The sequence below is a fragment of the Nelumbo nucifera genome, chromosome 3 (genome assembly GCF_055504915.1).
Source record: "Nelumbo nucifera cultivar China Antique chromosome 3, China Antique-T2T, whole genome shotgun sequence".
Classification (NCBI taxonomy): domain Eukaryota; kingdom Viridiplantae; phylum Streptophyta; class Magnoliopsida; order Proteales; family Nelumbonaceae; genus Nelumbo; species Nelumbo nucifera.
This window is the reverse complement of record NC_142651.1, coordinates 76,039,333-76,106,355: the sequence shown is the minus strand read 5'-3', so window position 1 is coordinate 76,106,355 and position 67,023 is coordinate 76,039,333. Positions and strand designations below refer to the sequence as shown.

The following is a 67,023-nucleotide window of genomic DNA, read 5'->3' as shown; positions in this document are numbered from 1 at the left end:
TTCTTGCCAATAGAAGCTAACGGGGCCTTCAAACCCTCACCCACTACATACAATCATGGCTTCAAACTCAAAGAAAAGCGTCCTTATGCAGTGTTGTAGATGAATCACAAACTCCACCATCTAAAATTGGCTTCTCCCTATCAAACTTAATCTCCAATTGACATGAATTGGAGGTGAAACCTGCAAGAGGAGATAATAAGGAGCCATTGATGAAATAGGAGAGAAATCAGAAAACTTGGGAGAGAAAACAAAGAAGCAAGAGGGGTGTTGGAAACATTTGAAAAACTATGAACCGTTTACATACCTTTTTGGTGGGTTTTTGAGGACAGAGCTTTGTGCGTGATACGGAGTGTGAAAGGAGGACATGGGCTAGGGAACAAGGCAAGAAATTAGATTAACTTTCTTGTGCTTTAGATGCCAAGATTTGACCAAGCATCATTTTCTTGGTTTCATTTGTTTCTCTTTTGGTCTCTTCTTGTATTTTTTGATGCTTCGAGCATCTCTTGTGGCATCACTCCTTAGGTAATGGAGCTAGTCATCCTTTTGGTAGCGAAAACAACAATAGCAATACAACAGCTGATTCGATGGCACATCGACTCATCTCTTCAAGTTCATAGTTCTTTTGCTGATCAAAATAACAATGGAATAGTTTTGGTTCAAGCTGTGTGCATGTGGGATTTCTATATTATCCAAAAATGAAGATTAAAGATGGGGGAGATTAAAAAAAGAGAAATTGCGATTAGATTTTATTTTATTTTGAAAATTTGAAGAACAATGAAGAGCAAAATCAACCGCAAAGGGCAGTTTTGGAATTAAGAAAAATTATATAAGTCGTGTGACATCACATGCAAATAGATTGTAAATGACATGCTAATGATAGAGTAGGGTTTTGTCAATTGTCAAAAAAACTTAAGGGTACTACTTTAAGTGATTTTTCAAACGATAGGGTAAGCTTTAGTTCATTTGCTAAAGCATAGGGGTAGTTTAAGTCTTTTACCCAATAAAAAATTAAAGACCGTAGGCTAAGACGAAGATGTAGATCCTTGTGATAATCCTTGAGGTCTAAGTTCAGCCATTCAATCCACAATGCCGCTCAAACCAATAACTATTAATCATCATTGGAAAACAACTTGAAAATGGTCAGATTCTTGGCAAGTTTTTTTTAGTGAGGTGGCATTTAATAAATCTAAAAATTCATATATGAAAAGTTAAAAAGACATTAAAAGTGTCTGAAATATGAAAAGAGGCATAAATGATTTTTTACTTTTTAGAGGATCTGAATCCATAAGTTTGTTTGTGTTGGATCAACCCTTTATCATCTGAAGTTTACTGATTTTACTATTTTACCCCTAAAACATACTATTTGAAAATGTTGAGTTCAATTTGCATTATCTCGTAAAAAATAATTTTCAACCTCAAAATAATATTGAAACAATACAAATAAAAAGTAATAAATTACTAATTAATAATTAATAATTTACACAAATAAAAATTAATGAAATAATTAAAAATTACTACTTAATAAAAATAACTAATAAATAACACAAATAAATTTAATAAAAAATAATTATTGTTTAATAAAATATTAAAATAATTAATAATTAATAAAAATAATTTATTCACCAAACCTCCGTTGTTGCATGTTGCAGCGATGGTGGCGGTGGTGGGAAGACAAGGGAGGGAGAGAGAGAGAGAGATAGAGCCGCCACTGCAACGGTGGCAGGAAGACAGACAGAGAGAGAGAGAGAAAACTTGCTAAACGAGTCTAAGCGCGCAAGAAGATAGGGGTAGCATATGTCATTTCCAAAATATTGTAAGGGTATTTTGGACTATGCACCAACAATGAAAAGTGTTTGAGCGCGATAAGAGCCAGCCCAATCTCTATTATTTTTAGATCTGAAAATAAGATTCAGATCAAGTTTAAGAGGTAAAACCAAACAAGTGTGAGGATCTGAAAAGCATCATTTTCAGATTCAGACCTCTGAAAAGTGCAATCAAACGATCCCTGAAACTCTTGGAGAGTATGTCTTTACAAAATCTCTTTTGTTTTTTTAAGCTTTGTCATTTTCTATTATTTTATTTTCCCTTTATTTTTAGGATAACAAGTTAAACATACCCTTAGTTTTTTAAAAAGACTTAAGTATACCTTGTGGACTGAACAGCTAGACTTAAACATCTTCCATCAATGAAAAATCACATATGAATTGATGTAAAAAAGTCTTATTATGCCCTTCTAGACAAGAAACATGAGGAGAACTGAGGTGGAAGAAGAAGAAGAAAGAGTGTGGGATGAGAGAAGAGAAAAAGAATAATGAAAGCTAGTAGTGGCAAACCATTTCCTTGGTTTTAGGAATCCTTGATACATGAATATTTAAAATAACAAGAGAAAAGGCTAGAAGTTAGAGATAAGATGGAGTCAAATATAGAAATGAACATGATTTTAAGCATTGTCTCCTTTTGTGAGCACTACTACATTTCTTTGTTTATTTAAATACTTTTTTTTATCATATTATTGGGGGTGGAGACATGTTGTGTTGTAGCATTTTTGTGTATATGCCCATTTCTCACATGAGTTTGAAAATTCAGGGCATATTTTGAAAATTGAAAGAAAATAAGGGGTAAGAGTTACAAGGTTAAGTTTTTTAAAAAGATACATTTAAGTCAATTTATGAAAGCTTAGGGGGATTGGGATCTTCTACCAACAAAAGACGTTCCAACCCTCTACCAACTTGATTTGACACCACACATCTCACCATGAGACTGGGACCCACCATAAAAGTGGGACACGCTATGTCTGAGATGTGCGGTATAAGATCATGTTGGTAGGTCGTTGGAATGACTTTTGTTGGCAAGTGATCCAGACTCAACATAGGGTATGATTAGTCCTTTGGGTAAATTGTTGAAACCTCCCCTGAAGTTTGGTTATTTTAGCCACCTACCTTGAACTTTCTGAAACTGTTGCAAGTAGATTTTCTTGTTAGAATACTCTTACGAGAGGCATGAAAATGTCCAAAATACCCTTGTAGTTACTATTGAGTCTAGTTTTTACAAAAAAAAAGAACAATACAAACTTTATGAACAACAAAAAAAGAGTTTAAAGTTGTAACTGTACCTTTTAGCAGTTGATACGAATGGTAAATTTAGAAAATAAATCAATAAAAGAAAATTTGGAAAATAAGCATTTTGGTCAAAAGTAACTACATGGGTATTTTGGACATTAATGATGTGCGATGTGGTGCTCCCTGTTGGTGGACAACTCAGATGTCGGATTGAGTAGGTCGCCTAGTTGAGCTGCAAATGAGAGAGAGATCAAAGTGTCTGGGTTGTTTGACCTAGGGTGGACACTCCGATGCTTAAGTTAGCAAAGAGTGTTGAGAGAGCTAAAAAAGAGAGTTGTGAGTGCTAAGTCGCACATACCTTTTTTGAGGAAGAGGACGCCTTTATATAGAGGCTCACAAAGCATGTTCAAGATCTTCGGCCTATTTGGTTCGGAGGTGGTTTCATGATTGGTGGTGGACTCTATGCAAGCGAGTAGTGTTTATCCAGTCACACCCAAAGAAGGCGGGGTGATAACTGGCTCTTCTGACGTGGCATCATGATCCCAGGGAAGTCGGAGACGATAACCCGCTTAAGGAGGAGGTCACCTGACACATTAGGCAGATTGCTAGCTGAACTCAGGTCAAGTCAGCAGAAGCGGCTCACCTCTCATGCCAACATGTTGTCTTGCCAGGCTGGTTCTCAGTTCCGTCTGTCGAGATGGCATCGAGGTCGTCAAGCGGGTTCAAGGTGCCTGAGGCACTTCCATGGCTTACTTGCGTAGTGCTAAGAAGTCGTCTAACTGTGTTGCAGTGCCACGTGTCCTCATGTCATTGGAGGGCCAAATCACCCCTCATTAGACATTTTCATGCCTCTTGTTAAAGGATTCGAAAAGAGGGGGTCTACTTGCAACTCTGTTAAAAAGTTTTGGGGAGATGATTGCAATTAAGGTAGGCTTCATGATTGCAATCAAGGGATATTTCAGCAATGGTAAAAAATTTAAGGTAGGTTTTAGAAATTTACCCTAATTGTTTAAAATGACTAAGGACCCATTTCGCATAAATTTTGGGGATTCTCATTCTTAGAATCCTTTAAGAAAAAATGGATTTTAAGAATTTTCATATAGAGAATCGTCATATGTATTGGCACTATGGGTGCAATCAAGCAGGGCAGAGTCAAACTTTGGCATGTATTGGCTTGACTTGACTAAAATACTACTAGGTTCGAGTTTGACTCAAACTATATTTTCTAACTTGAGCTCAGTTTGTTTAAATATCCAATGAGCTTAATTTGGCTCGAAAGCTTGAAAATAAGTATATTTGTATATTTTATATACATAATATTTTTTTATAATATATAGTATATTCTTATATTAAATAGAATAGAATATAATATATTTTATATATTCTATAATATATAGTGCATAATTACGTATGTAGTATGTATGTATGTATGTACATATGTACGTACGTATGTATGTATGTATGTATGTATGTATGTATGTATGTATGTATGTATGTATGTATGTATGTATGTATGTATGTATGTATGTATGTATGTATGTATATGTATGTATGTATGCATGCATGCATGCATGTATGTATATGTATGTATATGTATGTATGTATGCATGCATGTATGTATGTATGTATGTATGTATGTATGTATGTATGTATGTATGTATGTATGTATGTATGTATGTATGTATGTATGTATGTATGTATGTATGTATGTATGTATGTATGTATGCATGTATGTATGTATGTATGTGTTAATTGAGATAAGCTCATGAACTTTCGAGCCAAACTTTTTATTGGCTGAGCTCAAACTCGAATAACTAATCAAACTTACCCCAAGGTTTGAACTCAATTCAAACTTTATTAAAACCAAACTCAAATCGAGCTAATCGAATTCAAGTTAGAACTATTCTATAAGAACTTGATTTGATTGTCTCCTTATTTAATATAACCATTTGATTCATCTTTCTAAGAAACAAAATCACATTGGCATCACCCTGTTCCCCCCTTTGTAACTTTTTGAATTATCGAATAGCAAATGTATTTAGGCTTTGCTCACTTTCGGTAGGTTATTTACTCAAGTAAATGCACTTACCTAATTAAGTGTTTCCCAGGAAAGACCTACTTGGGTAAGTGCATTTACCCATATTCTTTTATTTACCATGTAAATAAGGCAATGACCATTTTAACAATAAAAATCTAATATTAAAAGAGGCATTTTTGTCACATTCAAATGTTGGCAACTTTCCCCAAATTGGAAAATTATTTACCTACCTAGGAGATGAATTTATACTGATATCAATATAAATACATTAAAGCTGAAATGTGTACGTAAGAAGGCCTGAGGATGAGTGAAATGGAATCTAACAGTATTTTTTTGCCTTTTGTTATAAAAATTATAAGAATGCCACTCTCTACCAACTCCCTCTTTTGCTTTTTCTTTTCTTTTTCATAGAAATTACAAGAATGCCACTCTCTACCAACTCTTTCTTTTGCTTTTTTTTCTTCCAAATTATAAGAATGCCACTCTCTCCTACCAACTCTCTCTCTCTCTCTCTCATGCTTTTTTTTTTTCAAATTACAAGAGTACCACTCTCTTTCCTACCAACCGTCTCTTTTTCTTGCAAATTACAGGAGTGCCATTTCTCTCAACTCTCTCTCTCTCTCTCTCTCTCTCTCTCTCTCTCTCTCCTTATAAATTACAAGAATGCCACTCTCTCTCCAACTGAGGGAGACCTCATCTCGACTGCTAGGAGACCTGCAATCAAAGGTAGTCAAGTTCGAGTTGAATCGGGCTCGAACTTCTGAGCTCAAGCTCAAGTCTCTAATTCGAATCAAGCTCGAGCTAGACGACACCTCAACCACTAAGGGAGACCTCAGCTCAACACCTTGGTCACTAAGGGAGATCTTGGGTCAACACCTCGACAACTAAGGGAGACCTTAGCTCGGCACCTTGTCAACTAAGGGAGGCCTTAGCTTAACACCTCGCCTACTAGGGAAACCTTAGCTCGACATTCCAACAGCTGGGGGAGACCTCGATTTGACACCTCAACAATTGAGGGAGATCTCGGCTTGGCACCTTGGCTACTTAAGAGACCTGCAATCAAAGGTAGCCCAACTCGAACTTTCAAGCTTTTGACTCGAGCTCGAGCCTAATAGTTTATGAGCAAGCCCCTACAACGCAAGGGCCCCTCCGCTAGTAAATATATTAAGCTGAAACGTGTATGTGAGGACGAGGGAAATGGAATCTAAGTAATTTTTTTTGCCTTTTTCATAGAAATTACAAGAATGCCATTCTCTTCCAACTCTCTCTCTCTCTCTTTTGCTTTTTTTTTCTTTTCAAATTACAAGAATGCCACTCTCTCTTTTTCTTATAAATTACAAGAATGCCATCTCTCTCTCTCATTATAAATTACAAGAATGCCACTCTCTCTCCAATTGAGGGAGGCCTCAGCTTAGCATCTCAGCTGCTAGGGGTCCTGCAATCAAAGGTAGTCGAATTTGAATCGAGCCGAGCTCGAACTTCTGAGCTTAAGCTCAAGTCTCTAATTTGAATCGTGCTCGAGCTAGATGACACCTCGACCATTGAGGGAGACCTCGGCTCGGCACCTTGGTCATTAAGGGAGATCTTGGCTTAGCACCTCAACAGCTGAGGGAGACCTCATCTCGACACCTTGTCAAATAAGGGAGACCTTAGCTCGACACTTCGCTTGCTAGGGAAACCTTGGCTCGACACTTCAATAGCTGAGGGAGACCTCGGTTTGGCACCTTGGCAATTGAGGGAGACCTCTATTGCCTGAGAGACCTGCAATCAAAGGTAGCCGACCTCGAACTTTCAAACTTTTGACTTGAGCCGATCTTGAGCTTAAGCCTCTAATTCAAATCGAACTCGAACCTGATAGTTTACGAGCGAGCCCGAACGCAGGGCCCCCTTCACTAGTATACCATTAAAATAAATTTTAATTTATTTGGTCATCGAGAAAAAGAACGCCACCCCAAAGGGAAAAATAGTCCAAACGCACCGAATCGGGAATGGATCCCGCTTGCACGATGCGGGTGAATTTGCCAATTTGGCCAACTCGGAAAAATGCGAATCCTGCTTTCTTCTGTCCTTTTTCTACGAGGCTTCATCCATACATAACAGACTCGCAAGTCACCCCCGCGCATCTTAGAGCTTACCATTATCCACTATTCGTGGCGCACTGGCGTCTGGCGACACCTGTTTTCTCAACTTACTGTGCTTTCTGATATCTCCCTTTCTTCTCCCCCACTCTGCCGAAAACGCTCAAGGTACCTCCCTCTCTCTTTCTCTCCAAGAATTTCTTTGATTTTTTGAACTGAAAATGGAAAATTTTAATTCGATAAAGATGCCCTGTTTGATATCCATTTCAACCTTCTTCTTGAGGTCCTTGTCGGTGCTTTAAAAACACTTACCCAAAACCCTTATCGATACTGAAACTTGTGGAGAACAACCAGTCCGGTGATACTCAAACGCTATTCTCGTTCTCTGAATGAGAAATATACATGTAAATATATTTTTGGGAATTAGAATTATGTGGAATTGATTCTGAAAAGAATCATTCTCAGAATTATTTCTCCAGATGCATTCTAAACGCAACCTATCATTATATCAGAGAGGTCATATATTGGTCACTGTACCATATTTTTGCTGAATATAGGAATTGGGTTGTATGCAGATAAGAACTAGAGATGCGGTTGCTGAAGGTGGCAACTTGCAACCTCAATCAATGGGCTATGGATTTTGACTGCAATTTGAAGAACATCAAGGAGTCAATATCAAGGGCTAAAGAAGCAGGTGCAGTCATTAGGCTTGGGCCAGAACTTGAGATTACTGGCTATGGCTGTGAAGACCATTTCTTGGAGCTCGATACCGTAACTCATGCGTAAGTTCCATTTTCCTGCAGTTTCACTTTATTTCAGTATTTCTGAATTGGTGAAACATATTGGCACAATAGTGGCAATGACGGGAAACTTTGGTTTGTTGAATTAGACAAATTTAGTGGTAGGCTTAAATAATTATAGTTCCCTTAGAAATCCTTATCTATCACTCTTTCTTTAATATAGCGTTTGCTTCTTAATACCTGCAATTCTCTTAGGTCAGATATTACTAACATATTTGGGTTCAAATCAATTTGGTTTTCTAACCACTAATGGCATAACCATCATCATTATCATCTAAACCTTGTCCCGACTATATGGGGTCGGCTATGTAACCCTGTTTCGCCATTTTGTTATGTTTAATGTTATATCCATTGTCAAGTTACAAGTGCTTAAATCATTTCTTACTACTTTTTCTTTTGATAATTGAAAATGGTTTCATTAAACAGTAGGAATTAAGATTTTACAAGAATCCCTTGGAGAGGCATAAGATGCAGCCTCTCCTAGCCATTACAAAAGATCAGAAACAAAATTACAATGCTACCCAGAATAAATGGTCCCTAGAAGCCCTCTGTTTAGCAAGATGATCAGCCAAAGCATTTTCCTCCGTACCCATCCACTGATATCTACATGTTATGTGCCTTGTTAAACATTTAACTTTTTTGATGAGATCCCTATAACTCCAAACCATTGAGTCTGGATTTGATAGCCAGCCCACAATCACCTTAGAATCCCCTTCAATCAATAGGTTCTCCACTCCTAGTTGATTAGCAATCTGAATTCCCTATACTGCAGCCAATATCTCAGCTCTTGTAAAGTCCCCTATCCCTATTGGGCCTGAGAATAAGGATATGATGTTAATGCCAAACGGTCCTGGGTTACCCTGGCTGCTTCCGTCAAAATTCAGTTTAAAAAAACCTTCTGGTGGAGTTACCCAAACTATAGTGGGTCTGGTTTTCCTAACTGAAGTGTGTGCAACTGTGGCCCAATTTCTCCAGATGTCATCAAAAGAAAAAAAGCTGAAAGAAGCCAAGGATTTCAACCGATGGATAGTCCTGGTTAAGATACATTCCTTCACTTTTGTAAAGGACTTCTCTTTTGTCACCAAACCCCTCCAAAGATTTTCCCACGCTGCATTAAAAAGAAAATGGTCCAGCTTTGAGCAGGTTGGGTTTTCCTGGAAGTTAGTCCAAGTAAAGATGGATTAAAGTAATGGGAATTCCTTTAGCTCACAAAGATTGACTAAGTCATTGAACTTCTTCATACTGGTTGTAATTGTCTGTTGGGGGGTATTTGATTCCTCTATAAATCTAATAACATTAAAATCCCCACCCAAACACCAAGGGTCCTCCCATAATCCTTTTATTGCATATACCTCATCCCAGAACTCATTTATCTCTCTATAGTTGTTAGGCCCATACACATTTGTTAGTACCCACACAGAGCCATCCTCTAGTTTCCTAAATTTCAGAGAAATTGAGAAATTGCCTATTAATTCCTCCAGAGCTTCCGCCACATCCTCTTTCCAGAAAATGACTAGCCCCCTCGAGGCACCCCAAGAGGGTGCATAAGTCCATTTCACTTCTCTAATCTTCCAAACACTTCTTGCCCACCTTCTATCTAACTCCAGTAACTTAGTTTCCTGAAGCATTACAATGTTAGGCTTTTCTCTTCTCTGCAAGTCTTTTATTAGCCTTCTTTTACTAGCATTTTGAAGCCCCCTCACATTCCAACTAACTATTTTCATTGGCAACACATATAGAAGACCTACTTCAGTCACTCTCCTCCACTACTTGGAATCCTTCCTTTCTCCCCTCTCCCACTAAACTCAATGTCCCCCTCAGTATCCGAAATTAATCGCTCCACTTCTGATCTTTTTGTTTTTTTATTCCCCTTCTTTCCCTTCATTGTCCTCAAGGGCTCTTCACCTGTTCCTACCTTCTCACCCCCTTTCTCAAGCACAGAAGGAATCAATTTCTCTGTATTTGTATCCATAGATTTCTTTTTTTGTTTATATTCCTCCAACAACATACAAATTTGGTCCCAAATCCTTTCTAACTCCTCTTCCTTTTTCCTTTTCAGATCTAGAACTCTCTCATCTTCTCCCAATTGGATACCTTCACCCCTTCCACTACTGGTTGTTTTTTCTAGTTGGGAATCCAGAGCACCTGTTTCAGGAAAAGAACCCAAGTTAGTATCTAAAACCGAATGGACAGGCATACCTAGTTCCATGGGAGCTGAAAGGAGGAGGCCAGAAATTGAAGTTCCAATATTGTGAGTGTGGGCAGAATCAATTCCTTATGTTTTACCAATCTGTGGAGGTGTACCATGTTCAGCCAACTCTTTGCCAAACTTACAAGTAGAACCAACCTCTGATAGATTGCTCCTAGCTGGAGTCTCTGTGCTAAACTGCAAAGGAAGGTCCTGCCCCTCAAAACTGATAGCCATTTCTAACTGAACTCTATTGGGGGACTTGTTTGTAGGAAGAGAGGGAACCTGTGCTGCCCCAAGTTTATTGGCCACATTTCCTCTTCCTTGGCGGCCAAGAGAGGGAAAGAGAAGCTTTCCATCTAAATAGGGTGCGAAATAATTGCTCCCAACTGGCTTTCACCCACAATCAACTGTGATTTGCTAATACCGTCACCAATGGACTCACACATCTCCTCTTCCAAGAAGAGTTGTTCAGTATTTAAACTTCCCTCCTCGAGAAGATCCTTGGGAGCCTTCAACTCCACATTGCCGATGCTTGTTGTGTCATCAGATTCTGTCTCATAGTTAGAATCCTCCTCTTCTGAAACTATCTGATCTTGCATCTCTGATTCCTTACGTCACAAACATCTAGGATTTCGTATCTCGGGTGACAAACGAGCAGACTTCTCCACTGGTACCCATTTCATCGAACTGTTAACAGAGCAGCCACTAGAAGCTACAGCAGCGGCCTGCATTGAGGAAGACGAAAGTAAACCAAACCTTTGCCTTCGTCTAGAGGAGGTCCTGCCCCAGTCACGTGCCTGTTTAAAGAGGCACATGCTTCTTTATTAAAATGTAACGGGCTAGACTTAAGAGGCCCACTACTGCCTTTTAACGACAGGAGAACATTAGGGCATTAGGCCCAGAAGATTCAGGCCCAACAGAACTCACATGACAGGTCACGTGAGGTTTTAAGTGGGGCTTCCCCTCCAACTGGTTCACAGGTTCAGCTGACAGTTCAACTCCTAATCTTGACAGAGAGCCCTCAGTCACACCTTGTTCTTTTCCTTTTAAGGAAGTAAAATTCAAATTAAAAGGGCCTGATCTTTTAGCATCTGAAGCAACTACTTGAGCAAAAGAGCAACCCTTCTTTAGACCTGTAACTTGTGTCTCACGGCTTTGACTCTCCAGCCTGCCCACACCTTTTTGCCTGTTCCCCCACTGCTTGTCTATTTTCGTGAAAGGTTCAGAAGCTTTTTGGGTAACCAATCCTGCGTTGCCATCTAAAGTCCTGATTTCCACCAGCTCATCTTCTCCTGGCGAGCTTCCTTCCACAGATTAGCTTCAATGGAGGAAGCCAGCCATACTGGAATGAAAAAACCTTCGACCCTAACCAACACTTTTCTTGGAATGCCTTAGGTCTTACTCCACTGAGAAGTATGGCAGCTGATCGAAGATCATCCCAGAACTCCCCTGCCAACCGAGCTCCACATAAGACTGCAATAGAATCTGCTACTTCATGGTTCCATAGATGGAATGGCAACCCAACTAGGCGTACTATTACTCCATCCTCAGTGGAGAAAGATTTTGAATTAGATGTTGGTGTCCATTTGAATATTGTGAAAGACCCCAGACTGTCTTGAATATTTATAGCTGTGATTTCCATCTTGTTATCACAGAAATCAATCACAGCCTTGCAACTGTTAAAAGGGGTTAACTCAAACTGCTTCTTCAGCTTGAACTTATGTATCAGTAGATCTGCTACCTTCTAACAGTTTTCTCTGCAACCAACATCCATTTACTGGCCCAGAGTTCTTTTTTAGCATTTACCAACACTGTTGGGTTGCTGATATTCTTTGCCATAGTCACCATTTCTTACTACTTTAACCCATGTCCTTTTTGGTCTCCCTAGCCCTTCTAGCCCTTTCAACTTGTAATGGATCACTTCTTCTTACAGGTGCTGTAGGTGGTCTTCTATGCATGTGATCAAACCATCTTAGTACTTTCTCTCATTTTACCACCTATTGGAACCACTCCTAGGTTCCTCCGGATGACTTCATTTCTGACCCTATCCTTTCTAGTTTTTCCATTTATCCACCTTAGCATATGCATTTTTTCCACACTCAATTTTTTGGACATGTTTCTTGGCTGCCTAACACTACTCCATACAACATAGCTGGCCTTACAATTGTTTTATATAAATTTCCTTTTAATCTAAGTGCTATGTGCTTATCACATAAGATTTTGGATGCACTCCCTCTTGCCTATCCTGCTCTAATTCTATAGGTAACATCCTCCTCAATCTCTCACTTGTTATGAATTATCGAACCAGGGTACTGGAAAAGGTCACACACATTAGTTATCTATTTGTCTCCAATCCTAACTTCCTAACTATACCCTGATTTTCAACAACAACAAGAAACAATAGTGAGAAGTGCTGTTACAAGTTAACTCTGATGCAGGTTTTCTGAATGGTGGTGTAGCTAGCTAGCTATGTTGTTGTTCTTTTTGGCCCTCTGGCTGCTGCTTCTCCAATTCAGGCAGAAGTGATGGTGTTGAAACAAAGTATCCTGCTTGCTATCAAAATTTGCTAGAAATAGGTGGTGTTTGAGTTGGATTGTCTACACCTTACAAAGGCTATGCTTAAATAAGGTTCCTTGGGGGCTGCTAATACTGTGTTTTTAAGAAAACCCAGAAGGGATGTCAATGACCGATTGACTGGGAGACAGATTGAGTCGACAAGCGAGATGTTTAGAAGGGGAAACCTTGGAAGGTTCCGTAGAGGAACTAGGAGATGGGGAGCAGAAAACTGGTACAATAGGGGGGCCCTGGGGCAAGAGTTCGAAAAAAACTTCACTTATGGCAATGCTGTGGCTGCAGGAGCTTGGCCAGAGTTTAAGGTTGCAAATAACTTGGATTCGATTTGATTCGAACCCGAATTTGATCAGGTAAGAGCCAGATTCAGATACCTCCCTTTGATCCTAACAAATCGAAAAAGTTAATCCGTTTAGTTAATGCATCAAATTCAAATATATCCTGATCCGATCTACCAGGACCTAATCCGATTTGTTAGTTATGAAATATTATATATTATATATATTGTATGTATATGTATATTTTATATATGTTATATAGTATTTATTATAATATATTATTTATATATTATAAATAATATATAAATTTGGATGTTGAAGGTGATTCACAGTTAGTAATTCATTGGGTAAAGCACCTTATAGAAGCACCATGGAAATATAGACAGCATTTAGAGAGACTGATGTGATTGCAAAGAACTTGAATGCAAGCTTCAGCTGGTGAGAAGAACTGCAAAAGAGGTAGCAGATACATTAGCTAAATAGGGAGTAAATAGGCAAAGTATTTTCTGGGCATACTTGTAATTGGGTATTGATGAGTATTGGGTTTTACCAATAGATGTGTTAAGTTTAAATCTTTAATTATTAACGAAATCCTTTTGCTGATAAAGAATATATTATTTATATTATATCATCAAGTGTTTTTTTATTACAATCCAAATTGAATTGGATATCTGAAGGCTCTTCATTCCTCTCTTACACCACATGGTCTTCAGAAGGCTCTTCATTCCTTTTCTTATACCACATTAGTGGCATTGTCTTCTCGGTCATCATTCTCTATGTGTTTTGAAAAAGCTAGTCCCAACTTTGGAGTTTGTAACTCAGTTGGATTGTGAGTCATGTCAGTTAAGCAAACATCATAGCGTGTCTTTTGTTCCTAGAGATGATAAGAGAGTCTTTAGTCCTTTTGCTTTAGTCTATTCAGATGTTTGGGGTCCTAGTCGTGTGTCATCTTATAATGGATTCAGATGTTTTATAACATTTATTGATGACTATTCAAGAATGACATGGATTCACTTAATGAAGGATCGTTTAGAATTATTCTCTATTTTTCTATCTTTTCATGCTGAGATAAGGAATTGGTTTGGTGCATGCACTAAAGTGTTTTGTTCTGATAATGCCAAAGAATATTTTCATAATAGTTTTCAGTCTTATTTTGACTCATGTTGTTATACATTAGTCCTCCTATTCACACATTCCTCAACAGAATGGTGTGGCCGAGAGAAAGAATCATCATGTGATTGAAACTGCTTGGGCCTTGTTGATTCAAATGTCAGTCCCTAGGATCTATTGGATTAATGCAATTCTCACGTCTTGTTTTCTCATAAACCGTATGTCCTCTTCAATCCTAGATGGTGAGTCACCTTTCTCTATCTTGTTTCCCTTCTACTTTTCCTTTATCTCCTCCTCATGTGTTTGGTTGTGTGTGTTTTGTTCACAAATTGGGTCCATGCCATCATAAACTTGATTCTAGAGCTATCAGATGTATTTTCCTTGGTTACTTTCGTACTTAAAAAGGTTATAAGTGCTATGATCCTGTTTTATGAAAAGTTTTTGTTGCTTTGATGTTATCTTCTTTGTTTACCCTATTTTCTAGACGTGAACCTTCTCCTTCTATTCCTCTTTTCTCTGACTTAGGTGATGTCTTTTTTCCTTTGCCTATTGTAGAGGAGCTTATTTGACCATCTATTCATAGAGTGTACTTTAGACGTGATTGACAGCTAGAATTGTCACCAACAGTTGATCCAACTCTGGCTTTTGACCTGCCACCAGAGTCTTTGCCATTGATAGATCCATTACCCTCAGATCTTGATCTTTCTATTGCTCTTCATAAGGTAAGTGTGCTTGCACAGATCACCCCCTTTCTTGGTTTGTCTTTTTTGCTTATTTATCTGCTTCACATCAACAGTTCATTTCTCTTCTATCATCTGTTTCCCTATTGTGTTCTATATAGGAAGCCTTCTCATCTCCTGGTTGGAAGAAGGCAATGGATGAAGAATGTAATGCTCTTTAATCCAATCATACTTGGGATTTCACTTTCTTACTACCTCAGAAGCAGGCTGTTGGTTGTCGATGGGTCTATATAGTTAGACATTGTCAAAATGGTAGTATTGAGTAGTTCAAAGCTTGACTTGTTGTTAAGGGGTATACTTAGACTTATGGTGTGGACTATTCAGAAACCTTCTCTCCCATGGCTAAAATAGGTTTTGTATGAGTGCTTGTCTCTTTAGCTGTCCACTTTGATTGGCCTCTATGTTAGCTTGCTGTAAAAAATGCTTTCCTCCATGGTGATCTTCAAGAGGTGTATATGGAGCAACTTCCTGGGTATGTTGCTTAGGGGGAGTCAGGGAAGGTGTGTTGATTGAAGAAGGCTATCTATGGGTTGAAGCAGTCACCATGGGCATGGTTTGGTCATTTTAGTTGTGTAGTGCAAGAGTTTGCATGAAACAATGCAATGTTGTTATGTTGATAACTTTGTGTTTAGCGGCAACTCTTCATTTGGAAAAATCATTCTGGCACTGGCTGTGTATGTTGATGATATTGTTCTAATCGACAATGATGCACATGGATTAATGAGTTGTAACAATTCCTACAACACTTTCAAACTAAAGATTTAGGAACCTTGAAATACTTTCTTGGAATTGAGGTAGCTCGATTGAAGTGGGGAATCTCTTTGTTTCGGCGAAAGTATGTTTTGTATATATTGGATGAAATTGGGTTGTTGGGGTCCAAGCCAGTTGAAACTCCTATGGATCCTAATGTGAAGATGACTTGTAGTCAGGGGGAGCCATTAGAAGACCCTACAAGGTAGCGGAGACTGGTTGGCAAGCTGATCTGTCTTACCATCACTAGGTCTGACATCTCCTTTATTGTTGGAGTCCTTGGTCAATTCATGCAAAATCCAACAACTGCTCATTGGGATGGTGTTATGAGGGTATTGAAGTATCAAAAGGGTTCTCCTGGTTGGGGGCTATTGTATATGAAAGGGGGGGAGATATGTCTTTAGTAGGGTATTTTGATGCAGATTGGGCAGGCCCTCCAATGGATAAGAAGTTTACTACAGGTTATTGTACCTTCTTGTGTGGAAATGCTTGTCACCTGGAAGAGCAAGAAGTAGAGTGTGGTTGCTAGGAGTAGTGTTGAAGCTGAACACAGGGCAATGGCCCATGCTACCTATGAGTTAGTTTGGTTGAAGCATTGTCTTCAGGAGATGAATATCACAATTTTTCAACCCATTAAATTGTCTATGACAACTAAGCTGCAACACATATTGCCTCCAATCTAGTGTTTCATGAAAGGACTAAACACATTGAAGTTGATTGCCATTTTGTGAGTAAGTAACAAGTGGAGATATTGTTACCCCCCTATGTTAAATCTGAAGATCAAGTGACTGATATTTTTACTAAAAGTTTGGGTCGCTCAAGGATGGATTATATTTGTAACAAGCTAGAACTTTATGGTATATACGCTCTAGCTTGAGGGGGAGTGTTCAAATTGTTAAAATCAGTTGACATTGTCATTCTTGTCTTTTCCTTGTTATTTTTCTCTCTTATATCTGCTGTAACTTATCTAGGGGCATTGTTGTCATTTCAGTAAGATGTTAATACAAGTGGGTCAACAGTAAGGAGAGTAGAGTTCGATTTCTCCTTGCTTGTCTTCCCTCTTTTCTTCTCTTTCTCTTCTCTTCCCTGTTTTCTTCTCTTTCTCTCCCTACCTTCTTCCTTTACTTCTTTTTTTCTTTTTTTTTCCACTTTACTTCTCTTTATTGAAGTTGCAACATCCTTTGCCAAAGTTTCATAGTGTGGCTTATGGGTTTAAAACCACAATGGCTATTGAAATTGCCTTTGTTCTTAAATATAGGCATCAAAGTGCTCTTACTCCATTCATTTGGCATTTTCTTTTCTATCATCATCTTATTAAATATTTTATTTAGCTATAGTAACCCTACTTCTCCCATATCTTCCCATAATTCTATTGGAATTATGTTCTAATGCCTTTCCCCTCATTTTATTTAGTGCCTCCTTCACTTCAGTAATTTTAATTTTATAAAGATACATGTAATTTTTAACATTAAGAGTTACTAATCTTTCCTCCATTAACACCCTTTTCATGTTGTTATTTAATAAAATTTTAAAATAGTTTTTCATCTTTCCTTAATTTCCTAATCTTTTACCATGACTCATTGATCTTCCTCTTAATGCACCTAACATCGGGTTTGAATCTTTTTGTTTTTTTTTGATCAGCAATAAAGATTGATTTATTAAGTAAAACTATATGGGATTAAGTACAAAAAGATGACCAAACTGTAACATTGATCTTGAATCTTAATTGGATTGAATAGGTTAGATTCACATCCAATCTGATTATTAAGTGGATCTAATTTTTAAAATATGAATCCAATCTGTATATGTAAATGGAACATCTGAATCCAAAATAAACAGATTGGATCTTAGGCTTTCAAACTACTCTGGCAGTCCTAGATACAAGTGTCCTGGTATCATAGGTCAATGCTGGTGCTTTGTCTTTTGAGTTGATGTTGATCTCATTACCTTGAGGTACTGTTATTGTTCACTCTAATCTTAAATGATTTTTTTTACCGTCTTGTTTGCAAATGATGTTAGGTTTGTCTTCTATCATCTCAAGTGCCTTTTAGCATTGCTTTTAATTCCTCTTTAGCAATGACTAGAGCATGTTGCATTGCAGATGGGAGTGTTTGAAGGATATTTTACTTGGTGACTGGACAGATGGCATATTATGCAGCATTGGTATGCCTATTATCAGAGGTTCAGAACGCTATAACTGTCAAGTACTTTGTCTAAACAGAAAGATACTCATGATCCGCCCAAAGATGTGGCTTGCAAACGATGGAAATTATAGGGAACTTCGATGGTTTACAACATGGAAGCAAAATGACCAGCTTGTGGATTTCCAACTTCCAAATGATATTTCGGAAGCTTTGTTACAAAAATCAGTACCTTTTGGTTATGGATACATTCAGTTTCTAGACACGTAAGTGCCTATAATTTTAGGTGTATTTAACTGATTTTATGATTGAATTATATAACCTGTTGCAGTTTATTGTTCTATATCATGAAGGGCTAGAAATATGTTCCTATCCTAATACTGAATTAAAAGTTAGAATTTCATGCAACATTTGCTTTGAAATATCTGCTTGCACAAAGTGACCACTGTCAGACTCGAATCCACATCTCACGCTTGCCAGCCCAAGGTTTTATTGATAGCCATAAAAGCAGAATAAAACCCTAAAGCTTATTCATAATATTATGTGCTTGTCGATACAATTCCTATGAATAAATCATGAACCATTGTGCTTATTCACATTAATCAGTATAAGGAATCGTTAATTCTGAAGTTTATTTTCTTGTCAGAGCTGTTGCTGCTGAGATCTGTGAAGAGCTTTTTACACCTTCTCCTCCACATGCTGAGCTTGCATTAAATGGTGTAGAAGTGTTCATGAATGCAAGTGGAAGTCATCACCAACTAAGGAAGCTTGATCTTCGTCTTCGAGCTTTCATAGGTGCTACTCATACCCGTGGAGGGGTTTATATGTACAGTAATCACCAAGGATGTGATGGCGGTCGCCTTTATTATGGTAAACATATTCCTGGTTGGGAATGCATTACCTAAACTCTGTTATTCTCCTTTGCATATAATATCTTAAGTTTTTCATTTTAGAATTTCTGAAGGTCACTGATTAGTGCACCCCTGTTTTTGAAAAACAATGTGGTAATAGCAGCGAAAATACAATGATGCCCCTAGACCATTACAGAAAATCCATAATTTACAGGAGCATTCTTGGATTTCCTGGATTCTTGTTCTCATTATCCTTCCCTCTTATCAACAAATTTTGTTCCTTTATGTTATTGGCTGTTATTAATGCCCTTAATGTATTTTTACTGTCTCGATCAATATTTTCTAGAAGGCTTTCTGGTTCATCTACTGAGCTTATAGGAATATTTTCTATAAGTACTAGGTGCATGCCCCACACCTTGAGACACTCTATGTCAAGAATGTTATTTTGATTTATTAATTGAATTACGGTTCTCATCAAAAGATTGCATAAAGAACTAGTGCAAGCTTTTTTATATATTCTTTTAGGGTTTTTAACAGTACCTACTTAGGGTAGGGATGCAACTTTTGCAGGTTAGGGTTGGAATTTTGTCAAAATTCTAATGGACCCAACCCGAAGCCCAAGCCCGAAACAGTGTAAACTGTTAACTCGGGCCAACCTGATTTGTAAGAACATAGTTTTTCTTTTTAAAGCTCATAGTACTGTATAATCATTTTTTTAGCACAACGATTAAAATTCATCTAAACTTTTTCATATATACAAAAAAAAAATGATACCTGGATGCCTGTACATGTTTAGTGTACTGGTGTAGGTGACAGATACTTAATGCATACAAAAGTGGATACTGCATCAATACTTCTAGATGTACTCAATACCATTAACACTTTAAAATAATATGTTTAAACAAATTAAACTATAGAAAAAACTGTACATGTTTGAGAGGTTGAATATCTCATGTTTGAGATATTTAAATGCTGATTGAATTGCACCATATAGAATGAGAAACTCTAAGGGGAGGCTGGGTTGGTAAGCCCCATGCCAAAATTCTCTAGTTTTTCTCAGGATTGGCTCCAAATTGCAGATCTCTGTTTTCTTGTTCCTGTTCCAGGTCTGCAATAGTAGTCCTTTTGTGTGTGTTTTATTTTTATTTTTTATTTTAGCTCTTTCTTTTGTGAAAAGAATGAAACTTCACGAGACTTCATGTCTCAAGGCTTATGCTTCACCTCATGCGCCAGCCTTCAAAATTTTGGTTTAAATGCACCGTACATTTGGTGTATGCAGAATTTTTAATATTCAAGTACTAGAAAGAGAGAGAAATAAAAACAATGAATAGCCTCTTTAAGTCTTAATTGCATTTGGTGCATTTAACGTAAAGATGAAATCAATAACTTCATTCTGCATAAAGTATCTTTTAAACACATAAGATTTTTGATAAAATCTTATGTGTTTAAATCTTTTAATGATATATATTAACTAGTAAAAATGATATATTGATAAACTTTTACCGGTTACCAATAAGAAATTAGTGTATTAACTAAGAACTAGTATTTCTAACCTTAGTAATTCAGTGCCCTTGAGACAATTAGAAACTGAACATGAACAATACCTTAATAAAAGGACAGATCCTAGAAGTGGAAAGTCGCTTTAAGTGGTAGGTCCCCCATGTATTGGCATTGTTTTCAGTGATGAATATGATGATTATTGAAGGTTCAAATCACATTACATGCATGTTATTTGATAAAAAAATGAATATGATGATTATAATTACAACCAAGGATTGAAATATTGATATGATACGTCCGATACGGGGCGTATTGTATCGGTATCATTACTTACTGGTATGGGATATGCTACGACTGGAGGTGTATCCTGCCAGTCGTGTGTATCAGGTCGAGATGGGTGCATATCGGTCTGTATCGCATTGTATCGGCCAATACACACTGATACAGACCGATAATGATACACCATATGCACCCATGCAGCTTTCTACTAAAAAATGCAAATGGGGTGATTTGAACCCAAACCAATTAGCGCACTTAACGCTTAAGCCCTTAAATTGCTAAGTCACTTAGTTTCTTATGATACCAAGTGAAATAAAATTACTTTTATTAATTTTACTGTCTAAGTGCAATCCCGATAAACAATACATATTTATGTTTAACAACTCCAACTAAAAATAAAAAAAATAATATTCAAAATTAGTAGTTTATAAAATAATGGAATAAATTATCTATCAAATCCACATTTATATCAAAAGATTATTTGAATCTCAAGAAATTTATACAAATAAAATATTAATAATCAAATAGCTATTTTAGTACTTAAAATTTACAAATTTGTACATGGTATGTATCTTAAAAATTATATATATATTTTTAAATTATTAATTAATATTTTAATTTACATTAAATAAAAACATATTATTATATACAAAAATAATTTTTTTTTACAAAATATTCAAGAATATAATATTAAATTGAATCTATCAAACCTACTAATCTAATTTATATAAAAATGAATTTTAATTTTAGAAAAATTATAGAAATAAAAACATTAATAGTGGAATAATCATTTTAGTAATTAAAAATTACGATTTTGCATATGATATGTCTCTTAGAAAGTTTAATATATTTGATATATTTTAAGTAGAGATTATATATTTTTATAAATTATTAATTGATATTTTAATTTGCATCTAAGAATTTAATATTTGATTGACTTTGTTGTTAATGTAAAAAGAGTAAAATAGAAAATACTTGATATAATAATTAAAATATAATAGGTGCATATGTTCTATGTTTTGGACTCTTGATTGGTGCATCATCAATAAAGTTATATGATATCTATGCATCCTATTATATTAATTTTAATATACTTTTTCAAATACACCACTGAAATATACGTTTTCTATGTCTTTATACATTATTTGTGTCTATTTAACTTTAAATTTAGATTTATTAATGTATTTGTGGAATTTGTATGTGTTTCCCTAGCGTATCCAAGTTTTTCCATATTTTTCGTCCGTATCCATGCGTATTTGGGTAAAGAGAAATGCAAATTCCCTTGCTGATGGATTAACTAGGCAAGGGGTGAATAGGGATTCTGGTTTCTGGGCTCAGTTGTAATTGTTCTTTTCTTTTTGGGTGCCTGCCCACTTTCTTGGGGAGTTAAGATACTTTAGCTCCTCTACTTTGTAAGCTTATTCCTCTTTAATGAAATCTGTTGTTATTGAACAAAAAAAAAAAATCCATGCGTTTCCGAAGTGTATCTGTATCTGTATCCATATCCAAATTGTCCAATACGATACCCAATACCAATACTTTAATCCTTGACTACAACTAGTAAAAGCAATGGCCATAGTCCAGTGGAAAAGAGATAAGATTAAGGTATTCCATTATATAAAAACAAGGGTGTTAGAAAGACAGGTGGACTTTTAACTTTCGTAATCTTAAAACCAGGGAACTAGAGGATGTTGTCAGGTTCCTTGTTGTATACTGCATGTCTTATTTTCCCCTTAAAAGGGAGAAAAATAAGAGCGGGGAACTGGGAGTCTCTTTAACTGAACTGCCAGTTAATTTAAGTTTTAACCATCTATACTTGTTGGACATGCTTTAGCAGTTACAAGTTTTTTCCTCTTTTCTTTTTTATTTCCTTCCTCTTTTTGCTGGCACTAGCACCCATGTGTAGTGGCAATAATTCTTTTTATTAGGAATTAGTGACCCTGTTATCAAAAGGTGTGGTCAGTGTTTTATTTTTGACTGAAGGATGGTGGTTCTTGTGTTTATTTGTGATTGAGTTGAATACTTTTATGGCAGATGGATGTTGTTGCATAGTGATAAATGGAGATGTGGTTGCTCAAGGATCGCAATTTTCATTGAAAGATGTTGAGGTTTTGGTCGCTCAAATAGACCTAGATGCTGTAAGATGTAACTTTACATTATTGTTATTGCATTTGTCGTAGTAAAGATTGGAGGAAGCCTATTTCCTGTTTGAAGCTATTTTCTCTATTCCAAAGTTCCAAAGTTCATTAGCATCACAGACAATGATGTTCAGCTGATTCATAGAGTTCAGTGCTTGTCTCCTTAGTAGGGTTTCATTAATAAGAGTATAACTGCAAGTTGGCTTTGCCAAAGCTAAACTTGGTCTGAGCCAACTCAAGCATCAAGCCCTTTTTATATGATGTAGGACTATGTGATCCAAGGCTGGATTAGTAGCAACTTTGATTGAATTTGAAAAATATATGATGATGGTAATGCGTTAGGTCCAATGTGTGGGGTTGATGGGCTAGAGGTAAAGTCTAGAGAAGTGGGGGTGGGGGGATGGGGGTTTGTCTAGGGTATATTGCTGTATGAAGTGATTGGGTAACTAGTATAGTGTTGAAATTCCTGCAATATGCAAAAATTTCTAAAGAGAGAAAACAAGCAACTTTAAATATTTCAAGATTGGAACGAAATTTCTTTAAACTGTTTTAAAGTAAAGGTTAGGTAAGTGAGCTGGAGCAGAGTGAATTTGGAGAGGTGTTAAGATGGTTGGGCACATAAAGACGGGAATTAGCAACATTTGAGAACTAGGGTTTTTAGTGGGAATTTTTGAAAACTGTTTTAGTAAAGATCTTTAGATATGGAGGATGGCTCAACTAGATCTTGGTTTTCACCAAGGTTTGGTAGGGTGTTTGAATTTTGAGAATTGAAGGGAATGAAGCCGAGACTTACCCAAGATCAAACTTAGTCCTTTAGTTGTTGAAGAATGATGGCTCTGATTGTATTTTCCCAAGTCTTTGATGTCTGTGGATGGCTGAGCTCAAAATCTTGAGAGAGAAGAGAAGAGAAGAGAAGAGAAGAGAAACAAAGGAATCATTTTTAGGAACCACTCACCATAAGTTATACAGGCAGAAACTAAACTCCAATATTCATCACTCATGTTTTGTAACTTAACAAACAAGCATATAGACTGTTTAGGGTCAGCCAAAGCCAAGCCAAAGGTTCAAAGTATTGATACACCCAATATGCACGAATATACATATGCATATCGGGTGTTTCGGTACTATAAAACATTTTTTCTTTTAATTATTTTACTTGGATATTTTGATGAGGGGATTGTTTAAATATTATTTAACATTTCAAAACAATAGATTTGGGAAAAGCCTTAAAAGGCATATTGGCCACCTGTTGACACGATATGATACACTTCATACGAGACCTATCGTGTTGAAATTTTGAACCCTGAGCCAAATTGCTTTCTAAACTAGGAAAACTCAAAAGTACAATTCTTCCACTCATAAACCAATTTAAAGAAAACTAAATAACTCCTAAACTACTTAACCAATGACTCTGGAAATTTAAACATGACTAAACTATAATAGAAAATTCAAACTAATCTTGACCCTACATACAATAGTCAAAATGATGAAAATACTCCTGTCTAAAAATACAGAGATACACAAAAAAAAAAAAACCCACTTTTGACTCTTCAGCTCCTGCATCATTACAACCTCAGGTTGGGCATATAGCATAGAACCTGCCTTAGTCTTCAACTGGGAATGAAAAACTTCACAAAACCTCTCCAAAAACCCTCCCAACTGGGCTACATAAGCTGCTCTCTAATCAGCTGATCAATTCTCTATGCACACTGTGTATGGGCAAAGAGAGAAGAAAGAAAAGAAGGTGATAACCTGCTATGATACCAAGTTGTAAATCACACCTGCAATGAATTAAAAGAAAAAAAATAGGAGAAAAGGAGATTGAGGAGAGAGAAGTGATGGAGGAAGAAGAAGAGAGAGTTGTTCTAAAACCTTTCTTCAGCCCCCAATGATCTCTTTTATTCTTTTGTTGTAAAAAATAAGGACAATTACATGAGTGCCCTTAGTAGGGCGTCCATCACTAAAGACAACAATAAAAAACAAGAAAACATGCCCATAACTAAGGCCCACTACCTACTAACACAAGTCATAAACATAACTTAAAGAAAAAACAAAGAAACTAAGGTCCATTTGGCCCATTATCTCTACACCACCCATCTAACCTCCTTTCAATTCTTTCCAAGAGTGGTTTCCATAAATTCATTGACTTCACTGCACCACCAATCGGCATTCCCAAATATGTGAAAGGGAGCTCACCAATTCTGCATTCCATGGCATCAGCACACTCCAACAACACTTCCCTCCCAACCTCTCCAACTGCTATTATTGTGCTTTTAGATAGGTTTATCTTCAGCCCTGATAACAACTCAAAATTTGCCAAGACTGCCCTCAGATTCAGCATCTGTTCCACCTTTGCATCCAAGAAAATTAGAGTATCATCTGCATACTGCAGAAGAGAAATGCAAGGTCCATCTCTTCCTACCTTAAAGCCCTCAATTAAGCCCACTTGTTTGCTTCTTTCTAGTAGTAGGTTCAAAACCTCCAAACCAAATACTGATTTATGAACCAGAAAATAAGGACATCAGCAGACCTCAATCTTCATAAACAAAGGTCTACTGATTTATACAAACCAGAAATCAGGGGCATCAGAAGGCCAGTTTTCTTTTGTCCTATCAGTTCTGTAAAAGGTAAGCATCTGTTACTGACCTTAGGAGAACATTCAGAACTACTTCCAACATGAAAGTTACCTCCACCGATGAGATGACAGATCAGTTTCAGTTTAGGATGCTTCCTTTTTTTTTTGAGAAATGATAGAATTTTATTAATAAAAGAGGAATTACATCAAGATTTACAAGACAAATCATCCCAATAGGGATGCAACGTGCGATCCCATCCTACAACAACTCAAATTACAACTGAGCCAAAAAAAGTTCAGACTTAAACACCCCCATCTTCGCAAAGTAATCTGCCATCCCATTTGCAGACTGCCTTTCTCATTGAACAAGAACTGTCATGTCTCTAACCAGCCATTTGAACTTTTTCATAGATTCTTTGTACTTCCAACTCACTGTTTCTAGTTCCTTCAGCCACCCTATTATCAATTTATAGTCACCTTCAATGAGCGGTCTGTCAAAATTTAGCTGTCTAGCAATCTGTACTCCTTGCAAGACTGCTTGGAACTCTGTAAAAACTGAGTCCCCTTTTCCAGTCGGGCCTGAGAAGACAGCAACAATAAGTCCTTCGCTATTCCTGAAAACCCTCCTATACCAGCTGGACCTGGGTTCTCTAGGCTGCTGCCATCAAAGTTCAACGTGATAAAGCCTTTGTCAGGATGTTCCCAAGCTACACTGGTCTGTTCCTTGCGGTAGAACTTCTAGCTACAGCTCCCAAGTTTCTCCACAAGTCATCAACAGAGAAATCTGAGAACAGGTTTGAGGCTTTAACACAAAGTATAGCTCTATTAAGAATACACTCCCATACTGCCTGCACACTTTTTTCTCTGTCACTGAAGATTACCATTTTTCTACTCACACACCATCCATATCAAAGCAGCCTAAGGCATCTCCACATGACTTTACATCTCTTCTTTGACCAGCTGAAGGTTGCAGATTCAAAGAGATTTCCAATCTGCAGAGGCACAATCCACCTATGACCAAAAAGATCAAAGACCTTTTCGCAGAGGCCTACAACAAAAGGGCAAGAAATTAGGAGGTGGTAACAGCTTTCACCACATGCTTCTTCCCACTTCTAGCAAGCTAGATTGATTGCCAGCACTAAAAAATCCACACTCAATAGTTCTGCATATCTGTGGGTGCTTACAATCCAATGGCCAATGCAACAGTCCTTAGTAATAGTTTTTTTCATCAGCAGCCCACGAAACTCTAGGTACTTAAATTACTAGTCCTAAAACAGACAAAAATATAAAAGAATCTGGTGGCCCTATGACCAAGGAAAGAAGAAAGGAGGAAATAGAAGGGCTGGTCAGATCAGGCAGTCCAATCACTTTAACATCAGTTCAATCGTTCTGAATAGAGCTCTATATGTAAAGAAAGAGGATTTAATCTTCTCCATGGAAGATGGTGCTCTGATACCATGTCACCTGTCATAGAGGGATGAGAAAAGAAGACATCAGTAGAAGAGAAGAAGAATGAGAGAAAGCCCCACAAACCTTATAGAGTATTTTAAATATAAATATGAAATTACAAGTATGCCCTTGTGCCTAAAAGTACAAGAATAATGACAGTTATCAATCTGCTAATATGACAGGAGCTATAAAATTGAAATACTTAGCATTAAAACATGACACTAGTAATGTTCAATGTTCAGTTGCCTGTAGACACTTGAGGTATATGCTGTTAGCCTTCTTAGTCTAACAAGAGGGACTTCGTTTCTCATAAATTGTTAGCCTTTTGATGTAGTATGGGAATGAGAAACATCCCATCGGGGTTGATGCAGTACAGGAGAAGGCCGATAAGTTCTATTCAAGTTGGGACCATTCCAAGACACATAAGAAGCAGAAATGACGCCACCGGCTCATCTTAGTAAATATTTACCAATATAGCATCACCACAGGAATTCTATCTTAGTACGTTTTTACCAAGTTGGCGCCTTCTCAGAGTTTTCATCTTAGTTTGTTTTTACCAAGATAGCATTATTTCGAATTTATATTCAATTAGGACTTTCCTTTTGAAGGATTTTAGTAGGATTCTATTTTGGAGTGTTTTCTTAGATTAGGATTTTATTTTTAAGGAGTTTTAGTAGGATTCTATTATGGGGTGTTTTCAGATTAGGATTAGGAGACATAAGGGTGTATGCCTATATAAAGAGTAGCTAGGGGAAAGCTAAGGGAGCTTTCTTGTTATCAATTTTCTCTTAATTGTTTAGTGAAGAATTCTTCTTCTTAAAATTCGACTTCAGCTCTTTTTTTTGAAGCTTTTCTCACGTGTTTCGTTTTCATACTGCGTCAGTCGGTATCAGAGCTCAAGTTGATCCTTCTTCGGATTATGGCTCCTAAGAAGAAACCAGTAGCTCACATCATGGAGCAGGAACTCAACAACAAAACACAAGAAGAGATGGCGGAGTTGAGAAGACCAGTCGATGCACTTGCTAAGGAGGTCAAATCTTTGCATTCCTGGTCGGAAACAAGGGACAGCGGCTCCGACGCAAGTATCTCCACACGTTCCCTTTCATCATCAAGGAAATCAACCAGATTAACTGTAGTTGCGGGTGGTGACCAGAGACGGTGACAAGCAGATCTCAAGGTTGAGATCCCGGAATTCCAAGGAGGCATGACTAGCAGAATTCATGGATTGGTTTTTCGTAGTAGAAGAAATCCTTGAATTCAAGGAAGTTCCGGAAAATAAGATTGTGTCCTTAATAACCACTCGGTTTAGAGGATGAGCAGCAGCATGGTGGCATCAATTGAAGGTTATGCGATAGAGAAGAGGCAAGAAAAAGATTAAGACATGGGAGAAACTCAAGACAAAGATGAGGTCAAAATTCCTACCTCATAATTATATTCGTTTACTTTATCAAGAATTGCAAAATCTAAAGCGAGGAATTGATACAGTAGATGAATATACAAAGAAGTTTCATCTATTGGTGGCTCGGAATGAGTTAGCTAAAACCGAAGACCAATTGGTGGCTAGGTATATAGGTGGGCTGAGACCAAATATTCGAGATATATTAGACCTATTTGACTGCTATGATGTTTCTATGGCACATCAACATGCTCTAACCATAGAAAAACAAAGCAGCCGACCTAACCAATTGGGCCGAACCCAAACTAATGTGGCTAGACCACCCCCATGTGATAATCCTAACCCGCCTTCAAATCAGCCACAGTACTGTGGGCTGAATCAAAACCAAGGACGTGGACCTAATCCAAGCCAAGTGGGTCCACCTGGATTGAAGTGTTTTAAATGTGGTGAACCAGGCCATAAATCTATTGAATGTGTGAGGGGTGATAAAAGAAAAGGGGCGGTGTTTGTAGAAGATGAGAGTGAAACCCAATTAGAAGCATTTGACTGTTCAGCCCCTCCTATGTTTGACTCTTATAATGACGAAACCTTAGAGGGAGAAATGGTGTATAGGGATGTGGGAGAGGCCTTGGTAATGCAGCGATCATTCCTAACTCCTAGGGATGAATCATCGGATTGGCTAAGAAATAATATTTTCCACACCACGTGTACTATGGGTGGGAAAGTTGCAAGCCTTGTAATTGATAGCAGGAGTTGTGAGAATGCTATAGCGGAAGTAGCCATCCATAAGCTGAACCTAAAAACTCAACAACATCCTTAGCCTTACAGGTTTGCATTGCTAAAAAGAAAGAATGAGGTTTCAGTCACATAACGGTGTCTAGTGAGATTTTCTATTGGCAACAATTACAGTGATCGTGTGTGGTGTGATGTTGTATGCATGGATGCCTGCCATTTGCTACTTGGGCGCCCTTAGCAATTTGACTGCTATGGACGAAAGAAAACCTATTCTCTTGAGTTTAAAGGGAAAAGGCTGACCTTATGTCCATCACAAGAGACTAAACCAAGCCCTAAAAGAGATCGGTGTTGTGTATGCTTCAATTAACAAGGGGTTTGACCTAAAAGGTGTGGAGGCTCCAAAGGAGGTGAGGCCTTTGCTTGATGAATTTAGTGATGTGTTTCTCGAAGATTTACTGGCAGGATTACCACCATTAAGGGATATCCAAGAATATTCGTTTGTGCTGAAACACAAGTTTGGTGTGCACAATCAAGTTGCGGATGCGCTCAGCCAAAGGAGAGCCATGTTATCCACGTTCCGAGCACAGGTACCGGGGTTATATACTTTTTGTGAATTATTTTTCACTAACCCTTATTTTGCTGGTACCATAGAGGAAGTGCAAGCAGGTAGTAGGACAGACTTTGTGATATATGATGGTTTTCTATTTAAGGAGACCTGCCTATGTATACCTACTTGCTCAGGCGACTGAAAATCATCAAAGAACTTCACAATGAAGGACATTTTGGGCAAGACGAAACAATTCATCTCATCTCAACAAGTTACTTTTGGCCCAAGATGACAAGAGATATCACAAGGTTTATGGAGCGTTGTCACATATGCCAAGTTTCTAAGGGAATGGTAACCAATGTTGGATTATACATGCCCCTCCGGGTTCCTAAAAGACCTTGGGTAGATATCTATGGACTTCGTTTGTCGGTTGCCATGTACCTAGCGACAGGTAGATTCTATAATGGTGGTTGTAGACCGATTTTCAAAAATGGCTTACTTTGTGGCATGTAGGAAAACAATGGATGCCTTACTTATTGCTGGTTTATTCCTCAAGGAGGTTGTCAAACTCCATGAATTACCATCTTAGATTACTTCGGATAGAGACTCCAAGTTCATATCACACTTTTGGAGAAGTCTCTGGAGGCTAATGGGTACCTCATTACAATTTAGTAGTTTATATCATTCTCAAACGGATGGCCAAACAGAAGTAGTCAATAGGGGTTTGGGGAATCTTTTGAGAACCTTTGCAGCTAGCCATGAACGACAATGGGATCTCTTATTAGCACAAGCTGAGTTTGCCTTCAATAGGTCCAAAAACAGGAGGCCAACCCTCGTAGCGTCCTTGACCTTGCTACTAGTACTTGGCCAGGTTTAATTCATGACAAGGCTGATGATATGGTACAGAAGCTTAAGAACCTCCAAGAAGAAGTCCACAACAAGCTAGAGGTAGCCAATGCTAAGTACAAACAATATGTTGATGGAAAAAGGAGGAAAGTAGTATTTGATACGGGAGACCATGTTTGGGCCATTTTAATAGAGGACCGCCTACCAATTGGGCAATGTGGAAGGACCAAGGAAGATTGGACCATACGAGATAGTCAAAGTCATCAATGAGAATGCGTATAGACTAAAGCTACCCAGTCATATACGTACCCATGATGTTTTCAATGCCCAACACTTGGTACTTTACGTTGGCGATCAGTCAGATGGTGGTTTGAATCTGAGGACGGATTCTCCCCAATCTAGGGAGGATGATGCAGTATAGGAGAAGGCTGATAAGTTCTATGCAAGTTGGGACCGTTCCAAGACACATAAGAAGTAGAAATGATGCTACCGGCCCATCTTAATAAATATTTACTGATATAGCATCATCACAGGAATTCTATCTTAGTACGTTTTTACCAAGTTGGCGCCATCTCAGAGTTTCCATCTTAGTTCGTTTTTTCCATGATAGCATTATTTCAAATTTATATTCAATTAACCTTTTGAAGGATTTTAGTAGGATTCTATTTGGGAGTGTTTTCTTAGATTAGGATTTTATTTTTAAGGAGTTTTAGTAGGATTCTATTATGGAGTGTTTTCAGATTAGGATTAGGAGACATAAGGGTGTATGCCTATATAAAGAGTAGCTACGGGAAGCTAAGGGAGTTCTCTTGTTATCAATTTTCTCTTAATTGTTTAGTAAAGAATTCTTCTTCCTAAAATTCAACTTCTGCTCTTTTTTTTGAAGCTTTTTTCACGTGTTTCGTTTCCATACTGCATCAAGGGTCAACATGGCAGGTAAAGAAGGTGAATTAAGGATCTGAGTTATGTAAAAAAGATATTCAGATCTATACCTGCAGGTAGCTTCCAACAAATTTTCCACTCCACTAAATCAACTCTGATATTCCAATAGTTCTTCTGCAGACCCAACTAAGAAACTGACCAGAATTGACTCCTAATTACATTAAAAATAAAGAAAATTCATATATAAACATAGGGACTCTTAGTATGGACTCCAACTCCTAAACCAACTTGAAATATCCATTACTAATCATGTTAAAACTAAACAAACAAATGACAGCTCCAAGATAAACAAAAAGAGAAAAAAAAAAGAAACATCTTAATCCCATAACAGGATGTCACCCTATTGCTAGAATAGTTATAACCTTCCCCAAAACGCATTGGATTCACAAGATCTGGGTTTTCTTGGATAAGTAGTTGAAAAAAAAAAACTATACTGACACCAAAATTATGTAAAATGGATAAGTTTTGGCCCTTAAAATAGACTGAGAAAAATTAAATGGTTGCATCTTTAACTTTTCAGAATTCTAAGTACTTTCTAATATAACCTTTTGAACTAATTTAACCCTTTAAGATAACTAATCCTCTTTTAAGACACAAACAAGATAAAAATATATTTGAAAAACTCAAAACTACCAAAATCCAAATCACCCAGAAATTACAAAATTTGGTTCAAGAATATGAAGAAACTTGATTTCTTCTTCCAAAGTTTCTTTCCTTGTTTCAATGCCTGCATCACCTTCTTAGGCTATAATCAAGTAATCTTAATAGGAAACACTTAAGCCAGATGCTGATGCAATGCTAATAACCTTATTCGCTGCTAATGTTCCTATGTAAAAACCAAGGTTCTTAAGAGTATGGTTTGAATATTTAAGCCTTAACTACTATTGAAAACCAAGGTTCCTTAATGTTAGGTTGGAATTCATTGGTATCCATTTGCATATCTTCTTTTAGTAAAACCCTAACATGGTACAGGAACATCTCTGGAGATCATACTTAGGAAGATTTAACTTACACACAAAAAGGTTGACCATAGGGGCAGGCCTCTTGATTTATTGTAGGAAGATTTAACTTCATTTGTATCCATTCCATTTAGTCATTTATTGTATATTACCTCATTTTATCAGCTCAGAATATTATAGAATGATATATGTTTTTTGTTAATTTTTCTCATCAATCTGTATTAACTCCTATTTTTGGTAACTTCACATGTTTTTTAAATATCAGGTTGCTAGTCTCAGAGGATCCATAAGCAGTTTTCAAGAGCAAGCAAGTTGCAAATCAAAAGTTTTATCAGTTGAAGCACCATACAAGCTTTGCCAATCTTTTACCCCCCAAATGTCTCTTTCCAGTCCACTTAAGGTCAGTCATGTTCCTTCAAGGTAGTAAGCTTATCTTCCTCAAATATCCTAAAGTTGTAAGGAATTAATGGAAATTCTTTCTATATGATGTTTTGATAGGTAATGAGTAATTGCATTAAACATATATAAAAGCTTAAATGTAACAACTGTTTCACAAAAAAGGTCCACCGACATACACTATGGACCCGAGAAGGATTTACAATAGAAGCAGAAAATACAATATGTTCCAATCCCTCAGAACAATATGTAGAGGCTGCTTGGTCCAATTTGTAGAGACTATCTGCTATAAGTCCTCAGCCAATCATCTTCCTCAAGATCAAATCTTAAAAGACATGAATCAAGAAAGCTTACACATCAATTTAAAGACTTAGTAAGACTATCAATGAACCATTTGCAAATCTTTCTTTATCTCTAACTGATAATAGTTGATAAGAAGAAAAGAGACCAGACTTACTAGTCATATGATTGGAAGCTCCTAAATCAATGATCCTAGGAAACTCAAAAGGGATAGTAAAGACATCTTGGCTATTTGATTTCACGACATATGACATGGAGGTCTTCCTTGTGTCTGTAACTCATAGTGTCCTTGGACAGTATCATGGGTGGATTGCTATTGATTTTCATTATTAAAAGTTTAGTTAGCAATTCTGGTAGTATTGGGTTTCTTCCTAGGATTAATTTTAAACTTTTTGGATTTTCCACTAAATCCCACAACTCTCAGTCTCAGTGTGCTTGTGTGTCTTACAATGAGTTCATCATTGTTTTCCTTTTTATCTTTCTTGGGGTTCTTGTTTTTACTTTCTTGTGTCTACCTCTTCCCGCAAGAACAACTTGCTTCTCCTTAGGTGGATTGATAGCAACCCAACTACTCTCTTTTGACTATATTAATGCATGCATCTCATGGAGTGTGGAAAGTTTCCTTGCTATCCAAGATTGGGGTGCAACTTGGGTTGGGTTGGGAATTTGTCAAATTGTCAATGGGCCCAAACCTAACCTGAGCTCAATGCAATTGAAAGTCTTCAAGTTGGGCAACCTGATCTGCATCCCTACCCAAGATCTAGACTCTAATAGGTTTATGCATCTAACTTAGATCCATGTTTCAAAGTATCAGTACTCTTGATATACAAAATTTGTGTATCGAGAGCTTTGGTGAGCTGAAACTACCATTTTTTAAAATGTTTTGCCCTGATATTTTGACAGGCCACCTGTCACATCAAATATTAATTCTTTAAAAACTTAAAAATCATGTAAGCCTTTAAAATAGGCATATCGATGAGCCCAAGATACAACACGATATGCCCAATATGGGTATTGTATTGATACTTTGAATCTTGTTTAGATCAGCCAAGAAAGCAAACAACTTCTTTTATAATGCCAGCTTCATATAGGATGAGGCATCCCTCTATTATCCTAATCAATAGGCAAGTAGTGATCTAATTTCTTCCACATTGAAGGGTAGAATGGTAGACTAAGAGGCTCTTATCACCTTGATGTCAAGTTGAAGATTCAATTTGTAGTAGATAAACATGTGCGAAGTGTCTATGCTTAGCATATTTAGATTTGGATTGAATTCAAATCTCTTTGGTGTTTCAGTCCACATAAAATTTTTCCATAATGTGGGCTGCACTGAAGACAACACCATGACATGATCATGTAATTCTCCTACTCCCACTTTTAATGAGCTGTGCCTTCATCTTGGGATTCCTTTATCTTGCCAGTCAAATACCCCAATTTTCCTCTCCCTCCTAAAAATAATCTTACAACCTTAGACCACTATAAATAATTCAGACCATTTAGAGGTGTGATAGAAATCTGAAAATTCATGGTCGCAACACTGTGTCCCATTCTTCTCTTGGCCTGTCTTGGGATCTTGGCCTTAGAAGAGGCCTCAGGGATGTTGGAACTCTACTTGCTGAACACTCTTGATAGTCTTTCTTGTTTCCGACCTTTCTGATAAGTGCTTGTGGATTGCTGATCCATTAGGTGTAATTTCTTGTGCCTCTTTCACAATGCACTTTCCCATCTCTTCCCTACCATAAAATTGCTGGGCGAAAGAAATTCAGAGTACTTTTACTCCTATTTCCATCTCATGCACAGGCTGTAGTACTTACTGTCTCTCAATTGCACATCCCCCCATGATATGTAGGGTTTTGTTCTAGGATGGAACGGGGATGGATAATTGGTATCTAGGAATGATATATAGGGCAGGTCGAATCGCAGTGATATACTGAGAAACACTTATATAGGAAAAGTAGTACATCTAGCAATAAAATTAATATGCAATTTATTAAATAGGAAGAGATAGCAGGGACCAACATTGCTTTGTGTAATGGGAAATCTTGGTTTGACAAAAATGAGAATGTAGGTTTGACTCCAGAGCTGCTGCTTTGTGCAAAAAGATGCCAAAGATTAGGACCATATCCAGCCCATCTCTCCCAAGACCCCATATAGCTGGGGCCATCATTGGGTAATGGCCCTAATTGAATGGGAAAAGATAAAATTAATTCAAGAATGTAAACAGAGAAGAGAATGAGCAATGAGAGAATGGGAGAAAGCATAGAAGTCCTTATTCATGAAATCTACCTAAAAGGTCCAAGTATAAGACTAGTTAAATGAGGTGATCTGGCACGGTGAAAGAATTGATCCTTTCTTGCACTAAAGAACAGATGAAAAAAGATTGTGTAGTTTTCAGTTTGGTGATTATGGATATAGTTGCTGTATAAGTGACTGATTTATCAAACTTTACCCCTTGTATTTGACAAATGAAGCATCATTGATGATGTGCAGATTAGATATCACTCTCCTGAGGAGGAGATAGCTTTTGGACCTGCTTGCTGGCTTTGGGACTACTTACGAAGAAGTGGAGCTTCAGGCTTTTTACTTCCGCTTTCTGGTGGAGCAGATAGCTCTTCAGTGGCAGCCATTGTTGGGTGCATGTGCCAGCTTGTTGTAAAAGGTCAGTTAAGTAATCTCAAAAGCATTTTTCTAGAATATCATCTTTGGATATTTTCTTATTTCAAGTTATAGCTCATGATTTTATTGATCTAGACACTGTATTTAGATGTTGATATGGGGAGTTTTTCTTAAGGAGTGGAGTATAATGAGAATATTTCTCGATATTCCTTTATATTATGGTTTAAAATGCCTTTAAATTTCCTAATATTTCCCCGACATATTTCCATTTCCATGGGTAGTGATACGGAATTTTACTGGAATTGACATCATAGTTGTCAAGGCGATGCCTAGGCAACTAGGTGATTTTTAGAAGTCACCTCGCCCAACGCCAAGGTGTTTTTGTATTAGGCACTCACCCATATATATTATATTATTTTTTTGGATGTGCATATGTATTATATCATTTTATTGGTTTGTTTTATTTTATTAGAATACACCCTGTTGTTTGTTACAATTTTTTTTATTAAAGTAATTCTCTTTACATTAAAACTACGAAAGTTTCTTTGGGTTGGAGACTTTGAATTTTGAACTGAGAGCTAAGTTTCCATTGTTCAGTCCAAGACCTCCAGGTACGTTTCTTCTTCTTCTTCTTTAAGAAATATTTTTATGATGAAATAGGGGCTTTGCCTCCTCCTCCTTCTTCCTAAAAATCATACTGGTACTCATTCTTTCTTACTTTTAACAATCCTCCTCCATTTTTTTAGCCTGACACAGGGTCTCCACCCCCTTAAACACAACCCACATCATCCTCTTGGACATTATGTTGGGAACGAAAAAGGGGCTCCGTCCCCCATTTTTGTTGGCCTAGATGCTAGCTATGGCATTTTATGTTTTATTCGAATGATTTTATTGCTAATAGGTAGCATACATGTATGTTGGTTAGTATAAAAAACCAATAGAGTAGCTTAAGAGGGGTAGGAATATTTATTTTATACTTTCAAATTCCATTGCCTAGGCAACTGAGTGACCTGTGGTTGCCTAGGCACCTTGACAACTATGATTGACATATCCTCTAGTGAACACTACTAGGAATACAAGAGATAATTTCCATGACATATATCTATTTCCGTGGGTAGTGACATGAAATCTTACTATAATTGTTATATTCCCCAGTGAACACTACCCACACTATACAGGGTAGGGGTGAGCAAATGGGTAGGTTCTACCCAACATAGTTGTCAAGGTGTCGCCTAGGCGACTAGGCGCCTCGCCCAAACGCCTTTACTTTTAGCATCTAGGTGCTTGCCTAGGTGACAAAAATGACAAGGCGGGCACATTTGCTTTAATGTTTTACTATTGAAATTTAAAAGATAAAAGGGTTTTGAGGAGAGAAAAAGAAAGAAAGAAAGAAAAAAAAGAAAGAGGAAAGAAAGAATAGAATTATAAAGAGGTTCTTTTTTTTTTTTTTCTATTCTCTCTCTCTAATTAAATAAAACAGAAACTCCATCCTTGTTTTTTCTATTTTACTTTCCATCTTGAATATTTATCATGTAAACATTCTTTAGCTGCTAATTGATATGAAATTGCTCTGTTAAATACTTATAATAGTATATTATTTTTGAAAATAATGAAATTAATATATGTAAGAGTTTTATATTTTAGTTGTGATGGTTTGCCACATTTTTAGAGGAAATATAATGTTCTTATTAAAGAGAATTGCTATTTTTTCTATTAATACACATGCTGAATGGTGCATAAAAGTAGGGGACTATCCAAAAGTTAGTTTTTTATATTATAAAATTTTTATCGCCTAGGTGACTAGGGGACTAGGCACCCCAGTGTCGCCCAGAATTGCTTAGACGCCTTGAAAACTATGCTATCCAGACCGAATGGAACTGACCTTCAACCACCCTACCCAACCTGTTACAGGGGTAGGGTCTGGTCCCACATTCTTGGAACTGATCCCCACCCAGGCCGGTTCCAGGGTCTAGGGTTTATCCTACATAAGCCAACCTGATGAACCGACCTTGGTGGAACCTGCCTTGGAACCAAACTTGCCTTGAAATAAACCCCAAAATACTTTTGGAGATGTGAAGATTTAAACCCTAGTACTCATGGTTACAAAGACCATGGTCTTCCTTGATCATTGAGTTACTTAAATGATTTGATCATTTGTTTTCATTTTAACATTTGAATGTGTACAGTAAGTAATGTAAAAGGTAATATTACAAAATTTAAATTTAAATTATAAGTTTTGAACCATATGATGATAATTTACATATTAAATTACTCAAATTAATGAATAAAGATAGTATAAGCTTTAAACTATATATTATATTTATTGAAGATCATGTTTTTAAAGAACATGCTTCTGTTTTTTTGAAGTGGGAGAATAAAGAAAGAACAGGTTCCACAGGTAGACCCTGGAACCACCGATGCCAGAACTGACCCTGGAACCAACCTTCATAGGGTAGGTTCTAGTTCCAAAAACCTGGAACCAACCCTTATAGGGTAGGTTCCAGGTTCTGCCATGGAACCGAACCAGACCAACCCATGCTTACCCCTAATACAGGGTACAAGAGATAGTATTATAATACAAGTTGGTGACAATATTGTAGATATGTAGGCTAGCAATATTATTGCTCACCCAACTTAGATTATTACCACTTGGAGCCAGCTCGATATCCATTTCAAACATGAAATTAAATATTAGTTTTTGTTTGTGTAATAGATTATTTGGTTGATTTATTAGACATTTGCATTTTCTGACTTCAAAATTTTCTTTAACTTTTTCTATCGTGTAGTTTTGAATCTTAGGATTTACAGGACAACTTCAGAACATATTCTTTTGTCTATAACCTTAGTTTCTTATCTTTGTTGCATGATTCAGAACAAGATAATAATTAAAAAAGGTGTGCGTATGCTTCTTTTATCATTTTGTAAAATATCAATTTACATTTTTGCATAGTTTACAATGTTTCTGTCATGTTTATAATTTTTACAATATTTCCATGATCGGCATTTCCACCAACACTGACATTTTAAACCCTGCTTTATATTTGCATGACGCATAAAGGAGACTTGCACGATATGCAGATAATGAACTTAATCTATTTTATGGCTTTATCTTCTGGACAATCTACCTTTTCTTTTCTGACATTCCAGAAGAATACAGGCAAAACAGAAGTGTAGAACAGGACTGCAAATCAATGCTTAGAAATATGAGAGGGAGTGCAAGTTTATAAGTACCTACAGCCTGAAACTTTGCAACAATTTTTTTTTTTTTTTCTTTTTGATAATCAACATGACTTTCATTAAAAAACAGAAGCCCTGCTAAAGTGCTAATAGAATAGCAGGCAAGGATATAGTGCAAGGGCTTCCACAAAAGATGTGGAATCCTATTCTTTGTTTAATGATTCAGAAAAAGATAATAGTTCAAAAGGTGTTCCTATGCTTCTTTTTATCATTTTGTAAAATATCAATTTATAATTTTGCATATTTTACAATGTTTCTGTCATGTCTATAATTTTTACAATATTTTCATGATCAACATTTCCACCAACAATGACATTTTAACCCCCTGCTTTATATTTCCATGACCCATAAAGGAGACTTGCACAATATGCAGATAATGATCTTAATATATTTTATGGATTTCTCTTCTGGACAATCTACCTTTTCTTTTCTGACATTCTAGAATAATACAGGCAAAAAGAAGTGTAGAACAGGATTGCAAATCAGTGCTTGGAAATCTGAGAGGGGGTGCAAGTTTACAAGTTTACAAGACTTGCAAAATGATTCTGTTAATCATCTATTACTTTTCAAGTTGTTAGCATATAGAAGGTTTTACCTTTAAAGGAAATTTGGCTATCCTAGTCACCTATTTAGCAATGAATATTTCCCACTTGGAACTACTACTGAGTTATTCCTGAGCATCCAAAAGGGATGCTCTTGAATGGTATCTAGATTTAAAGGTGGTACAAGTTTCTAGCTTTAATCCCCATGGACTGCACCTAAAAATGAAATTGCCAACTTTGTAGGCATAATCAAAAGCATGATTCAGAATTTGGATATCAGTGGATGTTTCATCATGTAGAAATGGGAAATTTTGGGGATGTTTCGCAAATTCACTAAAATATTTGGATATTCTAAAGAAATCAGGGAAAATTACAAAAAAAAAACAGAAATTGTCATTAGAATTTCGTGGACAGTTAGAAGAAGTATAATCACACATTTAAACTAAAAAAATCATAGCAAACTGTATATATCAAATAGGAGAAGATTAAGAGACTTAAGTAGTTATCTCTTGTAGAGACACTATGGGCTGACTTGGTTGGGGGCACATTTTTATATCATCTATCTTATGTATAGTATCATTATTTTCTATTGTATACATAGTCTTTTATTCTTTGCATTAGAGAGGGGCACAACTGTCCTTTCACTCTTTTGTACTCCCTTGATATATAATACATCTCTTTTGGGCGTGTTGTCACTAAGACACATCCATTCAAACTCTTGTATCTTTGAAATTGCTGTCTTTGTCATGGTATCAGAGCAGATTCGATGAACTGCACTTGCTGAGAATATTTGATGTAGTGCTTGAAGGTTCTTATAAGAGGATTGGGGAGGCTCTTGTTGGTTTCTACTTCTCAAGATATAAGTGCATATTTGGGGCTGTTTCGTATTAAACTGGGTGAGGATGAGTTCATGAAAATTTTTCACAATAATTGGTACTTCATCCCGGGATTTCATGAGATAAATCCAAGTATAACGAGAATAATCATCAATAAAAAGGATAAAATACCTGTAGCCCCCCATGGTTGGCATGTGATATGGCCCCCACACATCAGAGTGAACAATATGGAAAGGAGAAAGAGATCTTTTATTGCTGATTGAATAGGAATGTCTACAATGCTTTGCTAGCTCACATGACTCACAATGAAGACTAGATAAAGGCACTCCTTTAAACATATCTGGGAACAGATGACTTAAAGCAGAAAAAGACAAATGACCAAACCGAAAATGACATAACAAAATTTTCTTAACAGACTCTGACACAACTGACTCTAAAGCAACTCCATGAGGTGGTCCCAAGGCTTGATATGGTGTGTCCAGTAGGTATATTTCGTTCGCCTCATGACCACTCCCAATCGTCCTCTGAGATTGCAGGTCTTGAAAAACACAATGAGTAGGAAAGAAGGTTATGCTGCAGTTCATGGACTTTGTTAAGGTACTAACAGATAAAAGGTTTGTGTTAAGCTTAGGAACATGGAGAATAGAAGATAAGAACAGGGTGTCAGAGGTCTTTATATCTTCTTTACCAGAGATGGGGGCAAGTGACCCATCGGCAAGGGATATTTTCTCTTTCCCAGAGAGGAGATGATATGAACAAAAAAGGTTAGATAGGCTGGTCATATGGTCTGGTGCACCGGAATCTATAATCCAAGGGAGTTTATGATTACCTGAAACTGAAGCATGATTTGCTGAGGCATATGTACCTGAGTGAGCAAAAGCCGATGAAGAGGATGTACTGTTGGAAGGGTGGGATGAAGAAACTGTAGATTCCAGGTGATTTAGGAGCCTCCCATACTTCTCAAAGTCTAACTTCATTGCAGCCAGCCAACTGCTCAATGGTTGATGTTTTCTCACTCTCCTTACTTCCCCCTTTAGGTACTGTAGCAGCATTAGCAGTCTTGAGTTTTCCCGCTTGACTGCCCTTCTTAGGATTGTTCTTAAACCTCTCAGGGAGTAATCCAGGGTGAAGTTTCCAGCAGGTGTCCTTGGTATTTCATGGTTTCTTGCAATATTCACACACCTGCTCCCCCTTTTCAGTAGGCCCCTTAGATTTCATTCCTGCATGTGCAAAGTGTTCTGTAGGTGGACTCTGCAACTGAACTTGTCGTCTACTTTCCTCACTACTTATCATGGCATATGCCTGTGATAGAGTAACCTCATCTTTGGCCAAAATATTCTGTCTGATAATATCAAACTCAGGGTTGAATCCAGTGAGAAACTCGAACACCCTATTTCTCTCCACCAGCTTTCTGTACATTTCAGCATCCTTTTTACTCTCCCACACCACAGTTTCCATAACATCAATTTCCTGTCTCAGGTTCTTCACATCACTCTTCTTCCCCTGTCTCAGGTTCTTCACATCACTTTTCAATTTGTACGCTCGGGCTACATTCAGTTTCTGTGAATAAGTCTCAGTTACACTGTCCCATATCTCCTTAGCAGAAGACATCTAGAGATAGTGCTGGCTTATATGAGGTTGCATAGAATTAACTAACTATCCTATAACGGTATAGTTCTCTTGCATCCATCTCTCAAATTCAGGATCTGTGTCTTCGGGTTTCACCTTACTGCATGTGAGATACCCGAGTTTTCCTCTACTGCAAACATAAATTTTTATAGACTGTGTCCAGGCAAGATAGTTCGTCCCATCTAGTTTAATCGTGGTAACACCAGTCAAAACGGAATCTACTGGAACAGGTCCAGAAACCGACACCTGCTTGAACTCACTTCCGTATGTCTCCATTAATCAAACGGAAATCAAAGAACTGAAATTTTAACTATGCAAACTTACTTGAAGTCAAACCAGAAATAGGGTGCTTGAAAAACTAGGGTTTTGCTCCGTCCAGCAGATGGGAGGAAGAGAGAAGATAGTGCCGCACCAACCAGACTGACCCAAACTCTTCCTAACCTGAACCGCCCTCCTTTAGCAGTCACAAGACACCTTCCAAGCATAGAGCGCCACACCCAAGCTTCACCTTTCCTAGTAACCTCGAAAATCTCTAGTTGGCTAGGGTTTCGGGCAGCAGCAAAACAGCATCACTTCTTGGCAAAATTCGGCCAGAACTTAAATCTCCAAACCCTTCTACCAACTGGGCAAGTGATTCTCTATACTATAGAGAACCTATCTCTCCATACACTCTCTTGATTTTAGAGTGTACAGGAACGAAGAAAAAGGAAAAAAGAAGAACTGTACCCGCTCTGATACCAAGATGTAAATCAATCTTCTAATATCAGGTTTAAAATCAGTAATTAACAGTGCAAATCAGATCTGAATAATAGTGCAAGAGCTGTGTATGTCGAAGAGAAGAGGTAAGAGTAGAAGAAGTCGAATGAATCACCCTTCTCCTCTAACCCTATTTTATTAATCTCCAAAAATTAATGATGACAAGTATGCCCTTAAGTGGGCGGCCAGCTTGGCAATTACATAAAGAAAATAAAACAAGAACAAATAACAGGCCCATTAAGTGAGGCCCATCAACATAAAATAAAAGATAAAAATAAAGGATATCACACAAGCAGCTGTTAGGGCCCATTTGGCCCAGTCTCTTTACAGAATATAGCCATGTTGTTTCACACTACCAAATGAACAGATGTACCTATCGTAAGCAAGAGGGCACATGATATCTGAATGCCCTACTTGGTCATCTAAGGGAAACATACACTTCGGGCTATAAGAAAATCAGCATAGAGTGATAGGGTTGCTGGTCGTGTTACAGAAGAAGATCTGGTTCGAGGGAGCTCACCCTCCTGAAATGGACGAGAGAGAGAGGAAGAGAAGAGAAGAGGAGAGAGGAGAGGAACTCAGGATTATTTCATTCATGCCACTCAATTGATTGCTACAGATATTTATAATTGCCGATAGTGGCTTGTAACAACCCAATCATGACCTGTAACAACCCAACAAACGCTGCTCAGATCTCTGGACGTGGACGGCGTGTGTAAACAAACCTCAGAGAAGGTGCTGCGCACCTGAGTCGTGGGCTGTGCTGATCTGGGCCCAAGGTGTCCTGGGCCTGGCTCTCCATAACTGGGCCGGTCTTAACATCCCCTTCCCCATCAAGAATGACCTTGTCCTCAAGGTTGGTGGTGGGGAACTGCTTCTGTAGCTGGTCCAAATCTTCCCAAGTAGCATCCTCCTGTGGCAGCCCCTTCCAAACGACCAAGACTTGTTTGTGAACCTTGCTGCCCTTCTTCACCCAACGGATGTCCTTAACATGCTGTGGTTGAAACACTATTTCTCAAGTCTCTGTGAACAGCAGAAGCGTGGGACTGGTAACATCAGAGGAAGATAGGCAAGGCTTCAGGAGGCTAACATGGAATATGGGGTGCAACTGGCACTCTGCAGGGAGGTTCAGTTGGTAGGCAACAGCCCCAATGCGTTCAACCACCTGAAATGGCCTAAAGTACCGGGGAGATAATTTCTGAGTCGACCTTCTCGCTAGGGATGCCTGCCTGTATGGTTGGAGTTTCAAGTATACCCAATCCCCAACTGAAAACTCCAATTCCCGGTGCTTCCTATCATAAGCTATCTTCATATGCTGCTGGGCCTGCTGAAGATGGAACCTGAGGGTCTTGAGTATCTGTTCCCTTGCTGAAAGCTGGCTCTCAACTTCAGCAACTGATGTTGCCCCCTTTTCATACGGTAGGATAGATGGAGGGTCACACCCATAGAGCACTTTGAAAGGGGTGGTTCCTACTGATACCTGGAATGTAGTGTTATACCAGAACTCGGCCCATAGTAACCATTGAGCCCACTGTTTGGGCTTATCTCCCACAAAACACCGCAAATTGGTCTCCAAACATTGGTTGACTACCTCCGACTGCCCGTCCGTCTGTGGATGATAACTGGTCGAGTGAAGTAGGTGCACCCCTTGAGCGGTGAAGTAAGTTTGCCAAAAGGAACTCATAAAGATGGGATCCCAGTCTATCAAGATGGAGAGGGGAGTTCCGTGGAGTCTGGCCACCTCCCGAATGTAAGCTTGAGCTACAGTGGATGCTGAATAAGGTCTGGAGAGGGCAATGAAGTGTGCATATTTACTCAGCCTGTCCACAACCACCAGCACTACTGATTTCCCTTGAGAGGTGGGGAGTCTGGTTATGAAATCCATAGTGACTTCTTCCCAAACTCTTTCTGGTATGGGTAGGGGCTGCAACAGTCCTGCCGGTGCCTGTGTGTTATACTTTTTCTGTTGGCAAGTAGCACATCTCGCTACATACTCCTGCACCATGCACTTCATGCCTTTCCAATAATAGTGCGAGGCCAAACGTTTATAGGTACGAAGAGCCCCTGAATGTCCTCCTTGTGCTGAGTCGTGAAAGAGTCGTAGTAACTCCTGGTGATGGTTGGATCTGTCAGAAATCACCATTCTCCCTCTGTAAAGGAGAACATCTCCCTTCATAGTGTATCCATCGGTGCGAGCTGGTTCCTTAAGAACTTGGGCCCTAATCTGGGCTAGGTGAGTGTCATTGTGGGCTTCCTGCTTTAATTGGTCCATCAGGGTATAAGTTGGCCGTGACACTAGGGGTGATCATTTCAGCCCAGCCCGGCCCGGCCCGGCCTGCATATATTTAAACTTACACATTTTGTGTATAATGTATACATATGTATACATGTTATTTTACATTATATTATATATTTTGTATATAAATATTATAACATGACATGTATAATTTATATTATATGTAATATTTTATATTATATAATATATAAAATAAAAGTTTATATGCATGTTATGTCATTTAATATAAAATATTATAGATATATAATGTTTTATATATGAAAGACATTGGCCCGGAATCAGGCTCGGCCCGACATGGGACTGTGTAGACCAGGGCTAGGGCTTATGTTACGGGCCTGGAACCCCGGGCCGGGCCGGGCCCGGGCCTAAGCTTTAGCCCTTATCATAAGTGCAAAGCCTGGCCTGGCCCGACCCATGATCACCCCTACGTGACACCCCAGTGATGTGAAGGTCTTCCACCCGTGAGAGTGTGTTGGCGATAGCATTAGAAGGTCCCGGCTTGTACTCAATAATAAAGTCATACCCCAGTAACTTGTAGGCCCACTTTTGCTGGTCAGGGCCCAGAATTCTTTGCTCCAGCAGATGCTTGATGCTGCGGTGGTCCATGCGCACAATGAATCTTTGGCCCAAGAGGTATGCCCTCTACTTCTGCACTGATAGCGTGATAGCCATGAGTTCTTTCTCATATGTGGACTTGGCTTGGGCCTGGGGAGAGAGAGGGCCTTGCTGTAGAAGGCCAATGGTCGGCCCTGCTGCATCAAGACTGCGCCTATCCCTTTGCCTGAGGCATTCGCTTCAACCACAAATTCTAGTGTAAAATCGGGAAGAGCCATTGTTGGAGGTGTGGTCACAGCCTTCTTAAGTAACTGGAAGGCTTCATCAGCTTTCTGATCCCACTCAAATGCATGCTTCTTCAGTAGGCTGGTAAGTGGTGTCGCCAGGAGTCCATAATCTTTAATGAAGCAGCGATAGTACCCAGTAAGCCCAAGGAACCCCTTGAGGGCCCGTGGGGAGTTGGGCCTAGCCCATGTGACCATGCAAGCAATCTTCTCTGGATCTGTATGCACCCGGCCATCGGAGATGATGTGCCCCAAGTAGTTAATTTCGGTCTGCCTGAAGGAGCACTTAGAAGGTTTCGCAAATAGCTGATGGTGGCGTAGTAAGCTTAATGCACACTGCAAATGGTCCAAGTGAGCAACCCAGTTTGGGCTGTAAACAAGTATATCATCAAAGAATACAAGCACAAATACCTGTAGATAAGGCTTAAAAATCTCATTCACGAGTCTTTGAAATGTCGTTGGTGCATTAGTTAAACCAAAGGGCATCACTAGGAATTCAAAATGCCCATCTGGTGTTCGGAATGTCGTCTTATGTATGTCATCCGGGTGCACTCAGATCTGGTGGTAACACGATCGCAGATCCAGCTTAGAGAAATATTTGGCCTTGCCCAGCTCATCAAATAGCTCTTCAATATGAGGGATTGGATACCAATCTTTGAAAGTGATATTGTTCAAAGCTCTGTAATCAACACAAAATCTCTAGCTTCCATCCTTCTTTTTTACCAAAATGACAGGGGATGAAAATGGTCTGCTACTGGGCCAGACAAAGCCCTTGTCCAATAACTCTTTAACCATCCTTTCCACCTCTACCCACTGGTAATGGGGGTAACAGTAGGGTCTGACATTGGTGGGTGGGGCCCCCGGTTGTATGGGAATCTTATGATCATGGACTCTTGGGGCAGGAAGGGTAGTGGGCTCCTAGAAGATGTCAGCATAGGTTTGGAGTAACAGTTGAAGCTGTTGTGTTTGTTCAGGGCTGAGGTTCTCAGTTTCAGACGAAACAGCCATGGGCCAAGTGGCATGGAGCCCATACTCATTAGTAGTGGGGTGGCACTGTATCGGCATTGTTTGAATATAGCATCCAAGTCTTCTGCTGTTATGCGCTGACTCTTAACCCCTTTCAAGGTATAGGTGCGGCCCTCTTGTGAAAATTGCATGGTCAGCTCGGCCCAGTTACAAACCACAGGGCCCAAAAGCTGCAACCATTGTATTTCTAGGACCACGTCCGCTCCGGAAAATTCTAAGGGGTACAAGTCTACCCTGAAGGTATACCCTTGAACCTTGAGTTCGACTGACTTGCATTTGCCGTCACAGGTAATTCGCTGGCCATTGACCACATTGACTGCAAACATCGGGACGGCTTCAATCATCAGTCCCAGTTGCCGGGCTAACCCGGAGGTTATAAAATTTAAGGAACTCCCACTGTCAATCAAGATGGATACCTTCCTTCCTGAGATCTTGCCGTGGACCGGCATTATTCGGGGGGCCTGATATCTGGACAGAGCCTGTATTGAAATAACACAGTGTTCAACTTCGGGAACCACCTCCATCTGTTGAACCTCAGTGTCTTCGGGGGGTGGGTCAGGGTCATCTTTTTCATCAACTTGCAGAAGGTAGACATGTTGTTTTTTGATCAATCAGAAGGTAGACATGTTGGGCCTTACATTTGTGCCCTACGACGATTTTTTCGTCGCAATTATATCACTACCCTTTTTCTCTTCGGGCCTACATCTCTGTCCATGATACCTTCCGGTAAGGTAAGGTCAGTGAGCCAGTTTTCTGGGTAGGCAGAATGGGCTTGGCAGCAGTGGTCACCGCATTGGTAGGGCTTGGAAGTAATGGGCCTGAATTGCGCTCAGTTTTCGGGTAGGGGTTCCTCTATAATGGGCCCACTGGAGGTCCTGTAAACCTTCCCAGTTTCTTGAGCCAATCCAGCCTTTCTTCTTGTAATTTGGCTAAACCAAAAGCCACAACCAAGTAGCTGGTTTTATGGTATTTACTTCAACTCTGATATCATCCCTCAATCCCCCTATGAAACAACCCACCAGAGCAGCCTCCGGCCAACCATGAACTCTCGTGGCCAACTGCTCAAACTCATTTTGGTATTCTCTTACCGTACCCGTTTGCCTTACTCTAGAGAGGGACTCATTGAAGTTCTCATAGCCAGAGGGTCCGAACCTCACACGTAGAGTCTCAGTGAGATCCAACCAAGTGGTTTGGAGATGGGTCTTCTGGTACCACTTGTACCACATAATTGCTTCGCCATCCATGTGAATGGCGGCAGTGGGAACTCTTTGCTCAGCAAGGGTCTCATGAAATTCAAAATACCTCTCAACCCTGTATATTTAGGGAACGGGGTCATCACCTGAATACAGTGGGAAGTCGATCTTGGCGGCCTTGACAGGGAAGACTCCACCTTGCCAGCTACCATTGCTACTACTGGATCCCTCAACCTCTGAAGCTCTAGGTGCCGCTGACAGCCGTTCGAATTGACCAACCAATGCTAAGAGCGTTTCCTTGTTGTCTCTCAACTCGTTGGTGGTTTGCCGCACTTCCCCTTCGATCCAGTCAATCCTCTCCTCAGTCGCCGCCGTTCTGGTCATCGGCATGGAAGCTAGGCTCTGATACCAACTGATAGGGTTGCTGGTCATGTTACAGAAGAAGAGCTGGTTCGAGGGAGCTCACCCTCCTGAAATGGACGAGAGAGAGAGGAAGAGAAGAGAAGAGGAGAGAGGAGAAGAACTTAGGATTATTTCATTCATGCCAGTCAATTGATTGCTACAGATATTTATAACTGCCAATAGTGGCTTGTAACAACCCAATTCTGACCTGTAACAACCCAACAAACTCTGCTCAGATCTCTGGATGTGGATGGCGCATGTAAACAAACCTCAGAGGAGGTGCTGTGCACCTGAGTGCTGAATCGTGGGGTGTGCTGATCTGGGCCTGAAGTGTCCTAGGCCTGCTTCTAGGCCGGTCCTAACATAGAGCTTATCAGACAACTATGGACAATTCAGATGGTGGTACAGTCCTTCTCCTACACCTACTTGGCCATCTAAGGGAAACAAGCACTTCAGGCTATAAGAATAGGGGTGCAAGTCGGGTGGATTGGGCCGGGTTTATGGTCATCCTGGGGTCGATCCTAAAATTTGGGATTTAGGCTTGAGCCCGAGGTCAAGTCCGATCTTCCCAACTTGAGCCCAACCCGTATTGTAATTTGATGCACTCGGGTTGAACTTGGGCTTGGGTTGGTCAATGAACCCACTCTAAAATGATACTTGGGATTGATTATGAGGAGGCATTTTCACCAGTTGCAAATATGACTACAATCCACTTGGTTTTGGCCTTCTCAACAATTAAGAAATGGGACATCCATCAAATGGATGTGAAGAATGCTTTCCCACATGGTAACTTGAAGGAGACAATGTTTAGAAACCACCTCTTGGATATTGTGATGATTCTACTATGATTTATCATCTCAAGAGATCTCTCTATGGACTCAAATAGGCACCTTGGTCTTGGTTTGAGAAGTTTCGCTCAGTCATTACAGAGGCTGAATTTATACAGAGCCCTTTTGACTATTTTCTCTTTATTTTGAAGCAGGCTCAGGGGATCACTCTTCTTCTATATGTTGTTGATATACTCATTACTGGTGATGATCATGACGATATTACTCAACTCAAAAATCTCTCGAGTGAATCATTCAAGATGAAGGATCTTGGTTCTCTAACCTACTTCCTAGGGCTGGAAGTAACTTGTGCCTCTGAAGGATATTTTGTGAATTAGTAAAAATATGCTATGGATTTGGTCAAGTTGGCTTGCCTTGTCGATGAGAAATAGGTGGATACTACTCTTGAGATGAACTTCATGATGCCACTTTATATTGATGTGTTGGTAGCCTCATCTATCTCGCCATGGAAAGGCTCAGTATTTCTTATGCAGTTCAAGTTGTCAGCCAATTTGTTTGTTCTCCCAGATAGCCACATATGTTAATAGTCCTTTGGACCATTAGGTATATTAGGGGTATCTTATTTCATGAACTATTTTTCTCATCATCATCATCATCCTCTTTAAACTTGCTAGCCTATGCCGATGCTGACTGGTCTGATTGCCCTTATACTAGACGATCTACCACAGGTTGGTGTGTTTTCTTGAGTAATTCCCTCATTTCCTAGAAGCGCAAGAAGCAATAGACTATCTCCAAGTCTTCCACATAGGTAGAGTATCGAGCTATGTCATTCGTTTCTAGTGAGATTGTGTGGCTTCGGGCTCTTCTCGATGATATTGTAGATAATGTCAATGCCATTGAGGTCGCCTCTGGTCCTGTATTTTGTGAGCGCACTAAACACATAGAGGTCAATTTCCATTAACTAATTGGACATTCTACATATGAAATGACAGTTTCATTTATTGACAAATAACAAAAACGGTTAGCTGGGGAATACTTTTATGTGGACCAAATTACCCTCGGTTATTAAACCCACCCATGACCATTTCTATTCATCTCTCTCAATCTCGTTCCCTCGCTCTTCCTCATTCACTCATATGTGATGAAGAAACAACAAATACTGCTTCATTACAAGATCGGAGCACTGTGCAAATGACACTGAATCCATGAATTAACAGGCTTTTTTTTTGAAAAATTTTCCATTTTGTTCTCAGTTTTCACTGCCTTCCAAGTTCCTAAACTTAGAAAAAAGAAGGGTCTACAGCAACTCTGTTCAAATTTCCCAATCTCAGGGGTAAGCCAGTAATCCATTTCAATACATGTCATGCAATCATTATCGATTATCTGATTTTGAATCATTGATAAAAGTCCAAATTAAAAATTGAAAAAAAGAAAGAAATACATAGAAACGCAACACAGGCTAGTCCATTCTTTTTGTCAGGAAGGATGGAAAGAAGGGTGTGGTATGTAAGTTGGATCTAGAAAAAGGCATATGATTTGGTAGATTGGGATTTTGTAAGGAGAGTTATGATCAATTTTGGGTTTGGGGCTAGATGGTGCAAATGGATTATCGGGTGTGTTCGGAATTTTCATTATTCTATACTTGTGAATGGGACAGTGGTAGATTTCTTTCCAGCGAGTAGGGGTATAAGACAAGGGGATCCCCTATCTCCATTCTTGTTCACTCTGATTGCTGATGTTCTGGGGAGATTGATTTATAAAGCAGAATCTAGGGGTCTCATTAGAGGATGGAGAGTTGGAAGGGAGGAAACCACTGTCACCCATTTATAGTTTGCAAACGACACAATTCTGTTCTGTGAAGGGGGAAACTTGGATTATATTAGGAACATGAAATTGGTGATACTACTTCTTGAACAAATGTCAAGCTTGAAGGTGAACTTTGAAAAGAGTTGTGTTGTGGGTGTGCACTTGGAGGAGGGAGAGGTTAGGGAGAGTATAGAAGAGCTAGGGTGTGAGGTTTCAAGGTGGTCATTGAATTATTTGGGGTTGCCTTTGGGTGATAATCCAAGGATGGTGAGTTTTTGGAATCCGATGGTGGAAAGATTTGAGAAGAGACTTGTCTCTTGGAAAAAGAATTACTTCTCTCTTGGAGGTAGGATGTCACTGATTAGGGCTACTCTAGCAAATTTACCCATTTATTTCCTTTCAGTGTTTAAAATCCCAGTAAAGGTTGCTAATAGATTGGAAAAGATGACGAGAGACTTCCTTTTGGAGCCCGGTGAGGAGAAGAGGGACCATAGGGTAAGCTGGAAGGTGGTAAGCAGGAGTAAAAACAATGGTGGGTTAGGGCTTGGAAATATTAGAGAAAGGGATTTGGCTCTTCTAGGGAAATGGTTGTGGAGATTCCCACTAGAGAAGGAGAAATTATGGGCTAAAATAGTGGTAAGCATACATGGGCTGGAACTTAACGGATGGGATGCTGGAATTCATGCTAGGACCACAAGCGCTTCGACTTGGAAAGCCATTCATGATCTATTACCAGCCTTTTCCCCTTTTATCCGGTATGATATGAATTCAGGTACTTCCATAAAATTCTAGGAACAAACTTGGGTGGGGATTGGCCCTCTAAAGGACCAGTTCCCTTCTTTGTATGTCCTATCTGTTTTGAAGAATGTGCCAGTTTCTTCTTTCATTACCCCTCCCTCCTCTAGTTCCGGGTTTGGTTGGAATTTGGGTATGAGAAGGGCTATGAGAGATTCAGACCTTGATAGCATTTCGAGTCTCCTCCAACTTCTTGATGATGTTTTCTTAGATCTTGTTGAGACTCTAGAATCTGGATTCCCACCCCTACTGGCTCCTTTTCTTGCGCCTCATTCTTTAAAGTGTTAACCCAATCCACCAGTCATGTAACCTCTCCCCCCTTCCCTGTTAATGAGGTTTGGTGCAGGCCAATTCCTCCTAGGGTTGGTTGTTTTTGCTGGAAAGCCTTTCTGGGAAGAATCAACACTGGTGATTTGCTCCAAAAGAAGAAACCCAATACTTGTTTGTCCCTTCATTGGTGTGTTCTTTGTAAAGCTGATAGGGAAACTGGTTTTCATCTACTGGTGTCTTTCCAATTTGCAAAATCTATTTGGGAGTGGGCTCTCTCTTTGTTTGGGTGTACTTGGAATCCTCCATCAAACTTGCAAAGTCTTTTCGCTCCTTTTTTTAGGTGGTGTATGGAAAGGGGAAGGACTATGTGGAGAGGATTGATGGCAGCAGTTTGTTGGTCTCTATGGGAAGAAAGAAACTCCAGGATTTTCTCGGAAGCAGCGTGAAGTTCTGAAGATCTGAGGGCTCTGATCCATATAAGGGTTGTACATTGGATGAAATCCCTAGAGCTATTCAAAGATTATATAGTGGACGATATGTTGAGGAAGTGGGGTGAGGTTGCTAGCTGAACCCAAGAATGGGGTTGTTTCTGCCATGTTCTCAGGCCCAATTGGAGTGGGTGACTCTCAGAGCTGAGATCCAAGCAGTTATGGTTGGAGTTCAGAAAGCTAGGGAGATGGATATTAGGAAACTCATAATTGAAGGGGATTCGGAGGTGGTGGTAGGTTGGCTGAATAAAGATGACAGTGGTTTATGGAGTTATAGCAATGTGAGGAGGAAATTCAGATGGCTGACTCGAGAAATGGAAGTTAAAGTTAGATGGGTTAAAAGATCAGCTAACTCTTTTGCTGATGGGTTAGCTAAACAAGGGGTGGACAGGGTTTCAATGTTCTGGGCACATATGTAATTTAATTTTTCTTTTTTCCTTTTTCTCTTTCTCTCTTGTTTCCTTTCTTGGGGCTCAAGCTATTTTTGGAAGATAAGAAAGTTTGTCTTCCTCTTTGTAATTTTATTGTGATAATTAATGAATTGTGTTATTGATAAAAAAAAAGAAAGGAAAATGATGGATTATAAGTGACAATTCTTACATTTATCAAGAAAAAAGTGAAAACATTTAAAGGACGACCACAATATAGGTGCAATAGAATGTAAAAATGTGAAAACTTTTCTTTAGAATGTAAATATGCAGTAGAACTAGAGCCAAGGATTTCTTCCTGGCAAAGAGAGGTTTAAGACAAGGGGACCCTCTTTCTCCTTTCCTTTTGGCCCTGATAGTTGATGTGTCGAGTGTACAGATTACTAGAGCCGATGCTAGAAATTTGCTTAGAGGGTGGAGAGTAGGGAGGGAGGAAATAGTTGTAACCCACCTTCAATTTGCTGATGACTTGATCCTTTTTTGTGAAGGAGAACCGGAGGAGTTGGAAAATTTAAAGGTCTTGGTAGAGAATTTTGAAAAGGTCTCCAACTTGAGAGTAAATTGGAATAAAAGTTGTGTAGTTGGAATTAATAGGCAAGAAGTAGAGGTGGCATCTTTGGCTAGATCTCTAGGTTGTGAGGTAAGTGATTGGCCTCTTAAGTATTTAGGCTTTCCTTTGGGAGGAAACCCGAGGTCAGATAGTTTTTGGTACCCAGTTTTGGAAAGATTCTCAAAAAGACTAGCGGGTTGGAAAAGGAACTACATCTCTTTAGGGGGTAGAATCATTCTAATTAAGTCAACACTAGCAAATTTGCTAGTGTATTTTTTGTCTACCTTCAAATTGCTTGTTAAGATTGCAAACCAGATTGAAAAAATAATGAGAGATTTTTTGTAGGAACCTGGAGATACTAAAAAGGTCATAGGCTAAAATGGGAAGTGGTGTCTAGAAAGAAAGACAAAGGGGGCTTAGGAATTGGAAATATTAGAATAAGAAACACAACTTTGTTAGGCAAATGGTTATGGAGGTTTCCTAAGGAGCAAGGGAGTTTATCGCATAAGGTGATAAGAAGTATTCATGGAATGGCAGCAAATGGATCAGACACTGGACTCGACCCAAGGGCTTCGCACTTTTCCCCGTGGAAAGATATTGTTGGTATCTTGCCTGTCTTCTCTCCTTTCATCAGGTATGATGCTTGCGTGGGTAATAAGATTCTTTTTTGGGAGGACTTGTGGATTGGGGAATCTCCCCTTAAGGATAGATTCCCGAACCTATATTCCCTTTAGCAATGGCATCAATACAGATGTGGGCCAATCCATATAGAAGCTGGAGTGTCTCTTTTGCATGTGAATGGCGAGTGTATATATGTGAATCCAAAAAGTCTTGCCGTGAAATGTGCTTGAATACATGCTACGTGGAGGGCACTATGTGCTATTTCTTGGAGAATTAAAAAGAAAAATTCATAAAAAAAGGATAAAATTAGGAGGGGGTAATGGAGCAAGGAGTGGCCATGTTCATATGACGCACTTTTCTTTATGTATATAGTATAGATGTTGATTTATATCTTCTTTGTTACTTTGATTAGATTGAGAGTCCTCTCCTCTAGTTGTTTGTCTTTTTCTTTTTTTAGTTATAGTGACTTAGTAAGTGCATCACATTCACAACAGTAAGCCAGTCATCCAATCACAAAATCCCCAATTGTTCATTCAGGAAAAATTTTCAATGATTTAATGAAATGTTGAAAGGTTTCAAAGATATTCTAAAATTTTAAATCTTAATTTTTTAGTTCATCAACATCGTTCAAAATATCTCCTATTTATAGCTGATATATTGACAATGAGGGAAAAATAAAGGTTCTTGGAATATTCCTATTACCCCTCGCAAAATGGGGAGATTTCGCCTAATCTCTTTAATATTATGAATTGTGGTCGGAAGAACATTTTCTTCTATACTCCTACCCAAAGAGTTAATCCTCCTTGACATCTTGTTTTGATGTTTCTATTTCATTCTGTGCTTAAGTCAAGATACATCTGTGTGCAGAAATTGCAAACGGTGATGAACAAGTCAAAGCTGATGCAATACGAATTGGCAAATATGTTGATGGACAGTTTCCTACTGACAGCAAGGAATTTGCTAATCGTATATTTTATACAGTATTTATGGGAACTGAAAATAGGTAAGGACATGGATTCATAATTAGGGACTTCCATTGCTGATATATTTGGACATAACCTTGTTCTAATGAATTAAAAAGGTTCTTGATCAATACTGAAAAGCTTCATTGAGAAGTAGAGAAGAATAATGAATTTGATTAGACTTTATGTTTCTCTGAACCTTTTCTATGCTTATATATATGTGTATATATATATATATATATTAAGGTTCTAACATGCTGATACTTGTGTCTTATATTTTGTTATCAACAAAAGTGAACTGCTAACGAATTTTTACAAGTGCATTTGTAGCATTGTGAGCTCAACGACTTATCCCATTTCTTTTGGTCAAACCTGCAAATCAACTATTAAGAGTTTGCCACTTTTGAAATGATCAATAACAAAAATTACTTTGGGTCCTTTGCAGTTCAGAGGCGACAAAGTCCAGGGCAAAGGTCCTAGCAGATGAGATTGGCTCATGGCACCTTGATGTTTGTATAGATAGTATTGTTTCTGCCTTGCTGACCTTGTTCCAGAAACTGACGGGAAAGTGGCCACGCTACAAGGTAAATAAAATTCAACTGCTAAACATATATAGTCCATCTTGGGTAGGCCGTAACTATAAAACATATAAATTAGTTCTTAATTGTCTAATGTACATAGGAGTGATTTAATCTTCACAAATTTCGAGCTATAAGATATCATAAATTTAATCTTGCATTTAATACAAGACAACCAAATGGGTGATGAATACAAAATAATTTTACTATGTGTTTTCTACCTAGAGGGTTCAAGTTCCATGTGGCTGCACAGTATTTTTTTTCCAGAAAAAAAAAGGTTCTCTGCACATAATATGCATGCATGTTGATTCAAACAAAAATATCCAAGTTATTTGCTCACAACCATGTAAATCCATGGAAATAGGTCTAGTGGGCTCACAACAAGCATTAGGCCTATTGTTTATAATGGGTCACCTTAAGTGGAAATTGCATTCAAGTTTCTTCTATAAAGGGGAGACTTGTCTTGTAGAGCAATCAAATAACAAGAAAAAGTACAAAAACAAATAAGAAAAGAGGAGAAAATCAGTAGTAGAAGAGAAGAGTGAGGAAAAAAAATGGAGAAAAACCTCAATATTGTATCCTGCTATCACAAGGTTAAAGTAGTCATGAAATTCCCTATTGTATGAATGATTTAACAGACATTCTGTCTCTTGACCGACAGTAACAATCGCATTATGGGATCTTATCAGGATATGACGAAGAGGATATCAATTGATCAATTTTGTATGACGTTAGGTGCTTGACCAATATGCCAAAAGCATTAAGACTGTTGGAATGCATCAACCCAAGCAATTTAACATTTAGGAACGTAGCATATGATGTCCATGTTATGCATTGCATAAAACTGTAGCATTTCTCATGTAACAAGTACACTTCTATTAGACTAATGCAAGAGATAAGGATGAAAGTGAGATGGATACCATGAAAAGCTAATGGATTCACAGATGATTTGGCAAAGCAAGGGGCACTAAGGGAGCAATTATACTGGAGACGAGGCTGACTTTCATCAAGGGGATTTGCTCTTGATATAATCTACTTAATCTGAATATTAAATAAAATTTCTTTTATTACTCATCAAAAAGTACACGTCTATTGAAAATAAAATTTCTAATATGAGAGAATGGGCTTAATTATGAGCCCATGAAATGCAATAACTCTAAGATTGTTAATTAGAGTCCATTAGATTTAAGAGGTGTTTTATACTGGTTTTCCCTCTCTGAGTGGCAGGTGACATGTCTTTCACCCCTTTCACCCATGGGAGGGAGTTAGTTACATAACCACCTCAATCCCTATTTAAGCTCCTTGTAGGGAGGTTACGACCCTCTCCTCCTTTGAAGAAAAGATTTGTTAGAAAATCACACTCTTAGAGTCTTGAAGAATTCCATAGTGAAAAGAGAAGAAAAGGAGAAGTCTTGTGGAGAAAAGGAAAGCAGGAATAGGGAAGAAAAAAGGAAAACACTACTCATAGATAGGTGAAGAGAAGTCCTTTACAAATATCTCCAAAATATGTCTTCTATTTATGTATTTTTCTCCTGTGTTTCATTGAATTTCCAAATTTTACTTGTAAGAAAGGAAGTGGAGGAAAAGAAACCATCTACAATCAAGTACTTCTACTTGGTTGGTTATGGTTCCTCTACCAAAGCAGGCCAGGTATCTACAACCTTGTTCCCAATGGCTGATTATGGCTCCCTTCAAATGCATATATGAAGATTGGAGAAAAGAGGGATAAAAATCGTCCACAGTCTAATGTCTAATCTAACTGATTATGGTTCCCTTTCGACATATAACATCCAGAAGAGTGGTGCCATCTATTATAGGATTTTTATCTGGTTGATTATGGCTTATTGTGAAGAAAAATGAGTGGAAAGGAAATGTTTGTATAAAAAAGGGGATGCAAATGTGATGTTGTAAAATTTCTCAATTCTTTTTTTTTGTATTTTTCTTTTTCATTCCTGTAAAGTTGAGATATATAAATAAATGTAAATGGATCTCTTTTTTAAAAAATTCTCCATTTTTTTCATATTTATTTGTTCTGTAATTCATTTCTCCAAGATAGAATCAAAGGGTGATTTCTGCTCCCTTGCAGAGATATAATAAGGAGAAACATCCATATGATTGCCTGAATGGGCCTTACCCAAAAAATAAGAAACCAATCATTCAATTTCTTAAAATTTTCTTCATTCCATAAGTGTCTTATATATTGCAGTCAGACATGCAATCCATTCTAACACATTCATATAAATCTTATCAAACATTTAGCTCTCAAATACAGACACAGAATCTCAGCATGTATAGAGTTGCACTTGATAGTGGAATGATGAAATAAAATTTGTGCAGCAAGGCCCATGATGGGCTATCATTTGAAAAGTTGTTGTCTTTGATATACAGGATAAATTGTGTGGACATGGTGGCATATCTTGGATTGATTTGTCTAAACCTTCATGTCTCTAATATGTGACACTTGTGGATTTAGTTAAATATTCTTAAGCTACTGGATTTGATAACTCTGGAGAAACAGTTGATATAATGACATTACACTTATTTATTTATTTTTTATTATAATAGTAAACTACGTATTGTCAAATCCATCTAACTTACTAAGCATTGTTTTATTTTTTTATTGGAGATTAGTTATTCAAGAAATTTTGTTTTCATTCACAGACCTGCTTAGTTTAAATCATAATAGCTGTATGCTGAACTTTTGTTCAGTTGCAACATATTTTAAGTGTTGTTAGTTGTACCTGTAGTTGTATTGTTCAGCATGAGGAGATTCATCTTAAATTGGTATTCAACCAAGCTTTTATGCACGCAGGTAGATGGTGGATCAGATGCTGAGAACTTAGGGCTGCAGAACATTCAAGCTCGAATTCGGATGGTGTTGGCATTTATGTTAGCATCACTTATGCCATGGGTTCACAAGAAAGGAGGATTTTATCTTGTTTTGGGTAGCTCCAATGTGGATGAAGGATTGCGTGGTTACTTAACGAAGGTAATACCACAATGCTTCAATGTCTTCAGTCAGACTCAGACAGTACACATATGCCAAAGTACATTAAATCTGTTTTGGATTTTGTGAATTCATTTATGCAATAACTTGATCCAACTCTCAAGTTGATAAAATTACATCCTTAGGTACTAGGTTGTGTATTTCAGCTTTGGCCTATCCTTTTGGCTCAACTCAACACTTGATTGAGTCAACTTATCAAATCCCTGCTGATGCTGAAATAGAATATCATAATCCTAATTATTAGAAGCAACCCATATTAATCTTCTATGGATTTGTTGATGGGGTCCATGATACGGATGGTTATTATCTTGTCCACTAAGCAGAGACTAAAATCTTCTTGGTGCAGTACGATTGCAGCTCAGCAGACATTAATCCGATTGGAAGCATTAGTAAGCAGGATCTTCGAACATTTTTGCGATGGGGTGCCACTCATCTTGGCTACTCATCTTTGGCCGAAATTGAAGCAGCTCCACCCACTGCTGAATTGGAGCCTATACGGTCCAATTACAATCAGGTAAACATCTAGCACAATGCAAGTGTTTCTATCTGTAACTATTTTCCTTTATTCAAATATCTGGATCAGAGCCATTGCCAGAGAATATCAATAACTATGGAGAATTATCTGTTTACATTCGTCATATCCACATTAAATCTGTTAGTCTTTTCCCTTTTTTCCTTTTCACTATTTACATATCCACTTCTAATATATTATGCATGAGCTAGCTATGTGGAAGTCTGTAATGGTGATATTACCTTCATATATTGGATGAATTTGTCATTACATGCTGGAGGTCTGTTGACTACTGGGTGAAACTAAGAGAGATTTGTGGCCAAAATTTATCAGATTGGATGGTCCTAACCTTTTTATCAATTCACATTTCTTTTCTAGGTGACTCTCCATGTTTTGTGCTGACCTGAATAAAGCTTAGTAGTTATTACCCAATGCTGGCCCCAGCTAGCCAGGGTCTTGGAAGGGGTGGACCAGATGTGGACCTAACCTCTGGCATTTATTAGCATGAAGTGGCCAGTCTCAAGACTCAAATCTTCATTCTTATGCTTGTCAGCCTGAGCAATGGTCACTATATTTTATGCTGAACTCAAGAATTTAATTTATTGGATTAGTAGAATTGTTGAATTAGGTTGCCATCTGCCCAGGAGATCTCATGGAAGGGATCAATTTGTGAACTGCAGCCTCCTAACCCTTGTGAATTTTTTCAGTATAGAGTCGCCTGGATCCACCCGATTGGCACCCCTTAATTTTTCTAATTTGAATCTTTTTTTTTTTTTGCATGGTATGATCCATTTAGGCATCTTCACATAAAGAACATGCAGGAAATTCCTGGTCTGTGGCATTCTTAATTTAATTGGAGAGACAGAAGCTGAGAATGATAAAGTAACTTATCTATCTTCTGTGTAACAGTTGGATGAAGTGGATATGGGAATGACATATGAGGAACTTTCTGTTTATGGAAGATTGCGTAAGATTTTCCGTTGTGGTCCAGTGTCGATGTTTCAGGTTGGTCTTACAAACCCCACTCTCTCTGTGAACTGTTTCATGCTTGTTGAAGTGTGCTGGCCCTCCTACTCAATTAGTGGACAATCCCATTGATCTGGAGCATTCAATCTCTGGAGTACATGCTGGATTGTTTCAAAACTTACAATTCATTTAGCCAGGCAATCTTAAGCCCATGACCAGCCAAAATGCATTGAACATTTATTTCTTTTGCTCGTCTCAGAGGCACTTTGCAATATTCCAATCAGATGGTTATTGTTTGCTCAGTGCATTTTAACTTATGGTCCATAGAAGGAATTTGCCACGGCTTTAAGTCATTTCAGAATCATAACCAGTGAGTACCAATGTTCTGAAACATACTGAATTGATGGTTGAACCATTTGAATGATTACAAGCTCTAAACTAGGTCAGGTAGAAGTTTGGTCTGATATGCAGTCAACTTGGTCAAAGACATTTTACTTTATATTGAAAACTTTTTGAAAATCAATAGTTGGGAAATCGTTTTGTTCAGTATATATAATTTTTCTTATGTTTTTCTTTCTTCCTTTTTTTTTGAACTTTTTCCCATATCTTTATATTCTCATGAACCTGACAAGCAAGTTAGCCAGGCAAGCTACTTGTGCTTGGACCTTGAACTGCCAGCCCTGGTGCTTTGATATCTGTCCCAAGTTTCAGAACATTGGTGATTATGAATTGTGGCATTAAGGTTTGACCTGGCTGTATTTGTCAGTGTTATTAATATTACCTAATTCGTATCAGTTTTTTACATTTGTGTTGGGTCTCAGTTTTAGTTTTCTTGTTATATTTGTCACAATTATTCCAGCTTTTTCCTTATGTTTGACCAAGGTGCCATTTCGTAACAATTGATGTGGATGAAGTAATAGCTTATTGCTTTGTCTTTTAGTTTTTTAAGGTACTATTTATCATTTTTGAATGCCACAAGTAATCAACTTAGCTACCGAAGGCATGTCATGTATTGATTTTCTATTTGTGATAAATTCTTATGCCTTGATCTATATATGTAGTTTAAATCATTTTTTTTTCAAAACTTTAATAGTAGTGATCTTTCTATTTTATTATTGTACATTGCAAAAAAGATAACATGGTTTCAATTTGGTAGTTCCAATGTACTAAATGTATAAATAAGTAACCTAGTTACAGTTTGGAGTTGTTATAACAGATGCATGAGGATGAGGCGCATTGAGTTTGCCATAATGCATATAATTTTTGTAATATTAGGAACCACATCATTAATCTGTATTAGGGAATTTTCTAATTGATACATTGTTGGTGTGAAAATTTTAATAAATTCTCATGCAACATAATTCACTTAATCAAGTGATTGAGTTTTATTATTTTGGGTAAGGCCCATTCAGGGAATCATACGGATTGTTCCCCTTAATTACATCCCCACAAGAAAGTAGAGAACACCTTTTGATTCTGACTTGGAGAAATGAACACAGAGAACAAAAGAAAAGAACAATAGGATACTTAAAAAGAACTTTTCATTTGCTTTTCTTTTACATCAGGTGTACAAGAATGAGAAGAAAGAAAATGAAAATACAATTGAGAAACTATACAGCAATACATTTCTCTTTTCTTTAATACAAAGAAAATTTCCTTCTCACTCCTTTCTTCATAATAAGTTGTAGTCAATCAAATTGACTATCTGATTGTAGACGATTTTCATCCCTCTGCTCTTCATTTTCATTTGAAGGAAACCATAATCAGCCTTTGAGATTTAGACTGTAGATGGTTTACTCCCTAATTGTCTTGAAAGAGGGACCATAATCAACCAAGTAGAGGCACCTGGTTGTAGATGGTTTATTCCCCCCTACTCTTCATTTTCATTTGAAGGGAACCATATTCAGCCTTTAAGATTTAGATTGTAGATGGTTTAATCCCTAACTTTGTCTTGAAAGAGGGACCATAATCAACCAAGTAGAGGAACCTGGTTGTAGATGGTTTGTTTCCCTCTTTTTCCTTTCTCAAAAGTAATAACAAAAGAGAGAGAAAGAAGGATACATAAAAGAAGACATAAATAGGAAGTATTCACAGAGAGGACTTTCCTTTTCTCTACCTGTATTAGTGAGACTTTTCCTTTCTTGCCTTCCCTTGAGCACTTCTCTTTTCTTCTCTCCTTATCTTTGCTTTTCTTAAGAATCTCTTGTGAAAATTTTCTCCGAAGAGTCTCTCCGTGTGTCTGTGTTTCCAGCTTCCCCTTAAGGAGCTTAAATAGGGAGTGGGGTGGTTATGTAACTACCCCCTCCTCCTAGGTGAAGGACACCTGTCCCTTCCACTTAAAGAGAGGGAACTCCCCACTTAAAGAGAGAGAACTCCCCACTTAAGAGGGGGAACTCCCATATGGGATACTTTTTTATAATTTTAATGATTTGTCTAGAAGACTAGCTAGCCCACTTATTACAGATTATTTGAATAAAAAAATGACTTCAACATACATGCATTCTTCTTTTATAGATAATAATAGCCATTTTATTAATGATCGATCAAGAGTTACAAAATAAAAACTTCCCACAATGCCCCCTTGAGCATTGTGGGCCCAAAATCCTAGAATATGGGCGCACAGGGCTCAAAAAAGCAGTTAAAGTCAAAATTTATGAAAGTTTTATCATTAGAAAAGAATGAGCCAAAATTGGAAGAATCCTAGTATGATTGGGACTCTTGCAATATCTTTTGTTAGACAAAATCTGATATAATCTAACTATTTGATTGATTTGTTGAGGCTTTATAGTTACTCATCTTGTTAAATTGAGAAGCCCTAGTGCAACTAGGACTCTCGATTTTGTTATGTTTGATGCTATTAATTGTGTGATTTGATTTGAGTATTTGAGGGTTAATCACAGATTTTCACAGTTGGAAGAGTCCTGGTTGAAGTAGGACTCTTTGATTTTATCAAATTTTCTTTGATCCACCCTTAAATCTTGATCCTGAGTTGTTTTTGACCAAGACAATTATTTTGTAGGCTCATAAAATAAGAGTCCTAATTTAAGTAGGATTCGTGGAGGAATCCTGGCTTTAGTAGGGTTTTTTTGGAAATAATCATGTAATTAGTTTTTTTTTTTTTTGGAATAGAAGAGTCCTAATCTGAATAGGATTTTGAATAGGTCTCTTTTTTTATAGTATCCAGTGTGATTTACTCCCTTTTATGGGGCGAAGAAAGGAGGGGGTGCCCTGCCCCGAACCCACCCCATAGCCATTCCCAATCACCATGGCCATTTTCATCTCCCTAATTTTCAGTGCTGTTTTCCCCTTCACCCTAAAGCTCTCGAATAGAAACTGCTTTGCTTTGATCTTCAAAGGTCTTCTCCACGTAGCTGTCTACACAAATTTACTCTCCATTTCAACTTCAAAGGTCTTCTAGAATTCTCCTAGAGTTGACTATCAAATGTAAAAAAAGTAACTATTAATTGATACATGTATTCTTTTGATTGTATTAATTTCTTGTAATGCTCTTTTCTTCATATTAGGTATGGCAATTAAGTGGTTTTAATGATTAACTACTTTAATGATGATTTGATATATAAAGTGTATGTTTCCTATTATTGGTTAATATGTGAAACCATAAATTTGAAGTAAAATAAAAATCAGAGAAATCTAGTACCAAGTACTCAAATTTCCAATCTTATAAAACAGATGCACTTGATGAAGACCTATTGCAACTGTAAGATCTGATGTCTCTCTTACAGGTGTTCTAACACTGATTGTTGCATCCTTATATATACATATATACTTAATCAAGTCCCTAAAGCTATTTGGCACTTCTTTTCCAAAACCCACCATATTATCTCTAAAAACTCTATCATATGCTTTCACTAGATCAGTGTATACCATATGAAGATCTCTCTTCTTCTCTTGATAAGTTTATTTCAATTGTCTCAATTTAAAGATGGCTTCCACGGTTGACCTCCATGGCATAAATCCAAATTGGGCTTCTTCACTTCCACAAGCCAATGGCAGATTTCTGTTCCAACCATATATGTCATAAAAAGCCTAGTTCATCATACAAGCTAGTGATGTGCAACATTCTTGAGTTTGTAGGAGAGATTTCAGATATGTGACATTGGTACTTGGGTTCTATGATGGGCTATTGTTACAGTCCAGCTTCTGTGATATATATAATCAGATCAAATTGCACTCCGAGCTTAAACATCACAAAGAGAAACACTGAATTAGGTTGGCTATGTCTTCAACTTTCCATACTGAAGCCCAAAGGTTCCTGTGACTGGTGCAAGCTATGTTACAGCCAAGCTTCTGTGACATACATGACCAGATCAAAATGCATCCTGAGCTTACTTCACAATGAGAAACTACTGAACCGAGTGAACAATGAATTAGTTAGTGGGTGTCTGGTACTATGTTAAAAGCTGATTCAAGCCAGCCTCAAAATGCACCATGGAGGCCACACATTCTTGGAGGCTGTAGTGTGTGGTGTGTTTTGAAATGAGCTTTAGCTAGTTCCAAAATGCAAAATATCACAAATCTTGGAACATGCTTATTTCTCGTGTTCCAGAATGCACCATAACTTTTTTCAATTGTAGAACATTGATTTAATATAAAAAAGTATTTTTCAAATTCCATTGTCTGGGAACACACCACACCACACCACCATGGTACAGAATGTCACAAGAGGTGTGGTGTGATCCAGAACTTACAATTTCAGACATGCCACAGTGGAGCCCAGTAGCCTTGAATGCACTGCACTTGTTTGACAACACAGTACTGAACATGCCCTTACTATGCATGATTTTATATCTCATCAAAGTAAAGTTCCAATGATTCATTGGTCTCTCTATCAATGGGTTGGTGTGCAAAGCTTGTAGCATTGGTTTATAGGCTGCTTTATATCCTATGCAGTTGAAACCATTGTCTGTTTTGCCTAATTATTTTTCTTGCTTCAGAACCTCTGCTACAAATGGGGTGGAAGATTAACTCCATCAGAGATAGCTGATAAGGTTAAGCACTTCTTCAAGTACTATTCAATCAATCGACACAAAATGACTGTCTTAACACCTTCCTATCATGCTGAGGTATTTTCTTCAGTCTCAAGATAGAGAGGACTTCCCTAAAATGAAGTTTTCTTTCAATGTTGTATTTATAAAACCAGTTTTTTATAGGGTAAATTGCAGATAGGTACCCTGTACTTTGGGGGTAGCTTTCTTTAGGGCCTGAACTTTCAAATGTGCCAGTTTAGTACCTGAACTTCCAGAAATGTACATTTAAGTCCATTTCCGTTAAACTAACGTTAGGTGAGGGATAAAGCTATGAAAATTCCCATAATCTGGTTCTCTTTTTTCCACTGTTCATCTTCTACCTTTAGACTTCAGACACATACTGGTGGCAGCAAAGTAAGCTCACCCCAGTCTGTTCATTGGGTGTAGTCTCACCTTCGGATGCTTACTTTTCTGCTGCTGGTTTGCATTGGAAGTCAAAATGTAGAAGAAAGATGAACAGTGAAAAAGAGTTTAAACATGGTATTTTTGTAATTTTACCCCTCACTTGAACGTTAGTTTAATAGAATTGGACTTAAATGTATATTTCTGGAAGTTTAATTACTAAAGTGGCACATTTGAAAATTCAGGCCCTGAAGTGAGACTGCCCCCAAAGTATACGTTACCTATCTGCAATTTGCCTTTTTTTAGTAATTGAAAATTATTTATTGTTACCATTTGATTCTGTACAGAGTTATTCACCGGAGGACAACAGATTTGACCTTCGTCAGTTTCTCTACAATTCAAGATGGCCATATCAGTTCCGCAAGATTGATGAACTTGTACGCAAGTTCGGTAAGGAAAAATTTTCTGGAGGTGGAATCGGAGTTGTTGCAGCTGGCTCAGATGATCCTAAGGCTGGTCTTTAGGCCAGAATATATAAGTAACTCGGTACATGCATTCACACAACCTAAAATAATTTAGGTACAAAAATTAATTGCCATATTTAGTTATGGGCATAAATTATACTCTTTTGAAGAGGACCACTTGAAAAGGAGTAATGCATCCACAGAAGAGGTCCTGAGAATTCATTTATATTAGTCATTTTTTTCCACATCCGGAAGGTGAAATATGGATCACTCAACAAAACAGATCCCTGATTCATGAAATCATATGTATACGTAAGGTAAAGTTTTTATGTCAACTTCCTTAAATCAGATCTTGTTTGAAAGAACTGCTTTCTTAGTGCCAAATTTTATGAACCATAAAATGCAGTTTGCCCTAGTTTCTATTTGCACTATTTACATTGTAGATGTCTAGTTATTCTATCCTTGTATAGAATAAACTGAGGGTTATCGTGCCACGAGCTTTTAGTATACATATTGGGTTGCTAGTACAAAAGTAGGAAATGGTCTCCTTGGGGTTCCAACTTATTTTATCACTCCACAAAGTAGCAATTGCTCAATGTGCTTTGTCCAACACAAATGCAGCTCGATTATCACCAACAGACAATTTGGATTGCAAATTTGTATTTGCAGAGTCTGGAGCCATGTAAGTATGATGCACCAAGAGCCATTTTTCAGTGGTTTCCTTAAAAGCACGGGGATGGAATCTCTAAGCTTGGATCATCTGCATTTTGAACTTTGAACTTGAAGGAACTTTACCTAAAGCCGACATGAAATTATGCCATATTAGAAACTGCCTCACTATCAATCATACAATTTCCTTAATTTTTGGATGTGGTTGATTTTTGACATGCTTATCTTTTGTTATCATTGTCTTTATTTGCATCTTGTCTATATCTGTGTTGAAAATTCGATTGCCCAAGAGCTGACCTGCAAGGCACACCATGAATGAAAAGTTGCTTTGCCTTATTGTTATCAGCTCTTGTATGATCTTCAAATCCTTTAGGTCGCTACTCCCCAGGAATTCGGTGCTCATGTCAAATCCAAATGTTGGTTTGGTGTTCCTAATGCTGCGTTTGGAAACAATGCAAATATGTATAGTGTAAAATGGTTCATATAAATTGCAAAATTGGGTTAGTTTTACACTGACAAATTTATCTCTTACCAAACAGATTTTAACTGTAATGGATGCAAACATGAATTCCAATAAAACATATGCTTTTTTTTTATCAAAAGCCCACTTGAATGCAAATTTACTTCTTTTTTATTGATGTATTTTTACATCTTATTATCAATGTAAATATGCATTGGTCTGTCATTTG

The 67,023-nt window shown here is 38.0% G+C and overlaps 1 protein-coding gene across 2 annotated transcripts; it reads left to right on the top strand.

Annotated features, from left to right (window-relative positions):
- The first annotated feature begins 7,197 nt into the window (after nt 1-7,197).
- LOC104588790 (carbon-nitrogen hydrolase family protein) lies at nt 7,198-66,080 on the top strand. 2 transcript variants are annotated; one of them, XM_010246870.3, is made up of 14 exons: nt 7,198-7,343; nt 7,751-7,957; nt 17,717-18,022; nt 18,403-18,626; nt 22,421-22,524; nt 32,239-32,373; nt 35,160-35,328; nt 54,655-54,790; nt 55,195-55,333; nt 58,140-58,316; nt 58,681-58,848; nt 59,755-59,850; nt 64,767-64,895; nt 65,549-66,080. In XM_010246870.3, the coding sequence occupies exons 2-14, from the start codon at nt 7,764-7,766 to the stop codon at nt 65,723-65,725; spliced, it is 2,154 nt and encodes a 717-aa protein (XP_010245172.1). In that variant the 5' UTR covers nt 7,198-7,343; nt 7,751-7,763; the 3' UTR covers nt 65,726-66,080. The 2 variants fall into 2 exon arrangements, with proteins under 2 accessions (XP_010245172.1, XP_088756829.1); XM_088900703.1 differs by lacking the exon at nt 7,198-7,343 and adding an exon at nt 7,440-7,579.
- The last annotated feature ends 943 nt before the right edge of the window (nt 66,081-67,023 follow it).

Excerpts from the sequence above, each read along its gene's own strand:
- LOC104588790 (XM_010246870.3), top strand. The coding sequence starts at position 7,764 with ATGCGGTTGCTGAAGGTGGCAACTTGCAACCTCAATCAATGGGCTATG. Across the intron at positions 22,525-32,238 it reads CTCAAATAGACCTAGATGCT|GTTGCTAGTCTCAGAGGATC; the intron begins GTAAGATGTAAC and ends TTTAAATATCAG. Across the intron at positions 58,849-59,754 it reads TACGGTCCAATTACAATCAG|TTGGATGAAGTGGATATGGG; the intron begins GTAAACATCTAG and ends TCTGTGTAACAG.